The sequence below is a fragment of the Pteropus vampyrus genome, unplaced genomic scaffold (genome assembly GCF_000151845.1).
Source record: "Pteropus vampyrus isolate Shadow unplaced genomic scaffold, Pvam_2.0 Scaffold156, whole genome shotgun sequence".
Lineage (NCBI taxonomy): Eukaryota > Metazoa > Chordata > Mammalia > Chiroptera > Pteropodidae > Pteropus > Pteropus vampyrus.
Window position 1 is genome coordinate 451,828 of NW_011888937.1, and position 71,545 is coordinate 523,372.

At 37.7% G+C, this 71,545-nt stretch overlaps 4 protein-coding genes and 1 non-coding gene across 15 annotated transcripts in view; 2 read left to right on the forward strand and 3 right to left on the reverse strand.

The window, feature by feature from the left end:
- REEP1 (receptor accessory protein 1) overlaps positions 1-5,550 on the forward strand; it is a 63,388-nt gene extending 57,838 nt beyond the window's left edge. The window contains exon 7 of the mRNA XM_023536418.1: positions 4,085-5,550. Coding sequence (XP_023392186.1) covers positions 4,085-4,095 — 11 coding nt within the window. The 3' untranslated portion in view covers positions 4,096-5,550. The remainder of the gene's footprint in view (positions 1-4,084) is intronic.
- Positions 5,551-10,346: 4,796 nt separating this feature from the next.
- Positions 10,347-19,543, reverse strand: MRPL35 (mitochondrial ribosomal protein L35). Its single transcript, XM_011369798.2, has 4 exons — positions 19,454-19,543; positions 14,226-14,415; positions 13,417-13,561; positions 10,347-10,692 (listed from the first exon to the last, which is right to left on the reverse strand). The coding sequence occupies exons 1-4, from the start codon at positions 19,494-19,496 to the stop codon at positions 10,504-10,506; spliced, it is 567 nt and encodes a 188-aa protein (XP_011368100.1). The 5' UTR covers positions 19,497-19,543; the 3' UTR covers positions 10,347-10,503.
- Positions 19,544-22,751: 3,208 nt separating this feature from the next.
- IMMT (inner membrane mitochondrial protein) lies at positions 22,752-59,945 on the forward strand. Of its 8 annotated transcripts, none has more exons than XM_011369799.2 (15): positions 22,752-22,953; positions 31,879-31,952; positions 32,741-32,930; positions 36,816-36,927; positions 38,948-39,052; positions 39,401-39,496; positions 42,346-42,482; positions 46,123-46,226; positions 47,427-47,562; positions 48,098-48,227; positions 52,225-52,239; positions 53,602-53,825; positions 56,200-56,331; positions 57,494-57,623; positions 59,008-59,945. In XM_011369799.2, exons 1-15 carry the CDS (start codon positions 22,909-22,911, stop codon positions 59,619-59,621), a joined length of 2,244 nt encoding a protein of 747 aa, XP_011368101.1. In that variant the 5' UTR covers positions 22,752-22,908; the 3' UTR covers positions 59,622-59,945. The 8 variants fall into 8 exon arrangements, with proteins under 8 accessions (XP_011368101.1, XP_011368102.1, XP_011368103.1 ...); XM_011369800.2 differs by having other exon boundaries at positions 38,951-39,052; positions 59,008-59,941; XM_011369801.2 differs by lacking the exon at positions 52,225-52,239 and having other exon boundaries at positions 59,008-59,941.
- Positions 59,946-64,685: 4,740 nt separating this feature from the next.
- The window catches only part of PTCD3 (pentatricopeptide repeat domain 3), a 33,839-nt gene continuing 26,979 nt past the window's right edge, over positions 64,686-71,545 (reverse strand). For all 4 annotated transcript variants that reach the window (XM_023536406.1, XM_011369807.2, XM_023536404.1 and 1 more), the window contains exons 16-24: positions 71,315-71,343; positions 70,344-70,450; positions 69,590-69,668; positions 69,402-69,492; positions 68,434-68,519; positions 67,773-67,921; positions 66,246-66,287; positions 65,655-65,813; positions 64,686-65,370 (exon numbers count right to left, since the gene is read on the reverse strand). In XM_023536406.1, coding sequence (XP_023392174.1) covers positions 65,280-65,370; positions 65,655-65,813; positions 66,246-66,287; positions 67,773-67,921; positions 68,434-68,519; positions 69,402-69,492; positions 69,590-69,668; positions 70,344-70,450; positions 71,315-71,343 — 833 coding nt within the window. In that variant the 3' untranslated portion in view covers positions 64,686-65,279. The remainder of the gene's footprint in view (positions 65,371-65,654; positions 65,814-66,245; positions 66,288-67,772; positions 67,922-68,433; positions 68,520-69,401; positions 69,493-69,589; positions 69,669-70,343; positions 70,451-71,314; positions 71,344-71,545) is intronic.
- Positions 66,690-66,826, reverse strand: LOC111745523. Its single transcript, XR_002782680.1, has one exon. It is a non-coding gene; the product is annotated as a small nucleolar RNA SNORD94 (small nucleolar RNA).

The following is a 71,545-nucleotide window of genomic DNA, read 5'->3' on the forward strand; positions in this document are numbered from 1 at the left end:
CAAGAGCTGAGCTCTCTAAAATGAGTTCAGTGGCCGAGTGGCCAACTGCATGCTAAGCCCTGGGTCAAGTGCTCAGAGTGACCAAGGAAGAATCTGCCACATTCGGGACGCTTCCTGTTGGGCTGAGGCAATGAGACTGACATGAGAACCAGGGCAGACGGTACAAGCCCTGTGGTACTGAGTCTGAGCGGTGTCAGAGTGAGGGAGTGGAGAGGCCTGGGAGGGCGAGAGTATTTGGGGAGACTCTCTGGGGTTGCCAATCTTTTGTGTTCATTAGTCCACAGGGTGCACCTGATTTGGGTAGGGATGAGACCAGAGGATAAGCTAAACCCAGAGTAAACAGGCTGGGGATACACAGAAAAAATAATCAAAGGAAGGTTAATGATCTCGGCTTGGCCCTTACTAGGATGCTTTCTGAGAAGGTCACTCGCAGCCTACAATTTAGCGTTGAAATTCGTGATTAAGACAACTGTGCTCTCATGCTGCCTCCCTCTGGCTGTTGGGGAGCACAGCAGCGATAACTGGGAAGGTTGCTCAAGATGAAGGTTTGGTTGTTAGTTTTACTTAACCCACACCTGGTGCTTTTATAGTCTAGCAAGTCCCCTTTTGATGGAGAGAACACATTTGATGGTTGAACACATTTTTAGGAGCAGTATAAGGCTGTCCCAGAAAGAACTCGGTTTCTATCTGTAGGCCTCAGAGCGGTTGGACCAGATGCTCTGAGTCCCCCCTGGCTCTTCACCATGTGATTCTAGGTAAAAATAATTTATATAGAAAGATATGTCTATGGGTGTCAGATAGGCTGGGTATGGGTAGGAAATATATGACTAAGATAAGACTATCTGGCTAGATGACATGAAATATGCTCAGCATTGACCATTTTTAAAAAAATTACTGTGCATTCAGTGATTCGTGTCATTAATTCTGGAGCTTTTCCTGTGTATTAGTCAAGGAAGACTAAAACAGGAATCTTGCCGTCATTTTTGAGGGGAGGGACTAGATTCTCCTTCTACTAGGCTAGTTGCTTCTCTAGGACTCAGACTTCGAAATGAAAAATCTACATAATTTTGCTTAAGGTTCTCTTTGAGGCTTCCTGACATTTTATATCCTGTCTCTTAAACAGTGCTTTGAGCTGAATATGCAAGTGTAATGCACTGTCAACAGTGCTTGTATACAAAATAGAGAAAACTGTTCTATTCTTCTCTTGAAATCACTGTCACTCTCCTTTCTAGAGAAGATTCCCCGCCCTCCCCTTCTCCCAGCATTTTTCTGGTGTGGTCACAGGTCTAAGCTGCAGGGTTTGACACATCTCAGTTAAACAGCATCTATCTTCTTCCACGAAAGCATGTATGCCCCCTTCCCTGTGGCCAGTCTCACAGTTGTACCCTCATAATCCCAGATCCATGTGCAGGATCCCCAGAAGATACTGGCTGCTTTTTCAGACAGAGGGACTTCAGCTGTCCTAACAGGCCTGGCTTTTCGTGCTGTGTGCCTAACCTTGCCGTTGCCTGCCCTTCCTTGCTCCGTTCTACACTGACCCCTCCTTGATATACTTTGTCTCCTCTGTGTAGATTGTAAATGGACATTAAGTGGTTGAGGGAGATGTGAATGAGGGTGGTGTGAAGGCATGGGAGCCCCACCAGGTCCAAAACCCACTGGCGTTTTCTGACGAGGAGGAGGAAGACCTGCTGGATTTCATGTACAAGTATAAGACACTGCGAAAGACGGAGTTCCCCCTGGAGGTACACGGCGGCGTCTGGGCCCGTGGCTTGGAGCATGCGTTTGCACAAGGGCTTCACCCTGGAGATCTGCGGGTTCTGGGAGCAACATCTCTCGGGCACCCAGGATCCCCTGAGTGCCTGAGGTGGGGCAATCTCCCTCCATCAAAAGAAAGGGCAAGCCCTGGGTAGCATCCAGCTAACTGCCTAGGGGCAAAAAAGACTCTACTAATTTTATTTAGAAATATGAGATGGGATATAGTGTTTAAATAAAAAAAAAAAAATTAACTACTAACCTAAGATATGTGAGTGAAAAGCAACCCAGATGAGTGTTGGGGGGAATGAAAAACTCAGAATGTGTTATTTGACAAGGTTTTATAAATAAGCTTATTATTGCATCTCCAAGACACATAGTGCCTGGTACAAAATAGATACTCAGAAAATGTTATTAAAGGGGCACGACTCTTTAAAAACACCCAAAACAATACACTGGATATATGTACTATTGCCAGTTATAAATGTAGATAAAGTTTTGCAGCAGGAGGGTCAAGCCTAGAGCCTTACGGGCCTTGCTCTGTGATGTGAGTAGGACGTCACCAGCCTTGGGCTTAGGTGCGGGGCCAGGAGATTCAGGGGACCCCAGAGTCTTCCTTTCTACCCCCGTATGTCACCTCTCCTATTCCCTATCTGCTGAATACTGTGACCCCAGGAGGCCCAGATGAGGAAATGCATTGAAAGAGTCCCCTACACAAACACAATGACCTGTAGTCACTGTTCACCCTAGGACTGTAGTTATTAGCACCTCAATGTACCTGAGGCCATAAGATTCCTTCCTGAGGTGGGGCACTTGGGGGGCACTTTTGAAGTTACAGGTTTTGGTAAAAGTTGTTCTGGGCATGGAAATTGCTCGAGGAGCCCATTACTGCCTGGGCAGCTCCAAGATGGGGAGAGGGCTGGGGAGGAAAGTGCCAAAATCATTCTAGGGCCTGATGGGTTGTGCCATATGGTTTGTTTCTTAAAGCTCCACAAGCTGCTTTACTGTTAAATAGCTTGAGGCAGGTTACTGATTGGCGCAGGCTCACTGATTCTTCTATTATTCTCTGTCCAGAGATGGCTGATAAACATTTCCTAGTTGTAAAGGTATAGTGTGAAGACTCAGGATGTGGAATGCCTGGGCCTTCTGTCCCTTCTCCCCACCCCAATCCCACCACCTACCCTGTGTGCCTGCTGGTCACTGAGCAGCACTGGTAAATGATGGTGCACTTGGACCTGTCCTCAGGAAGTGGATGAGGGAAACAAGCACACCTGCCATGGGTGCAGAGTCCTCCTATGTCCTCTAATGTGCAAACCATGAGAACAAAGGAGATGACAATCCTAGTTGTGTGTGACTGGGCCTTGGGAGTACAAGGCACTCAGAAGCGACCTGAGCTGGGTCACACAGAGGACTAGAAATAGCAAGACAGAAAAGGGAAGAAGGGCTTCTAGTCAGAAGGAAGAGGTATGAAAGGACAGTGTTATATAGATCAGTGGTCTCCAACCTTTTTTGGCACCAAGGACCGGTGCTCCTATGAGAATCTAATGCCTGATGTCCTGAGGTGGAGCTGAGCTGGTGATGCTAGTGTTGGGGAGCAGCTGCAAATACAAATGAACTTCACTCACCTGCACTCACCTCCTGCTATGTGGCCCGATTCCTAACAGACTACTGACTGGTACTGGTCCCTGGCCCTAGGGTTTGGAACCCCTGATGTAGATAAAGAAGTTGAGTACAGAGGAGCAGACAGAAACATGGGTTGAGGATAGGTTGGGCCCCTCGTGTGAATCCCTTTGAGTGCTATGCTAGGAGAAAACCCTTTCTATTTCAAGACAATGTTTCTCTTTGTTGTATGGTTTGCTGTGCATTAAAGGATTTCACATCTAGAAAGAGGAGTGGAAATTAGGTTATGGAAATTTTTAAGCATGTACCAAGAAACACGAGACCAGTTCCCAAAGGAAATAACAAAGACAAGGGAAGAGATGAGGAGGCATTTCTCTCAGCTGAGTCACTTGTCAAGATCATTTTGCTCTGAGGCAGAAACAAGAAAGACTAGCCATCCTGCGCAGCCATTCACTCAGAGACCCAGGGACTTAGGAGAGCACGAAGAGGAAGGCACGGACCTCTGTTGGCTCAGCTTCTTGGAGATGCTTGGGAAGTGACTGATTCTATTGTGGAAACTCAGTGAGCCCCCAGCCCCAGCCAGCTGTGTCACACACATGTTCATTTAGCCAAAGGAACTAGATTATCTCAACACAAACCCATTCAGGTGCTGTCCTCAAGACTCTATGTTTATGCCAAATTGAAGGATGCCTTTTTCTGTTTTCTCTGGCAGGCACCGCCTAGAATCCTTCGATCTCGCTTCAGGAAGAAAAGTACCTCATCCTCCGCCACTGAAACCACGTGAGTGAGATGAGCCAACAGCACCGGATACACAGAATGTTTCTTCTCTGCCTTAAAAGAGCTATTCAAAAAAACAGAAATCTGCAAGCTGGTGTGCTTTGAGTGTGCAGCCTCACAGACTTGGCCTTTTTTCTCTCTCCCCTCTTCCACTTTTAAGATACTTGTTTTTCCCTTTATTTTGCTGGGGAGAGGCTAAAGGGAAGGTAGTGAGTGGGGGGAGGTGTGATTTCCACAATTGGATTGTCATTACAGATAGCAGTGTGTTTTTAGAAACATAAAAGAATGACCCCCACACTATTGAGATGTACATTTGTAATTTATTTGTTGCATATTTCCTTTTTAGTCCTGTAAATGCAAACAAATCAATTTTTTAAAACTTTTTTTGTTCTTGGTACTAATACTTTGGACTACAGTGTACATATTTATGGCTTTTGGCTTAATATAATGAACTTGCAAGGGCTGCCAGAGATTCTGATAATATAAGAAAACTGCCGAAACAGAAGGGTAAAAATTTTTCGATTCTAGAGAATGTCTTAGATGTGCTTGTAAAGCTTCCAAATACAACTCCAGTAAACTATCCCTTTTCCTACAGGACGACGGTCCATAAACTTCAGTGTATCAGAGGTTTAGAATGAAGAGAGACAATATTTTAGTGACAGGTGACTGTAATGAGGTTAGGGGCACAGCCTAGAATAAGAGAAGAATCACAGGAAGCTTGTTTTCCCCTTGGATTCAGGTTGAGCTCCTGAGTTCTTTCCGGGGTTACCATTTGCCACAGGCAGGTGGCTCCCCCTTGGTAAAGCTGCTCAGGGATGCGGACTCGCAGAGCTGTTGTGAGGAATCATTTTGAGTGCTTCTAAAGTTCTTGACAAATGACTGTTGTTTCTCCTTCGTAGTAATCTGTGCTGTGACTAATCTCTCCAGGTGGAGGAGCCTACAATCTGAGCACTTTCTTTCAGAGAACACTAAGCAAAAACCAATGACTGAACCAAATTAAAACAAAACCTAGAACTACGCTGTTTCAGATATGCTGTAAAAATACATTTGAGACACCTGTGTAACAATCAAAATGCTGGGTTCTAGAAAGGTTTTAGAGGTTGAGATCTTTATGGATATGACTTGCTGTTCAGCTCCATGGGCAGCTGTGGCTCATGTCTTTTGCCTTTCTGTTCTCTTCCTGGCTTATGCAGAATGTGAGAGGAAAGTCGCATGCTCACAGGCACTCCAAGTCCTAATGGGCGTTTTACACACACCCGTATTGCTTGGAGAATAAAGTACTACCCAAGGGGACTCCCTACTTGGATTGAGAATTTGTCAGAAAAGACAAATCTGGTTTAAATAGGTTCAAGGTAGCTGCTTTACCCTTGGAGAGCAGAGCTTAAATGTAGGACTGTGTATTTGTGCTTAAGAGTTGGTATTTTCTTTCAGTGTACTGCATGCAGTGGTTACAACCCAGTTATTTATAATACTTGGATTGTGTTTGTTCTTAGATATGCCCTGAAGACTAGAGAATTAGTGTTACGTACCACAAAGAACTTACTGTCAACCAGTTGTAAACAGGCCCAATTAGACTGTTCCATTACTGAGCTACGCGAGTACATCAGTGGTCTTTGCTGATGACACATTGGCTGGATCTTAGCCACCTCACAAAGGGTTCTACTTGAAGTTGATTGTTACCAGATGTACATATTTAAATCCCTTCTTCCCCCAGTTACTCTGAAGGTGACTTTGTAATTTATAAAAAGATTTAGGAAAATAAACCTAAAAGCAAATTTGTGATTCAGAGGACAAATAGCTGTCTGTTCATTGTCTGTGCCCCACACCCACCAATACCTAACCTGTTTAGGGAAGACAGAAAAATCGTTTTCTTCAAGTTCATGGAATAGTTTCAGACAGAGGGAAAATATATGCTTTAAATGTATATACCTGCTAGTTGGGAGTGCCCAGAATTATCAGAAACAAGTGCATAAAAAGCTTAACTTATGCAGCTTTTTAGCAACTTTTCTTTTGCCAAAATAACACATGCCTATAGCAGCAGAGATTAAAATTCTATTGTGAACAAGCTAGATTTTCACCATTTTACAATGGAAAGTTTTAACAAGTACAGACTATCAAGTTTGCACTCAACTATGCCAAAAACAAGTTTGAAGCACTCTACTTTCAAATGCTGTATTACTTCTCATTCAAGATTTAAAAGATATAAAGTTATCCAAACTGCTGTCTTAATGTAAATGTAACTATTTTTCCTTCGTGTTGATTAGGGAGTTGGTTTCTCTCTTAAAAACACTCACTGTACAACTGAGAGCAGCTGTCATATTTCTGGCAAAACGTGTTTACTTATCCAACAAGCTGTTATATTTGTGTAAGGACTGAGATAAAATGTGAATGCCTCAAAGTGTACATGTAGTGGTGTGGTGTTCTGTCCAGAAGATATAACTAAATGTTTTTAATTTGCTGATATACAGACTTAGGCTGTTTACAAAATGCTAGCTTGAAAGTCTGTAATTTTCATGTAATAACTTTTATTTGCCATTGAGCACCTGATCTGTTTGAGGTGGTGAGATGTGGTGTTGTACTTATAAACTGGAAAGTTTAGTCATAAACCCTCCTGGCTTTGTGTGAATAGCTTGTTCATTTTGCTGGTCTCTGAAACGTGTGTTCTCTGTAGCAAACTGTCCGTGTGTTTGTGATAACAGTGCTTGTTCACCATGACCACCATTGAGCACCTTCCTAGTTCTTCATCTTGCACAGTATTTAAAATGGTAAAGGATATGTTTCATTCTCAAACAGCTGACATGCCGGACTGCGACCGTGCATATTCTCCCTAGTTTCTGTAGTCTCTATAGAACGATCTGTAATAAAATAGCATACTGGACTGTGCATCAAAGGGGTGTAAAATCACAGTATTCCAAAGGTTGAAGTTCTGCTGTTTTGTTATAATGCCTGATATATATCTTGAATAAAGTCTTAGCATTTTTCTTTTAAAAGACATCTTTGTATTGTTAGGCTTATGAGGAAAGAGAAAATACTTTTTAAAACACGTGGAAGGTAGCAAAGATTAGAAGCTGAATGCTCAGCCACTAACAGACTTAGTGCCTGGAGACCTGGCCTCATGCCTACTACATTGAATTGCTGCAAGGAAAAAAATTAAATATTGGTGTTTTGAAAACCAGTTGTTCCCATAAATATAAACTTGGTAGTATTGTTGTTTTATATTTTTAAAGGGCACCAGTGGAAACTGGGTAGCTGTGAAAATAAAATAGTAGTCCATCTGGAAGGCAGCTTCAATTCTGCAAACAGACCTTTGGTCTGTTTTGCTTCTTTGAACCTGTTTCCTCCTCTGCAAATGCGGGGAGAACGTATGTAGGTTAAAGGATGGGGTGCCTGTGGAGGTGCACTGGGTGGTATGGACGCCCCAAACACCACTGCAGCCTTGCCTTTAAAATATGAACAGGCACACATAAGCTTCATTGGGTGGTCACAGAGACTTGGAAACTCAAAATTTGAAACATCAAAATGAAACACTCATTTTCTTTGCCTTTATAGTCCTATATTCTATGTTAGACACAAGGACTGCAAATTAAAGCAGCAGCAGGTAAAGCATATTCAGAAGACTGAAAAGATGGAAAGAAAAACCAGGATGAGAGGTAACAGTTATAAAATTTAAAAGCTGACTTGGTACAGTATCATGAACATACTTAGTATTTATAATGCTAGTCACTTGTTGATTTAGATATGAATTTTCATGTTATTAGAAGATTCAGAGAAATACACGGGATTCCAAGGAGTTAGACTTAGGTTCTGAGTGACGTATTAGCTATATTTTGGGTTATTTATCTAACTTTCTGTAAGCTTCAGTTTCCTAAAATCTACACTAGGGATAACTCTTATCTCCTTGCAAGACTGGTATGAGGATCAGTAGTTTTGTAGATACATGCTCATTCCTATGCTGGGGACAGAGGAGGTTTTCAATAAATTATATTTTTACGTATACCTGAATGCCATTTAGGTAGACCCTTTAATGAAAGATGTTTTGTTGTCACACTATAAAATCAGTTTGATGAAAAACCCTGCTGCTACCTACAAAAATTATAAATGAAAACTCGCTTTCCCTTAAACTGTGTACCTGTCAGCCCTTCTCCTTCAGTCCACCTGTGGATGCTGAGGCCTGCCTGCCAGTCCTTGTCTCTGCCTCCCCTGACCAATGCCTAGAGGAAAAACCAAGGTGTTCTGATGCCCCAGTGACAAAGACCCTTGTCCATATTTGTACTTAGGGAAGTCAAGGAGGCAGGGAGAACATGTCTTCCTTCTCAAATTCTTCAGGCACTAGTTCCATCCCACGACCTGAGGTAAGGTGGTAAAACAGGGCAGGAGCCAGGCAGGTGGGAAATGACATAGAAGCCTTGTCAGTGGTTGGTTTCTGCCATCTCAGAAATGTGAGATAATGAAAACCCATCAAAACAATGCCATTCTATGCTGCAGCCTCTTACCTCATCTCTAATGAAATGTCTGTTCTTTACTAATTGGTCCCATATATACACCTTTGCCTTCTAGTTTTAGAACACTCTATAGGTGCTCCTTTTTCTTTTTAATGCACACACACACTGGTTTCAAGGAATTCCTCTAATAATCCTAAATTGACATGCCACAGAATTTCAATTTGGTTATCTTTTACCTTATTCTATTAACAATAGAGGTCCTTCATCTTAATTATCATCAACTATTATATTAAAGGATTTGAAACAATAAATGAGGGACACTGCTATTTAATTTTTTTTCAACCAAAGTGCTCTGTTGTTTGAAAACGCTCCCAGATGACTGCTGATGAGAAAGCTGGGAACCACTGCACAGACTACATCTACTCAGTCAACTGAATTTTCCTCAGTGCTCTTACCTGACCCTCTTTTAAATGAACAACACTTAACTCTTACATCATTCCTAAAATGACTGAGGTGACTTTTGACCCTTTAGTTTCTATGGTGCATATTTGGAAAATTTCGGAAAAAGTTTATCCTTACAATTAAAAATATGAAAAGTCTCAAGTACATAAACTAACTTTTAAAAAATACAATATCTTTTGACTCTTGGGTAAAAAGTTTTTGTCTTCATTTGTATAACCACTTGTTTCATGAACAAGCATACTGACAGGCTATTTCATTCACATTTACTCTTCTCTCTGTAAAAAAAAAAATTCTGTTCCATTAAACTAAATTGAGAAATGCTATGAACACAAGGAACCCAGTATACTAGACATATGTTGCCACCCATGCTCACGTCTAAGTGAAACTGCCCACAAAACTATTTTCTGCTCCACACAAACCCGCTACCACAACCAAATGGGCCAGGGTGGGCTTCTGCCCTAAGAACAGCCAATCCCTACACTGTTTGGTAACCTGAAATGAGACCTGGTGTTAAAAGATAAGCTGGCCAGTTAGTCTCTTGGCAATTGGAGAGAGGGGCTGAGGGTCATGATGTAGAAAATAACTTTAAAGGGTCAAGCGAGAGTTATTATGAAAAGCAGAAACCAAGTCAGCAAAAGCTATGAATTAGACAATTTGGTGAGTAGAGAGAGAATGGAGTCAGCAACTTAAAAAGAACTGAGTCACATGAATGGCAGACCCCAAAACTCCTGCTGAGGCTCCTGAAGGTAAGGTGGGATCCAGGATCATCATACAATTTGTACTCTTCCTGAGGCCTAGGAGTTATTTCTGGGTGGGAGATGGAGGTGGTGTGGTAGTTCCCGAGTTCCCAGGCATGTATCCTTAAAAAAGAAGTCAGAACGTGGTTCCATAGTGTAGCGGTTAGCATGTCTGCTTTACACGCAGAAGGTCCTGGGTCTGCGCCCCAGTGGAGCCAAGGTCCATGGTCTACGGACGGCCATGCCACCCTCAACAAGCCTGATGTCTAATATCAGAAGCTAAGCAGGGTCGGGCCTGGTTAGTACTTGGATGGGAGACCACCTAGGAAGACCAGGTGCTGGAAGCATAAATAATAATAATAAATAAAAAAGAAGTCACACTACTTGAGCTAACTCGTTAGCTTTAGAGTCTTTTTATGTGTCTGTCCTAACTTGGGATTCCTTTGAACTAAATAAGCCTAATTGGAAGAACTAGTTAAGCCACTACCATTTGTTTAAAGTAATCAATAATTTTAAACTTCTGTTTCCCTGAACAAATGTGCAAAGATTTAATTCATTAAATTTTTAAACTCTAATAAGTTTAATGTTGGTACTGTATGTTTCCATCAGGTTGGTACTACTTACATCACATTTTATACTTATTCATTTTTGCAAAGACAACATATACACAAAGATACATATTCAATAACTGGGAAATCGTTAACACTTCTGATCTATACTTTCAGGTTTGTTCGATCGTGATACTTTTGATAAGGATCATCAGCATACCAGTTTCGCCTCTTCCAGAAAGATGTTGTCATTTTATCTAAGAGTTTACTCTGGGTTTTATTGCAGAACACAAATTCCCTCAAGCGTCTTTTTCTTGCAGTTGTCTTTTTCCATAATTTTTTCTTATAACCAGCCTGTTAGATATTAAAAAGACATTTAAAACATTATAGAAACAACAGATAGCTTTACTACTCATGGTTTATAGGCCCAATGGGAACACAGACAAGACTTTCACAGGAGCTGGTATGTTCCTCAGAAAGATGTGATGATTCTCAGTGGGAGTTAGATGGGAAGGTATGTGTGGTTTGAACAAGAAATATTAAAAATTAAAATTTTGGAAAAGATTTAAATGAAAACCACAGAAAATAAAGCTAAATAAATCTTTGTGGCTGATTAAGTACAGGGTAATGGTATGTAATTATCATAATAGTTAACTTTATATGCATTACCTTACCATCTCCTTAACAATCTTCAATATACCATTTCACTTTACAGATTTATGAGAAACAACCATTGCTTCGAAAAGTTATGTAGCAGACTGAGGTCAGAGAACTAATAAGAGTTCTTAGCCATTACACTGCTTTTTTTCCTAATGTGAAGAATGATAAAGGGAGTACCAGCTAGGTTGATGACACTTATGTTCATTTAAGGGGGCTAAATATTTTAAGGGCCAAGAAACACAGTTCTCAAATATAGTACTTCATTTATTCTTTCCATATACTAGGGACTAATTTCTGTAGTAAATACTTTTCTAAAGAATAATGAATATAGTAAAACTATTACTAGGAGTGATTAAGAAATGAATGGTTAACCCGTGTGTTTAACCTAGAACTGCCATATATATACCATCCATGCATTATTAATTTTGGAGAAATAATTTTTGAAGAAACAAAAAACTAGATTTAATAAAAAACCTGTAATCACAGCCTGTTTAAACAAGAAGAGATCTTAGATACCACCCAGGTTAATGCCTGACTAAAACCACATAGTAAGTTATGAGGTGGGACTAGAATCCATGCTGCTGGTAAGAGCCCTTGGGCCCTTCCAAGCCAAGAGCTCTTTAGGGCACCATACTAACTGAAGAAAACCATAGCTCTTCTCTGAGAAGGTGCCTTGGGTTTTTGACATGTCTTAGTATCTTCACTGTGACCAGCAAGTTCTATAGTAATCTCAGAAATAAAGAAAGATTACTTAGGAGTTTTGGTTTTAAAATACCAGAGGTTAGATTTTTACTACTCACTGGTTAAAATTTTAAATAGAGTCAAATCAAAATCCCCATATCTGTATAATAATTTTCTAGTTTGCAAGCCAAACTGGGTCCCTATGGCTCTCTGATTTACAGAAAGCTAATTTGCTGTCCTGCCCATCACCACCAGTATCCTTTGAAGATTATTTTGTGGAATACAACAATGGGAAATACTTGAAACATTTTAGACAATCTCTAGGTTCAGAAATGAATGGACGGGATAAACAATAAAAATCAGGGACACCTGGATTAAACTGTCCCACAGAAAATAATTTGTTTTTATACATTAGTGTCAGTTAACCCACAGATTTTTTGTTTTCCTCTTAAAGATTTTGATGAAGTAGGCCATTCTGCATATGGAATACTTTTGGGGGCCCTAGGTGGGGACTAGGTATTATATTTCGAGAATCTGATCAGGTCTTTTAACAACATGAGGATTTCAGGGCCCAATTAAAGGGACGTGGAAAGGAAGGCAAAGATAACCACCTATTTCATTTTATCTAGGGTCAGATGAAGACCTGGAAATAATTAGTATGATAACAAAGGAATGGAAATGTTTCCAATGGTCCAAAATTCCCCATATTCAGAACTAACAGCTCAACTACTTAGTCTAGCTACTTATGGATTACATGAGCTTCTACTGACTAGTGTAGGAAACCACCACAGTATTATCCTGATGGAGAAATGAACTGAGAGTTCTAATCAACCTATTCATTTACAAATTTAGGATCATTTATGAGATAGGGGATAATCCTTTCAACCTATCAAATAGTGAGACAGTCCTACCAATTATTTTATTTTTACAGGGAAACAAATATTTAAAGAATCATTTGTTAATTTTCAAGTACTAAAAGGGAATTAGGATTTGAATAGTTATCAAAACTCAAAGGTGGTTTTGCAAAACTCTGGTCTTCTGCTGCTTTCTAATGATCAGTTACTCTATTTCTATGAATGAGAATGAAAAAGCCCATAGTCATGCATCAGAAGAGCTGTGGGAAAGGACAGAGCAGTAATAATCTGTCAGAGTCCGCCTTAGTGGCTGTGGATCCTGGCTAGAGTAAGTATTAAAGTTCTGTCTGATATGGTCCCCAATCATATCAACAGAGATAGAAAAAATTAAAAAAAAAAAAAAAGTGTATGTGAGGTTAATGTTCTTACTGTAAATACTAAAACACCTGGAGAATCCAATTCAAGGCAGGCTGAAAAGCTCTTCAGGCCCCAAATCTGAGCCATGTGACTAAGTTCTTGCTGAAGTCTCCACTACTGTAATACTATAGGCCTAAACAGAGCCTCCCCACAGGTGAAGGGCTTTCACATTGGAAGTTTCACAGGGCTTCTGGTAATCATTAGATAAGCCAGGCATGTAAGAGACCTGAGAGGAACCTGTCCTACACTGAAGACTTTCACCACTGTAATATTTTATGAATGCCTAAACATGTTTTCTTCACATGGATTCACTTACATGAAGAGATGCCTGCCAAGCCGTACTTAAGCACAGCACAGCACTGTAAGAGCTACTGCTAAAATGGGAAGAAGACATGTCAATGAATAAGCAGAATTCTGCTTCATTTTTATACTTCTTTTTAAATCAAGTAACAGTGTGAAGACTCACCTTCCTCCTTAGCCAAAGGCCAGAATGAAGTCGAAGAAACCTATAGATGACGGCTTTTACAGTCTTTCTCTTGCCTTTTCGTGAACTGAAGTACGTTACAGTTCTGACTGGCAGCTTCAGGACATTTGGAAGCAAGGGGGCCACTCTAAAATATATTTTAAAAATTTTAACTCAGCAATAAGTGATTAAAGGAGAAAATATTTTTCTATACTTAGAAATAAGTAAAGCAGCTCCACTGGAATACAGCTGACTGTTTAATATACATTAGCACTTCAAATGATCCATGACACTAAGCATAAATAGCAGCAGCTATCACCAACTTGCAAGCATGTCCTAATCTATGCCCCCAATCCCTATGACAGAATTTATCCTATTATATTTTAATTATCTGATTTTTTAATCCACTTGCCCACTATATTATAACTTAAAGACTTCAATTTGTTTATCTTTTTATCCTTTCTGCCAAGTATAGTACTGGGCACCCAGGTATGCTTAAATATTTGCTGACTAAATGAACATCACTTGCAGCCCAGCCTTGTAAGCTGAGTATCTTGTTTGCCCTCCACTTTGGCTGACAGCTTCTATTCAGAAAACCACATCTAGATCGGACATATGCTATTTGGTAGTCCCTGCTGCTAGAATGTAGGCACATGAATGCCAATCTTATTCTCCCTTCTCCCATTCCATCAGGCAGTCTATGTAATAAATCGCAGGCAGAAAAAGAGCATCATCTACGCCAATATGTCTCTGCAGGCATGAATATTTTAGTATTTTTGTCCAAGCATCATGTTTACTGAAATATACTCTACCTATTGAGGATTGTTGCAGTATGACCACATGTCAGGTTTCTGACAGATGTGGTAAGTCTGGGAGCAGAGGAAACAACTGAAGTCTGAATATGACTAAAATGTTGGGCGGACAGTGAAGAACTAAGACGGGCATTCTTGACACAGTTTCGATAGGCTGAAGACACCAAAATATTCAGGGGCCGTAAAATTCCTGTAAAGATAGAGAAGCATATGTGCTTAATATGATACTCCAAAATATGCACCTAGATATTTAAAATTAATGTATCAAAGTAACCAAGTGTTATACATTAGTAATGTATCCTGAGCATCAGACCCATGGAGCTTTTTATCAACTTTACTGAGGTATAACTTACATACCACAAAATTACCCATTTGTGTATGTACAAGTCAATGCTTTCTAGTAAATTTATAGTTATGCAACCATCACCACAATCCAGTCTGATGTATTCTAGTTCTATGTTCAACAGTACAGGACAAACTATATGTAACATTAATTTCCATCTGCCAGATCTTAGGCTCTGATGCAATATAACCCCCACCCATAGTGCAATGGCAAAGCAGAGACACCAAAGCTTGACAACTCCCTGGAGAGACCAAAGAGTGGCAAGAGGAGGATATATAAAGAAAACAGAAGAGGTACTTGAACTCTCCTCCAAAAAATGAATAGGCCATGAGAGGAGGTACACAGTCCAGAATAAAAAACATATGCAAAAACAAGAAGGCTGAAACAAATACATGTCTGGAATGGGACTGGACTTGCCACAGAAGCTGAGCACTGCTTGCCTGACTGGATCAAGAGATGCCTGGGGAGTAGGAGTAGGAAACAAGGGCCTAGATGTGTGGACTGAACGCAGTCCTCTTTATGTATCCCACACATTACTGCCAGACTAGAGTCCAGGTCTGCAAAGCAGAATCACTCAGAGCTCGGACTCCACTCGTAGATTCTGAGTCTAGTGTAAGATTCAAGAAGGTACACATTTAAAAAATTCTACAAGATGATGGAAATGTCCTAAAAATGGATTGTGGTGATGGCTGCACAACTCACTAAACTTACTAAAAATCATCAATTTGTACACATAAAACAGGTAATTTTATGGCATGTAAATTATACCTTAATAGATGATTTTTTAAAAAGCTCCATTAAGTCATCAGCTCAGCCAGGGCTTAGAACCACTGCCTTATTATCTACTGCACTGATTTCACATAACAAATGAGGGAGAGTGTGATGTAGAAATGAAGTGCTAGAGTTTGAGTCCAACTGCATTCATATTCTAGCTGTGTGATCATGGCAAGTTATTTAACCTCTCTGTGCCCCAGTCTCCTCAAATTTAAATGAAATTTATCATGGGGAGGTAATAAGAATTAAATGAGATAATATATGTAAAGTGTTAGGAAGAGTGCTTGGCACAGAGAAAACATTTAATGCATGCTAACAGCAGATAATAAAGAAAAGCCAAGGAATGCTTAGCAAAGTTCGTATGTTAACAGGAAAAAGGAAGACGGAACACTTAAAACCCTTATTTTGCTTTTGTGTTCTCTACCAAACATAACAATCTTCAAACTAAAAAGCTAGCATAAACATTGAGTTAGCTGAAATCAAGATTCAGGAAACTGATCAGAGCCCTTACATCAGGCCCTGTAAGTCAAATTCTCTACTCGGTGCAGGCATTCAAACTCCAGGTACAAATAAATTATATCTCAAAGAACTAAAAACATTTGCAGATATGATTACAAGCCAGGAGGTAATCTTTGGAAGATTAAGTGAACTGAAAAGGAAGATTATAGACAAGAAAATATCCCAATTTTCACAGGCCATCAGAGCTTGATATATCTCAGTTAAAAACAAACTCTTATAAATTCTTGGAAACCAAGCCCGAAGGAAGTGAGCAGACAGAGTCTAGAACATATAAATGTTCTAGGGGCTCATCTGTAGGAAAAAAATGTTACAATGGATAAACAGGAAGTACACAGAACAAAATATATTATCACTTGGGAATGTACACAGTCACTAGCCTGGGAATATCTAGACACAGTGTACCCTGACTTTAAGATGTCATGTGAAAAAGTTTCTTTATATCCTAAAGAAATTCCTAAATGTGGGCAGGATAATAGCACAGTTAGGTAAATTCCAAGCTGACCAGAAACTATCCCCAAATTAGTCTACTGTTGTTCTGGTCAAAGTCTCTTCTTGGGTCACTGATTCCATTTTCTCCCAATTTTTATGAAGGTCCTGAAACTGCATAAAGTATGTTTATTAAATCTGCATAAAAAGTAAGCTGGGAACTATGCCTTAGACACATAGTTGTAAAAAGATAAACTATCTGGACTCAAAATGACCTCAGTAAAAGAGAAAATGGATCAAAATTAACAAGGTGAACTCTGGGATAAACACACTGAGGTTAGAAAAAAATGGCTACCTGTAACGACATGAAGGGTGAACTTGGCTTGAGAGTTCCTGGAAAAATGACTTGAGGGGCCTTATCCACCATACCCTCTGGTGGACCAACCATGTGATTTAGTTTGTAAAAAATGAAGAGTCAAACTCAGAGTGTGTTTAACAAAAGGGCAGCACATAAATCAAAGATAGTAATTAACGGCTCCTTCGGTCTTCTGCCCTGTTTCGGCATTCTAATACAGACCAGCTTTCTCTAAACACATTCTTATATGGAGAACACAGACGTTGTTACAAAGGAGGTGACACAAAACTAGGGTTTTAAAAGAATAAGAGGAGGCAGAGGAAACAGAAGCAGCACAGTACCCCTGCCCCCACCCCGCCCCCTAAAAAAAGCATAGATGAAGGGGCAAAAACAGTGGAGTATGTTTGGGGAATTATAAATAGCCCTGTGCAGCAGGAAGCGAAGGAATGGGGTAATGGGCAGAGAGGTGGTCTTCTGGCTTTTTTGATCCTGTATCCTCTAGAAGAATTCTGAAAAATTATGTACTCTTTCACAAAATTTTACATATCTAAAAGTTTTAATAGTTTAAATTGTTAAAAAGGATATAATCTCCAGTATATTTAAAATACTGACATTTAAAATAAAGCTGTCGCATCACTCTTTTAAATGTTTTCAGTGGACTCATAGTTGATACCCACCTACATCTTCTAAAAAACACAAGGATAATAAATTCAAGTTGATGACAATAAGAACTTCTTATCATCAAACGATACTTTAACTAAAAAGGCAAGCCAAAGTGGGAGAGAATATTGGAAACATGCTTAAATGAGAAAGTTCGCATATCCAGACTATATAAAGAACTCTAAGACAAGTCAGTAGGAAAATGGGCAAAATGTTTAAGTGGGTATTTCATAAAAGAAATTTAAATGGCCAGTACACGGGTAAAGGTATTCAGGCTCATTACTAATCAAGAGAAATGCTATTTAAACTACAATGAGACACCACTAAATACACACCAGGTTGACAAAAATTTGTAAGTGTAACAACTGTTGGTGAGGACGTGAAGCATATGGTGCTGGGGTGACTTTAAATAAGCACATCACTTTGGCAGTGTCAGGCAATGCTGAATACATACATGCTCTCTCATTCTGCAATTCCACAGCTAGTTTCATATGTGTACACACACACACACGCACACACACCCCTTAGAGAAATTCTAGCACTCAATGTCCCAGGACACAAGGTCAATCAGCTTTGTACCTAATCACCCCAAACTGGAAACACCTAAATGCCCAACAATAGTAAAATGAAGAATTGTGGGGTAGTCAGTCACATGAGACTATAACACAGCAGCAACGAGAATGCACTACAGGTACATGCAAAATGAATGAATTTCACAAAGTAAAAGGATACAAGAGTAAGTACTGTGTGATTCCATTCATGTAAAAGACAAAACCAGATGAAACTAAACAATATATTAAGGATGCTAAAACTATTACAGAAAAAAAAAGACAAGGTAATAATACAAATGAGGATATTATTTACATTTGACCAAAAATAGGGACCTTTGATTGAGGAGGCTCATAGGGGTGAAGAAGGCGCTCATTAGTGTTCTATGTCCTGACCTGGATGTATTAGTGTTCTATGTCCTGACCTGGATGTTAGTTATACAGATCTCTGCTTTACAGTTACAGGCATACCTTGGAGATATTGAGGGTTGGGTCCCAGATCACTGCAATAAAGCAAATTACATGAATTTTTTGGTTTACACTATACTGCAGTCTATTAAATGTGCAATAGCATTATGTCTAAAAAATACATATCTTAATTAAAAAATATTGTTAAAAAATACTAGCCATCATCTGAGCCTGTTTGAAAAATGGCACCAATAGGCTTGCTCCACACGATTACCACAAACCTTCAATTTGTAAAAAAGGCAGTATCTAAAAGCGCAATAGATGAGGTATGCCTGTATTTGTTAAGCCATTCATGTGTGTTACATTTTACATTGTTATATTTTACAATTTTTCTGTTATATTTTACAATTTAAAAATACCCCATGTAAACAAGCTCTTCTGTAACAGGTGGGAAATTTACATAGTATCTTTTTTCTTTATTTCTATTCTTCCACAGTTTTTTTCTAATTTACCTTTTGTGAAAGTAATCTACTGATAATTTTAAATGTGAATGACCTTTAACTTTTTGCAAAGTCCTTAAGCAACTAAATTAAGTTGCCTTCATTCATCTAAGCCAAGAAATACTTGACTGCCCTTCTGTAGCGGTCTGAGTGAACGAAACAAGCACATTCCCTGTATGTTGTGTGAATCTCGCACATGCAAAACTATCATGTGCCGCACACTACTCAAACGGCTTTAGGCACTGAACCTCATTTAGTTATTATTCGCATTTTAGAAGTGTAGAATCTGAAGTTCAGAGAAATAACGTTTTCAAGGTCAAAGGTCCTGAGTAGCTAGTCCTAGCCTCTGACTCTGAATTAGAAAGTGAGGGAGGCCTTTTCTGTCTCCCCTGCTCCCCTCCGCCCCTGTCCTTCTGGATTGCTTTCTAGGGAAGGCAGAATGGCTAGGAGCCAGTAAGGAAGCGGAAACTTCGAGCCACACTGGTCTGCGAGGGTCCGAGGGTTCAAGAGTCTCAGAGATAACCTGGGCGGCCAAATACAGGCAACCCCGGAGAAAATTCGGAATTCTGTGACCTGAAATAACGACATCCCCCGACCCCCTTTTTCTGTTAACCTCCACGCTAACTGCCCATTCCGTCCTACGCCAGTCTCTCCTTCCGCAAAAGCAAAAATCAAGCGCGTTGCTCTCCACTGACCTGATGCTGCCCTCACGGTACCAGCAAACGCCGCGGCCGCCATTTTGACATCTCGCTCTACGGCAGCCGCATTGGCTCTAAAAGGTTCAAGACAAAGGGGAATTAAGGAAAATAACTTGGGTAGAGTCAAGGAAGGGACAAAAATTAATAAAGGGGCGGTCAAATCAAACCTTATTGAATGTCTTGTATGTGCCAGGCTGTCCTTCACCTCTGTGAAACAAGTGCCTGGCATATCGTAGGCCTTCAATACATTTTTATTTCGAATTTGATTGAAAAATCTATTTAAAATATATGACATATTTTAAACACAATTTCTTTTTGTTCATTTTATTAAATTTATTTGAGAATAACTTATTACCCTTCCATAACTGGTACATGAATGGGAAGTAGCAATATTATTAAAAAATTTTTAAATTTAATGCCAACTATAATCAAATAAATGTAAACATCTTAAGGATATCTCACACACTTTTTCTAATCAGTAACATTGATTGTCATTTGGTAGAAGAGCATCTAAACCCTTCTTGAACAATTCTACGTTCCTTATTTTATTCCTGAGAATTAGTGATTGCATTTTTTTCTGTTGATTCAAACAGAAAAAATAAACCAATGAACATCTCTCCCATCCTTGTTGCCTAAGATATTCTATGCATATACAGTATATGAGACTATCTACTGGTTGAAATGGGTAAGGGTTAAATACTGGGAGTTCACATTTAATAAGGAGACAAATAACGAACATAAATACGAGGCAAGTAAATGATTAACAGGGGCAGTTCAAAGTTAAGGAGAGGAGACTTCTGATTGGGATGATGAGGGATGAGGAAACAGAATACAACATGGTACGTAAAGAATGGGGAGGATTTTAAAAAGGGCAAGGTCATTCTTGGCAGTAAGAACACCAGAGGATAGGGTGAGAAGGGAGGGAGCCAAGACATACACAGAATTTATTAAGAGCAGAACTTCTTTACCTGCTTAAAAATTGAGGACCCCAAAGAGCTTTTAATTATATGTATTATATTTATTAGTATTTACTATATTGGAAATTAAAATGGAAAAAATTAAAAATATTTATTGTATTAGTTTCCTATTGCTACTCTAACAAATTACTCAAACTTAGTGGCTTGAAACAATACAAACTTATCGTATAATTCTGTATGTAAGAGCCCCAAATAGGTTTAACAGATTAAAATCAAAACATCCAGGGCTGTGTTCCTTCTGGAGACTCTAAGAAGAATCTGTTTCTTTGCCTTTTTCAGTTTCTAGAGGCTGTCTGTCTTCTTTGACTTGTGGCCTCCTTCCATCTTCGAAACCAGTAATTGAATCACTCTGACATCTGCTTCCATTGTCATATCTCCTGACTGACCTTCTTGCCCCTCTCTTTCATTCATCAGGACCTTTGTGATTACATTGCACCCACACAGAAAATCCAGACTAGTATTCCTATCTCAAGATTCTTAACTTAATCACATCTGCAAATCATCTATTTGTCATTTAAGGTAATATATTCTCAGGTTTCAGAGATTAGGAGCATGTGGACATATCTGGGAATAATTATTGTCTATCACACTTATTTTAAAACAATTATAAACCCATTACACATTAACATAAATATTTTTATGAAAAACTATACAATATAAAAAAATTAGTGAGAAGTGTAGCATTGTTCAACCTTTTTGCAAATCTTTCAGGTCTGGTTTCATAGAAAACTGGATTCTGAAATTTGTTTATGCATACACTCTATTGCAGTGTCTGGAAAACTACAATTATGAGAAAATTAATGAAAACAGCAAATAATATCTTAATATTATGAAAGTAGTTTTGATTTTTTGGACCCCCTAAAAGGGTCTGAGTCTCCCCAGGGATTCCAGATCCCACTTTGAGAATCACTGAGATGGTTATCCTTCAGTTTCTTTGGGTTATAGGGCATATAAGTGAGTGATAAGCTTGGACAGCTATTGTTGTTATCTCCCACCTAGAGTGGCCACTTTGAACATAGAAACATCCACACATGCTGGAAAAGTACTCTTGAGACATTTCATATAGGCTCTTTGAATTGGCAGTAGGAATCACTGCAATTTTTGAACAGGGGAGTGATTTAAATTTCTGAGCTACTTTAAGAGAGTCCATTTTAAAGCTAACAAAAATTCATAAATTGCATGTGGAGGATGAGGATTAAGGACTTGGTTATATGAGATGTTAAGAAACGACAGAAAATTATTTTTGAGTTTGAGATCTTGAAGCTGGTGAAGTTGCTAATGACATTCAGGCCCAAGCTGTGGTTGTGTCATAATGACTGGAGCAGACTGAAATTGCTCATTGACATTGAGAGGTTTATGGCGACGGTGTTAGCTAAGTCACCACACTGGCATCACCCAGCATGACAACAGTGGGCAGGAATGGGAGACTGCACATCTATTAATAAAATTTTACTTAAAAACATGGAAGACTGCTCTGGAGGCTGTTAAGTGATGGTGATAAGAATGAATTGTAAATAATGTAAGTGAAGAGTGTAATGTGATTACTAAAATACGCTTAAAAGCATTTAACATATACTAACATTAAGTAATTACTTGATTTTAGATTGTTTTCAAATGGTATTAGTGTTATCTGTCTCTAGGGAGAACACCATACTGTAATATATTACCTAGTTAAGACTTGAAAGTACTTTGCAAATACAAGATATATAAAAGTTATTTAGTTTCTATGATATTATACTGTGTTCAATATTTAATGTTATACCTTGATTAAAGACTCACTGGAATACTTTGAACAGCGCTTCTGCACTGACCTCCGTATCTTCCGATCCATCCCACAGACTGCGGCCAAATTACCTTTCTAAAATAAAACCTTGAAGAAAACGGTGTGGTTTAATCTGAAAGGAGCAGAAGCTGTGATCTGCCATTTATTAGATACGTGAACGACACAGTATGCACGAATGACTCTCTAGTGTTCGCTCGCCTAGTCTTCGCCAATCAGGAAGACTCCTGAAGGACTGTCAAACGAAACAAACGCGCAAACCAAAACCAATTTGGCCAAATCAACTGCTTTCTACGAAATATCCGACAGCGGACATGCGGACATGCTTTCTTGCTTGAATTCTCCGAAGAGTTACGCCCATGCGTTTTCCGCGCGGATCGAACCCTAAGTTTTAGACGTCCTCCCACTCCTCCTGCTCACCTAGCAACCCCGGATTGGGGCTACCGACTAGAAGCCCAGCGCGACCCGGAAAAAGAAATAGCCCTTTCCGCCAGGGGAAGGGATTACCCTCTGCAAACTTCCAGGGCGGGGACGAGAAAGACGGCTGCGCGTGCGCAGTGGCGTTACTGCCTTTCTGTACGCCCGGCGCAGAGGCGGCACGGACGGACGCACGCACCAACGCACGCACGCCCTCCTCGATTCGCGCCGCTGCGGCAGCTCCACTGTATACCAGCAGCGCTGTCCACCGGGTCGAGATGCTGCGAGCCTATCAGTTGTCGGGCATGACCTCAGCAGCCCAGGTGAGCGCGGGGTCGCCAGGAGAGAGCGCGTGGTGAAGCTGACTCCGAGACCAATGGAAAATGGGGGAGGCTTTCGCTCTGCCTAGGCCCCGGGACTGAGGTGTGTCTCAGGGCCGCCCTCATCGCGAGAGTCCCGGGCGGGCCCGTCAGGCTGTGAACTCAGGTGTTCGTCCCGCAGGGATACCATGAGGGTTATTGCTGTAGCGGGATGGGGTGTGGAAAGGAGAAGGTGGCAGGGAGGCGGGCGTAGGACGGGAGGCACGGCTTCGGGGACGTATCATCCAATCAGCCTGGCGCTACCCTATTCAAGGACCAATCGTGGCACCTGGAGCCCGGGTTGCCGGTTGGGCGCGTGATTGGTTTCGCGCAGCCAGTGGTTGAAGGTCGAGGGGGAGAACTACAGTTCCCAGCAGGAAATGCAGAGCCTAGGCTTATATTTTTAATAAGCAGGTGCTTGGACTGTTAGAGTCCGCGATTTAGGGGTCAAGGTTATAATTATTCGGAAGGGACTTTACATAGCTGAGAACACCTCTGAGCTATTCTTAAACGAAAGATTGTAGTTTATGGAGTTCAAACTCTTAGTACTTGAGCAAGGACAGGAGTCATGACCTTGTGCTCATTTCTGAGATTAGCCTGGCCATCTGTGTCTCCAAGGTATTGGGACAACTTTGGCAGTTGTCCAAGGAGCCTAGACACCCAGTAACTTTTCTTCATTATTATCGAAGTAACTTTCTAAAATTAAAATGTTTTGGCAAAACATTGTATTGCAAAACTGGTACTGTGACTCAAGCAGTAATTGAACAAAATGAATTAGAAATCATAAAAGCCAATTTTTTTTTCAAGTTTGTATATCTTCTCTTTTGTTGTTAGGAGAAATAGCCTCTTCCATAAGAAAATGGAATCTGAATCAGTTTTCTATTGCTACATAATAAATCCCATACAGTTAATAACTTAAAACAACATCTATTTATTATCTTAGAGTTTCTGGACACGAATGATCTGGTCTGTCTGCTCAGTGTCACACAAAGCAGCAATCAAGATGTTGGCTGTGCTGTGGTTCTCATTTGGAGCTCAGGGTTTTCTTCTGAGCTCATGCAGTTTGTTGGCAGAATTTAGTCCCTTGTAACGGTAGTACCTTGCCACAAGATCCTCAGAGGCAGTTCATAACATGATTCTTCGGTTGCTTGCAGGCTACCAGGAGCTTGTTTCTGACTTTAGAATCTCTCACCTCTGTTTCTGATCTCTAGACCCAGATTTAAAGGGTTCCCACTGTTAGGCCAGGCCTACCTGGATAACCTCTCTTTTGATTAATTCTGAGTCAACAGGTTACATCTGCAAAATCTCCTTTGCCACACAACCCTAATCATTGGCTTAACAACAGGGGGTGAAGATCATGGGGGCCTTCTTAGAATCTGACTTACTGTAGTACCCAAGTGGGGCTAGAAAGGTAAAGAAAGTAGAACTAACTGCCATTCAGGATAGAACTGTTAAAGTTTGTCTTTGGAGTCCTTTCAATGTCACACTTTTCCTTATTCTGTCCTCAAGTTACATCAGGTTATCACTGATCTGTCCCCTTTGTCTACCCTAAAGTCCAAAACTACTTTTTTCTTTCTTACCTTTATCAAAATATTTTCCACTTGCTGGGTTCCCCATTAGGAAATTAGAAGAAAACAGATTAAGATTTCATATTAAAATATGAACCCTTTTCTAGCTTGTGACCAAGCTAGATTTCTTACCTTCCAAAAATTTCTATCTTACAAGATTTTTTTAAAATAAATTTTACACAATTCATTGGTTTATTCTTACTATCTTCCCAGTCATTCTGTAGCATTTTATACTGTTGCTCTGTGAAACTTTTTGCTCTTCTGGCTTTTCTCATGTAGTATCTTGGGGCCCATCTTACCCTTAATCGCTCCCCTGTTTTCCTTTGCTGAGTCTGCTTCCATGTACCTCTAAATATACCCCCAAGGTGTGTTCATTCCTTCTCTCTCTCTCTTTAAAGTAAGACTTTATTTTTTTAGAGGAGTTTTAAGTTCACAGCAAAATTGAGGGGAAAGTACAGAGATTTTCCATGTACCCCATGCCCCCACACATGCATAGCCTCCCCCATTATCAACATCCCCCACCAGAGTGGTACATTTGTTACAATTGATGAACCTACATTGGCATATCATAATCACCCAAACTCTATAGTTTACATTAGGGTTCACTTTTGGTGTTGTACATTCTGTGGGTTTGGACAAATGTGTGATGACGTTATTCATCATTATGGCATAATACAGAATAGTTTCACTGTCCTCTGTTTTCTACCTATTCATCACTACCCCACCCCTAGCTCTAACCTCTGGCAACCACTGATCTTTTTACTGATTCCATAGTTTTGCCTTTTCTAGAATGTTGTTTAGATGGATTATACAATATGCAGACTTTTCAGATTGGCTTATTTCACTTAGTGATGTGCATTTAAGGTTTTTCCATATGTTTTCATGGCTTGACAGATCATTTCTTTTTAGCGCTAAATAACATTTCATTGTCTGGATTTGCCACAGTTTATGTTCATCCATTCACCTACCAAAGGACGTGGTTGCTTCCATGTTTTGACAATTATAAATAAAGCTGCTCTAACCACTCTGTCCTTTTTTGCATCACTCTGAAATTACCTTTACCCTACTTTGTTTTACCTTGCAGCTCTTTCCCCTATCTGGAGATCTTGGGGGCTTTCTTAGAATCCAGCCTATGGTAGTACCCAAGTGGGGCTAGAAGGATGAAGAAAGTAGAGCTGTTCATAGCACTACTTGAATGTTCATAGCACTATCACAACAGGCAGAAGATAGAGACAACTGATGTCTGGATAAACAAAATATGGTACAGCCATATGATAAAATAGTACATTCAGCCTAAAAAGAAATTAAGTACATACTACATACATGATACATCTTACAATATGGGTAAACATTGAAAACTATGCCAAGTGAAAGAAGCCAGGCACAAAAGGCCACATATTGTATGATTCCATTTGTATAAAATATTCAAAATAGTCAAATCTATAGAGCCAGAAAGCAGATAGTGGTTGCCAGGGGCTAGAGAGAGGGGAAATTAGAGACATTTTAGTTGGTACAGGAATTTCTTTTTGGAGCAATGAAAATGTTCTAGGATTAGATAATGGTGGTGGTTTTTATACAGCAATGTGAATGTACTGAATGCTACTGAATTGTATACTTTAAAACAGTGAATTTTGTAAGTGAATTTTACCACATGCAGAAAAAGAAAAACTTGCTACTAGGTATGTGCAGATGGCCTGAGGTATAGAGACAGATCTATATATGTATGTGTGTGCATATAAATTAAAATAATATAAAATGATATATAGTATGTATTATAAATTTCAAGTGGCATCTGTTGGCCAAAGATAGGATGATTTTAAATTTTCAAAAAAGATAATTATAACTGGTTAAAATTCATTATAGGCTTAAATTCATGAGTTCATAAAGATAGTGTTCTGGTTAGCTGTAGCTACATAAACCACCTCGAGTGTTGTGTAAAATAATATTTATTATCTCAGTTCTGGGGGTTGCCTGGGCTCAGCTGGGCTCAGTGTCTCTCATGAAGTTTTAATCAGACAATGACTAGGGATAGTCATCTCAAAGGCTTCCTCACTCTCATGTCTAGCAGTTGATACTGGCTGTAACTGACACCTCAGCTGAAATGTTGGCTAGAACATCTATATGTGACATCTTTATGTGTTTTGGCTTTCTCACAGTTTGGCGGCTTTGTTCCAAGAGCAAGTGTGATGAGAGACAGCCGGGCAAAAGCTGTTATCCCCCTTTATGTTCTAGTCTCAGAAGTCACAGAGCATTACTTTCATTACCCTATATTAGTAAATTAGTAACCAAGTCTTGCCCTTGTTCAAGGAAAGGGTAGATTCACTTGGGAGGAGTGGCACAATTCTGGAAGAGCATGTGGAAATAGTGTTGCAGTCAGTTTTAGACAATACAGCGTGCCTTCTAGCCATAACTCACAACCCTCCTCAAAACCCTCCAAAATCTCACCCCATCACAGAATCAGGCTTAGACTAAAGGACCACGATCTTATCTAAATCAGATTCCTCTGCAAATAAGACATTTTGGATGTGGTCCTTAGGGGACAGCTCTCTGAGTATTTTTCCTTTCAATCTAAAGAACTGTGCTCCCCATATATCCAGCATACAATGTAGTGTGACAGGCACTCTAGACATTCCCATTCAGAAAGGCAGAAAACAATAGGCACACAGCAGTCACTGTTCCATAACATGTAAAATCTAGCCGGGCACATGTTGCTATTCCTTAACTAGGACTTAGTCTTACTGCTTCTTCGTAGCTCTTGGTTCTATTCTCTGGGCTTCTAGTTTCTCCCCATTGAATTATCCTTACCCAGAATATGTAACCTGTTAGTAGCTGAGTCATTTTCTCATCCATCTGTAGAATTGCAAGAGTCTAAAAGCCACCTTTTGTTTGTACCTTTCCCTTTTAAATCCAAGCTGGCATATTTTTCATCAGTACAGTTCTTAACAACTTTGTGTTTTTTGTGGGTCTAATTGGGCTTTTCTCCATTGGACAAAAGCCACAGCCACAAATCTTACCAAGATCAACCCTCTTTCATTTTGGGTTCCCTGTGAGGCTGCTGTGAAGTGAAACCTTTAAGATTCTCAGTAGTCCTGTTTAACAGAAAGATATAGGAATCATACCCTATGATCCTTAGTGAGCCTTTTCTCTCTGTAACAGGTTCTGTGAGGAGCACCTCCTTAGATCTTTTGAGGTCTTAAAGAATCTTTGCCTACTGGAGTTAGCTGAGAACGAGAAACACTTTTATTTTTGAACCTACCAAGTCCAGGCTCCTATATATTTTCCTTTAAATTTTGCCTGAAAGCTAAACAGTTTTATTGGTTTATTTGTTTTAAAGCTCACTTCTATCCTTATCATATTCTGCTAAAAGAAAGCAGTTAGCACTTTTGAACATTCTGCCTGGAACTTTCTTTTACTTAAATCCATCAGTTCATTAAGTATATCTATAGCTATATCTAATTTTCTGTGTTTTACCATAGGTGACAGTTTTGATAAACTTCTGCCACTACATAACAAGAGTCCCTTTTCTCACAGGTTCCAGAAACATTTTTCTCACTTAAGCCCTCACCAACAGCCTTCATGAAGGCCATTAGGCTTCTGCTAACACTTTCTTCAAGGCCCTTACAACTTTCACCCTACACCATCCGGTCCCAAAGTCATTACCACATACATGCTTTATGTTTTGTTGCAGCAACCCACTTCCAGGTACAAGCAACTGCTTGATTATAGCTGTATAACAAACAGATCACCCCAAATTTAGTGGTATTAAATAACAGCATTATTATGTATTGTTTTACAATAAGTAACATTATTATATAGATAAAAATTATACTTACATATAAGTAATATAAATAAAACATTTATTATATAAATAACAAATACTATATTTTATCTCTAAGAGTTTCTGGGCTGTGTTAGGTCTCATGAGATTGTGAGGTTCGAGAAAAGTATGTGGGATGGGAAATATAACAATTTTTGGAAAATACAATCTGTCACAGTTAATAAATGAAAACCCAAAAAATCCAAAATTGGTATTATCAGAAGATTACTGCATAAAAGGATAAAAAGAATCAAGCATTTGTCTTGCCTTTCCATATGAACTGAACTATTGGATAACCAAATTATAGATGAGGAGAAACATCTCTTTATAAAGTATGTCAAATAATAATAAATTAATGGATCTAATAAATTAATTCTAATAATTAATGCATCTAGACATCATACATCAGTACAGTTGAAAACATCCCAAAAAGAGAGATAACCAGACATTGTGTGCCTCCTGATGAAAGAACACAACACCACCTAAAGTTCTGACAAAGAGAGTAAACCTGAGTCAGAGCAAGTGTCTGGATCCAACTCTAGTTTACAGGAAATATAGAGAACAGGAACATGTTAAATTGCACCTTGAACAAAATCTAGTCTGGAAAATTCTACAGGTTAAACAACCCAGTTTCTTCAAATTAATTATTGGAGGGAAAACCTATAGATTAAAAGAGACTTAGAGGACATCAATTTTTTTTAAATAGGCAAAACTAAACTATAATGTCCAAGGACTCATACTTGGGTGATAAAACTTAAATTTTCTGACTTTTAAAGCTCTATTTAGGATATTAAATGCTAAATAGAATATGAGGGTAGACTAATGAATACAATACTTAATTTTTTTAAAAACTCAAGAGCTACCGAATCAGGTAAAAATCCTATTTGAGTCAATCATTTCTGCTTTTTTCTTAAGTATGAAACTATTGCTATAATTTTTGGTTATAAAAGATAAATTTTTTCACATTTTATCCTCTCAACTCAGGGTACATATTATAATATGTTATTTAATCAAAAGCATTTTGATGGCTCAGTTTTCAAAAAAAAATATTCATAAAATTCTGAAAAAGAATAATACTAAAAGAGTACTAATTTAGCCCTACCATATTAAAAACTATTTCTAATATTCAGTAGTAATAACATTGTGGTATTAGTGTATGAATAGGTACATAGGTGGAACAAAATAGAATCTTGAATACATCAAAGAATTAGTGTATTTTAAAGGTGGCATTGCAAATCAGGAAAAAAATGGATTATTCAGTCTATGATTTAGGGACAACTGAACAGGCATCTGGAAAAATATATAATTGAATCCATACCTTATAATTTACACTAGGTTCAAAGATTTAAATATATATACACACGTGTGTGTGTATGTGTGTATGTGTATAATGAAACTGTGAGAGTAGAAGAAACCATGGAAGAATTATTTTATAATCTGAGGTTGGCTTTCTAAAAAGATGAGAAAACCCAGAAGGCATAAAAGAAAAGACTTGACAGTTTTGACTATGTAATATTTTGCATGGCATAAGCTACCATAAACAAAGATAAAAAGCAGATCATAAACTGGATAAACACATTTGCAATTAGTAGATACATGGCTAATTTCTCTTTGTTTATAAAGAGCACTTAGAGAAAAGAACATGAAAAAGATAGATCTTATTTAACCCTTATCCTGATTGGAAAAAAAAATGCAGTTCGCTTGTTAATTTAACATCACGTGTAGACATGCTGCATTTTCCAGGATTTGACATTTTCAGCGATCAAGAATTACTCTATTTTGTAAATGGAAATACCATCATAAAAAAAGAATGCTATAAATAGAATGATGTCATCTGTTTCCAAAGACTATCGATATACAAGAGCGATGCAAAAATAATAAAAACGAGATTTGTGGCAAACTTTGGGGGTAAGGTTAGGACTGTAATCCGCAGCATCTTGGTAAACACGGTGGCTGGGCAGATAACACCAAAAGTGTTGGAAAGGCTGTGGGAAAACATATTCTCATATTACAAGAGGACAGTTTGGCTAATTTGTCAACATTTATCAACACTGCAAATTGTACTTTAATAATTGATCTAAAATGATACATTTGCAAATTGTATTTTAATAATTGATCTAAAATGATACGAACTTATTGTAACAAAATTTAAGACAGAACCCCAATATCCATCAAAAGGGAACTGGCTAAATATATTAAGAAACATACAAAAGAATACGGAATCTCTGTAATATCCACTAGGAAGATTTTTATGTACTGATATAGAATGACCTCAAATATATAATATTGAACGAACTTTAGTACAGAACTGAGTGTATATTAAGGTATCATTTGTGTAAAGAGGGTGTGTCAGGAATTCTCTGTCACAAAATACCTCTGGATATACAAGAAACTGATGGCACTGGTGCCTGTGGAGAGGAGATCTGAGTGGCTGGAGGTCAGAGTATGAGAGAGTTCACCCTACACAACCAAACTTTTTTAATTTTGATTTAAAATGTTACAGTTTAATTTCACTTATAACTGGAAAATATAAAGTTATATCAAATATATTTCAAAGGGAGGAAAGAGGGTAAAGATAAAGTAGAAGATAGATAAAGAAACAGGTTAAAAGTAAATTTTGATGTGAATAAGGTCAGAGTATGAGAGAGTTCACCCTACACAACCAGTTTAATTTCACTTAAAACTTCGTGTGACCTGCTTTACAGAATAGTATGAAAACACCCTTTTCTGTTAAATGTAGTTCAAAAATGTTGAGAATTCTACACTTTAGGTAATAATTGAAATACTTTAAAAATGTCAGTTATAGATGCTTTACATATTATAAAACATCTAGTTAATTATTTTGTGGGTTTTTTTCCCAAATAATATGTTAATTTGATGTTTACCTTTAGGCTTTGGCAAATATAGCAAAAATTACAACTAATTCTAGAGTAATTTCTTGTGCCCTCTGATCATGTGCTATATTTTCTTCAAACTTAAGATACTTCTAAAAGGAAGTTTGTTTTTCTGATATTCCTAGGGTGTAATTTCATCAAGGAACCTAGAAAAAGCATTTTTCCCCCTTGACTTGTTGCAGTTTGATTTTCTACTTAGTATAAAGAAAGATTTTACTTCTGGATGCAATAAATTTGAAATTTCAGAGTTTACAAAGTACTAAGAGGTTTTTATACTATTTTATTTTTTTCTTGCTAATCAACAAAACATGGCAAATCCAGTTTAGCCAAGAAATAATTAGCATACCTAACAGTTAAACATGCTTATTGATCATAGTCTGATAATCTTTTTTTTAATCTTAAAAGCAATTTTATATGAGCCTTGGGGATCCAGGAGGCATCACTGTTTTTAAGGATCTACAAATATATTTCATGGTTAGTTGATTTCTGAAAGTAAATAATTTTTTATTTAATGAAGACATTTGTAATAAAAGTATTGCTTCTGAGTTTCCAACATAAAAACATTCACAGATTTAACTATTGGTTTTGATGTTTTCTCTTTCCTTTCTAGAGTTGTCTCTGTGGGAAATTTGTCCTCCGTCCATTACGACCATGCCGTAGATACTCTACTTCAGGCAGTTCTGGGTATGTAGTACGTCTCCCTGTAAACAAGCTTTTAACTGTGCTAAGGGGAAGAGGGGGCGTGGGGTGGGGAAGGGAGGGAGAGAAGGGGAGAGAGAGGGAAAGGGAGGGAGAAAAAGAGAGAGAGAGAGAGAGAGAGTTTTCCTTGACTATGGGAATAGCTGCTTAAAACCTTTTTTGTTAAGGGATACGAACCCTGGAGCTTTACTATAATATCTTTGCAGCATTATTTATTTGTAGGTGAAAATTTCTTAACAATGCTCTTCTTGTTTCTTTGGTAATTGGATGGTGTTCAAGGTAGACCCCACTTCCTCATGTGCTATCTTCCATTCTATGGCAAATAGATTTATATTCAGAACTCAACACATTGTAACTTAAAAAGTATTTGTTATTTTTGTTTGATATTTGTATTATGTTATTTTTCTAAAGAGTTTATTATATTTACAGAAATGTTTAAGGGAAGGGGAGCTTTGAAAGTTAGTGGTATTTCTTCTTTCGGTTCGGGGAAATCTCATAATTGTGAACATCTTGAATTTTAAGTATTAAAGGGTAGATTGCTTAATTCTTCCTATCCTTGCTATTACTGTATTTAAATTTTTTTTAGTTATCCATAAATAAATGTGATTTTCTATTGTGGACATGTTTAAAACAAATTAGGGAAAGGTGATGTGCAGCTGTGGTGATAAACTTGGCTGCTGTGATCTGAATCAGAAGAAGTAGAGGCTCGAGGCTTTTGAGTAGGTTTCGGAGAGCCGGGAAATATAAATGGGTTTCCTGTTTCTTTCATTTAGATTGTCTCCTGGCAAAATTGCTGGAGCTGGTCTTCTGTTTGTTGGTGGAGGTGTTGGTGGCACGATCCTGTATGCCAAATGGGATTCCCATTTCCGGGAAAGTGTAGAGAAAACCATACCTTACTCAGACAAACTCTTTGAAATGGTTCTTGGTTCACCACCTTACAATGTTCCATTGACAAAGAAGCCGGTAAGAGTTTTAAACATTATTTCAGTTTATCCTATGGAATACTTTTAAAAAGCAGGTTTTCATCTTGAAACTATCTTTTTTGGGGGGGGTGTGAATATCAAAACATTTTATTGAGGGCCTTTGGGGGTGGGTTGAAGAGTCGGGAGGACAGTGAGATCCAATGTCTTCGGCCTGGCTGGGACCTTTCCAGTTTCACAGCCACTGAAAAGTCATCTTGAAAATACCTTGCATGTATAATTCAGTAGAGCTTGCTAGATATGGTTGTCAGTTTTCTTTAATATTAGTCTATAGAGTTGGATTTTTATCCTTTAGGAGTCCCATAAGTGCTCTCACTTAGTACATACCACATAGAAAATAATTGTGTGGCACATGAGGGTAAATGGAAGAGGCAGCTCAGGCAGAGGTAACTCTAGCTGCCATGTAGACTGAGAGGGTCTCTGTCAGCATACACCGTCGCAGTTATTAAGCTCTGACTTATAACACTAAAATGTAGAATGGTCATGACACAGAACCCAAATATTTTTATCCTAGACTGCAAAACAGAGTCTCAGAATTTTCAGCTACATACTGACTGGTTCTTCAGTACTAATTGGTATTCCTTGGACTTTGTGCATATTCTTCAATTTCACCCCTCCTTTTCCCCATCAGGCTTAAAAATTAAAAAAAAAATCTTAAATATATCTTTATTTAACAACTTAAAAAAAATTTACAGAAGAGAGCATGGATTTTTGCTGATTTGGTTAGCATAGGGTATTTTTTATGTGTTGTGAAGCTGGACATGGCTTATCAGTTCATCCTTAGAAACTGGGTGGATTTCTGTTCTCTAGATCTAGAGACCAATCCTGTAATAAAGTTAATATTTAGAAAAGCAAGTGTCCTCTGACAACTCTCATCCCCAAACATGCTTTTAAAAATATTCTTAGTCTTCTATATTATTTATTCTTCCACATGAACTTTAAAATGTCTGCTGGCTGAGGGAGACAGTTTGCAGCTTCAGCAGTCAAGGAGCAGAATCCTTAGGATTCATTCTAAAATCCTAGGTCTATTTTAAGCTGCAAGACCCAGAGGAATAGCTGGAAGCAATTCTAGGAGCATGAAATCAACCTTAACACTTCTGCACAGTGTTCTTTTTGCTTGAGATGGTTTCAGGTGTTTTTTGTAGATGACTCGTTTATCTCAATAGCCTCAGCCTCATCTTATTCCATTTTATCTACTCTGCTGAACGCTTCCTCTTGGATAACTTGGCAGATCCATACTGTATTCTCTCAAAGCTTACACTCTTCTTAATTTGCTTTTTCTTGTATTAGAAATAGTACCATGCTGTCAGTAACTAGGTTAGAATTCTTGGATTCATCTTCACCCTCAGAACTCTCCTCCTATTATAACCTAGCTATCCTCATATCAATACCAGAAAACTTATAAAATAAATATTATGTTTTCATGATACTTTCATGATATTACTTATCAGGAACTTTTATACATTTCCTGTTGTTTAAAAGACAAGGCCACAAAATGTAAAAACTAGAGAGACTTTAGAGATTATCTCATGTTCTGAATAAGGAGAGTAAAGCCAGGAGTGGTTAACTGCCGAGGAGCTGGCCATTGGTTCCTTATTTCTGTAGTTTGTGGTCTTTACTGGTTCTCAGATTGACATGTGATACCCTTGGCAGTCTGTCTTTAATAGTCCTGCACACAAATCCTTAGCTTTATGCCAGTTTACCTTAAACATGTGCCTTGTGCTTTCCATTCATCTATTTATTCAACAAATGTCCATCAAATAATTATTACACCAGGCACTGTTCCAAGGGCCTCATTTAAAGCAGAGAACTAAATAAAAATCCCTTCTACTTGCACAACTTTTCCCATGATGGTCTACCCAGAATTACTTAACTTTCTTTTGCCTGCAAATGTTCTCTTCAAATTCTGCATCCTTCACTATAGACCAAAGTGAATTTTCTCACCTCTGAATTATAAAAGCAGTTAGTGTTTTTATTTTAAAATTTTTACCATTTATTCAGCATTCTGTACTATTATGTATTGTTATTAAACTCATTGCTTTTAGAAACTATGCATTTTATTTCATGGTAACCCTTTTGGTGCCAACATGGTTATTTATGCATAGATAGTAAATATTGAGAGAAGATAAACTTAAAATCTTTTTAATAGATATGGAATGAGACCAGCCTAAATGGAAACGAAACAACTGTAATGTTCCTGGATGGGACTTAATATGTTAAAAAATGTTATTTCTTTCAGATATATTTATTTCTCTCAATTTCTCCAAAATTTGTATGTATTTGGGAGAAACAATAGATACATATACATTCATACACACATATACATCTAATAAGATTTTTCTAGAGGTCGAAGAATTAGACAAAGTTTATACGGAAAAATAAATAATATAGCCAAAACAGTTTGAAAAAGAGTTAGAGTAGGGAGGGGGTCAGATGATACTTGCTTTTCAAGATAATGACTGTGTTATAATCCTACTTTAATAAAACAGTAAAGTTTTATTGTATTTCAATAAAGATGAAAGATATATATATATATAAATATATATATGTTTATATTTATATATATATCTTTCATCTTTAAATATATATATATATAAATAAAAGGGAAAAATAAAGTTTTGACACAGGATTAAAAATTAGAGAATAGAACTGGAAATAGATGATACACAAACCGTTTATTGTGAGAATGTGAGTTGCTAGAACCTTATGTGAAAGTGATCTGTTACTATCTGTTAAAAATATACAAGCCCTTTGACCCAGCAATTTCTCTTCTGGTAAACTCTTACAGATACCATACTACAATGCTTTTTCAGTTATATAGATAAGGATGTTTAACAAAACAAAACAGGAAACAACTTGAATGACCAAAAATAGAGGAGTAATTGACCATATCCTAACGTCTACATTAGCATATGCAATTAATTTAGGCTATTATGCAACTAAAAAGAATTTCTTGACCTGGAAGAGAATGTCTATAATATATTGTTAAATGGAAAAAAAAAAAAGTTACATTGTAATTTGTATAATATAACCCTATTTTAGTTCGTTTAAAGAACTGCAAAATTGTATTTGTGTGTATTACGGAGCTTATGCTTGGGAGGGAACGGTTGAGTTCAGGCTCTTAGCATTGGTTCCTGAGAGTGCTGGAAGGGAAAAGAGCAATGAAGAGGCAAATTAAAACCACTGATATATCTTGATGTTATTTTACTTGTTAATAATGAGCATGTATTTCATTATTTTAAAAAATTAATTAAAAAATGCATATATGTTTAATTTCTGGTAGTGACAAAGTTCTATTTTGAAACAGACTATTTCTGTTTCATCTGGCAGTCGTGTTAATGAACAGTGCCGTAAACTTAGGCTGGTGGTGATTGAGAAAGAGAAAAAGCAGGTTTGATAATTGGATTATATATTTTAGTGCTTAAGTTGCATAAATCTTGGAAATTAAATATACACAAAACTGATTTTCATTTTTGCTCAGCCTCTCAAAATCATTTGTTTCTAACTGATGTATACAGAAGACAACATAATTTGATTTAGGAAGCAAATAGAAATAGCCTTCTCAATGTTATATATGTGAAAACAGTGGTTTAAAGGGAAAGCCATACATCGTGTACTTTATTAGTTGCCCCAAGAGAAGCCTTTCTTACTACTAAAATATGAGCTAGTTGTTTGGAATGAAATCTGTGAGTGCATTCTTCAAGTATGATGGCTTCTCAACTATGGTTAATAAAATACATATGTAGTAAAGTGTTAACTTTATGTTTGAAATCTGAAAGACTTGGCTTTTGAAATAGTACATATTACTATGCTGCCTTTTAAAATAAACCATATTATATCTGAAATGTTAATTGTTTTCATTTCCAAGATTCAGTCTGGTCCACTAAAAATCTCAAGTGTATCAGAGGTAATGAAAGAATCTAAACAGCCTGCCTCACAGCTCCAAAAACAAAAGGGAGACACTCCAGCTTCAACAGCAGGTACCTATATTTAGAATCATTCTTTTAAAATTATTTGACTTTGGGTAGTGAACACATAATGCAGCATACACTTGATGTATTATAGAATTGTATACTTGGAACCTAATAATTTTATTAACCAAAGTCACCCCAATAAACTTAATAAAATTTAAAACAACACAAAAAAATTGTACGTAAATAAATTGTTTTAATGTATTTGTACCCATGGTTAAGAGGGCGGCCCTTCCTCATGAATGACTCTTCTAGTCCCTAGCTCTAATCTTGGGGAAGAATTATTTTCACTTACCATTTTGGCTCATTTTAGGGATGGAGAGGGATACGGAATTGGGCTGGATGGAGAGGGATACGGAATTGGGCTTTATTATTAACAGCTGCTGAGTGAGGTAACAGCAAGAATTGTCTTGCCTACAGACTTTTTCTTTTACATTTTTTCCTGACTCCTAGCGTTTTCCTCTCTTTAGATTTTAAGATTTATTCTCTTTTCCCGCCTATTTTTCCTCTTTCTCTTTCTTAGTGATGAAAGTGTCTGATCTAGTCTAGATCTGTTTGTAGATATTTTTTGCCTAGATTACAGCACTTACCTAACTAACCTGTTCAGTAACACATTTGAATTTCTTATGTTTCTCCTTAGTCATTTCTGTCCTTGATTAAATCACTTGATTTTCTTCCATTGGGCAAATATTTACTATCTGCTGTGTGCCCAGCATTATTCTACGCACTGGGGATATAGCAATGAACAAAATAGTAAAAACAAACAAACTCGGGGAATATTCCTTAGTGGTATAGGATGTCAGACAGTGATAAGTGTGGGAGGGAATATTATGATTTTAAATAGAGTAAAGAAAGTCTCACCTGGAAGGTTTCATTTGAGCAAAGACTACAAAATGATGAAAGAACGAGTCATTTAAAACGCTAGTGGGGAAATGCATCCCAGGCAGAGGGATCAGCTAGTGCAAAGAAAGGCTTGCTATTTTCTAGCAAGAAGCAAATGAAGCTGGAGTGGAACAAGAGGAGGACAGTAGCAAATGAGGTCAGAGAGGGAGCAGAGAGCCTGTTGGGGTAGTCCTTGGAGGCCATCATAAGAATTTTGCTTTAAAAAAAAAAAAAGAATTTTGCTCAATATTCTGAGTGGGATGGGAAGACCTTGGGAGGGTCTGAGCCAGAGGTTGCTATCTGACTTTTATTTCAATAAGATCACTGACTATTGTGGAGAATAGATAAGGGACCAATGGCAGAGGAGGGAGACCAGTTAATAATGGGTTTTGTGATAAATGGGACCTTAAGTTTATTTAAAATTTTTTTTCTCCATTTTGTTGCCTTCCCCCCTCTATTCCACTACTAGAATTATTCATTTTCTCTTCCATCAACACTCTTATTTATAATTTACAAGCTCTTGATTTTCTTTCTTTCATGTCTATGAAATGATTTTCTTTCTTTCATGCCTATGAAATGATTTTTTTAACTGAGTTTTGTTCTTCACTAACTCACTGTCTCTTCACTGTGAACTTCTCTTTGTGTTTAAAATTGTCATCCTGTTCTTGCTCACACCTCTTTCATCTCTACTACTCTTCAGTTAAAAAAGATTTTTTTGGTTACTTTCTTTTTCTGCCTTCTTCATTACAGGCTCTTTTTTTTCCTTTTTAAATATTTTTCTACATTATGTAAATCTTATGTGCACTTCTCATATATTAATATTTAATACCACTTAGTGCTGTTACTAGAAGCCTTGCCTGAGAATAGTGATTGTTAAAATGCAGGTGGATGCTGACAAGACTCCTTTCCCTTTTGCCTTCCCAGCTGTTGTCCATCTTGTGTGGGTTTGTGTATGTGGTGGATGGTGCTCCTGTCTATTTGTGTGTTTGAATAGTGGCAGCACATGCATTTGTGTCTATGAGGAGTCAGATACGAAGTGAGTGGTGGTAGTAGATTCCTGTGTGTTTCTGTTAACCCAGGAAACTATAACTACCACGAGTAACATATCTTTATAGCACCCCAGAGGCACCTCACATTATTTCTGCAGCAGGTGATACACTGTTGATTCCAGCCCCTGTGGTTCAGCATGAAGAATCTATAAAAATTGATCACCCTCAAATTGATGAAGGAAAATCCAAGCCTGCAACTTCAGGTAGTTTACTTATATTTGTGATTTTATAAATGGTATGTTCATCAGAACTATTGAATGCCTAGACAACCCCTACACACTATGTAAATACACCTTTACAGTTTGAAGACTTGCTTTGGGAATTTTAAAAATTTCAAAGTCTGAATAAATCTTTGAAAGCAAGGATTTAAGAACTGATCCCTATTTCTTTATGTTGGAATTATTGAGTGATAATGTGGTTTGAGAATCCTTATCACAAAAATGCCCAGTTGATATAGCTGGCAAATACAAATGATGGTATTTTTATATCCCTGTGAGCTGTTGAAATTCTGTGCTGAAACTTGATTTCCTCTTATTTACTTTTGCTGCAAGAGAAAGCATCCTCAACTTCTGTAAGGGAGCGACCACCTGAAGAAGTTGCCGCTCGCCTTGCACAGCAGGAAAAGCAAGAACAAGTTAAACTTGAGTGTATGTAAACCAGACAGCTTCTTAAATCATTGGGGTCATTTCTGTCAGTTGCTCTCTTCTTGAGCCATTGGCACAAGTTTCTCATCTATCAACTAACTATCTGTTGGTTCTTTTGTTTCTTTAGTGGCATCACTCTATTCACTACCTTTATTTCATCATTTGTGTTCTTTCCATCTAGACTTCATTTACATCTAGGTTGTTCTTAGTGTATAGTTGGTGAAAATTCCAAATAATATATGTCCTTTCTCCATTTGTTTTTATTATGGTTAGTGCTGAAGACGTTTTATTGTCTGGTGAACAGAAATTGTTTGTTTGCAAATTGCCTAAGAGTCTTTCAATTTATTTGTGCAAGTCAGAGTGGCTCACACACTTGTTTATTACGCAGTCACTGTAGTAGCTCCCTTACCTGACATTGGTGAGGGATGGAATGCTTTACACATTGCTGGTTTCCAGCTAACTGAAGCATATTTCTTCTTAAGTTTCTATTTTAATGTTTTGAGGGCCTAAACAAAGAGATTTGTAAAAAAATATTTTATGTCTTTAACAAGGTACATGGAACATAATTTATTGTACTATATTGCATGTTGCAATATAATGATGTCTCTGGAGGTAGTGGGCATGTAAATTTTTGCTAGACTGACAGGCGTTTGTTTGAAATTCTTATGGAAGGTGTTTATGGTTTTGTTTTTTGTGTCTCCTCACAACTTATATCTGTTTGTCTTGCTGCCTTAAACAGGGTAAAGGCCAGATCTTTTCTTTGGGCAAAGGCGAATTCTTTACTACACAATCTTGTTGGGAAGAGTTTGCATAGTGTAGAAAGATGTAGAAAATGAAGACAGCTGGTAAATGCATATACATACACAGTATGTCAATGTGGCTCGTTGGAATCAAAATTTGAACCTTGATTTGGTTTTGTTATATTCTCCTCTGGCTAGAAGATTAAATGAAGAGTCACCTGTTTCCTTGCTCATGTTGGTTCTGCCCTCTTCAGAGGAGGCAAATTTTTTAGAATTGTGTAAAGGGTAGAAGGGACAGAAGGAACATAGATGTAGAGCATTTGTTTGGCTGCTTGGATTTTGTTTTTTTGTTTGTTTGTTTTTTTACATTCTCCTGAGTTTGTGGCCATGTTACAAATAGTTGAGAATGTTGAATAAATAACTTCTAAATAAGTGAAGTATTTCTGTTTTTTCCCACATCTTAATTTTTCCTGAATTCTCTCCTACAAATCAAGATCACTTTTTTCTTTTCTTTTCATATTTTCTTTATTTTTCACTTTTTTCCTTTTATCATATGGACTCCTTGAAGTAAGTGGTAAATTTAAGGTGACGATATCTCCTGTTTTATCATGCTCCTTTATCTTTCGTTTTGGGAAAAGTGAAAAATTTCAGAATTTTGTATGTCTTAGTTTTCTCCTAAACTTTACTTTAAAAGTGTGTGTGTGTACATGTGTGCGTGCATATGTGTGTATATGTAAAAATTTTATCAAGAATCAAAGCACAAAAATCAGCAAGTTTGACTACATCAAACTAAAAAAGGTCTGTATAGCAAAAGAAACAGCAAAATGAAAAGGAAACCTATGGAATGGGAGAAAATATTTGCAAACCATGTATCTGATACAGAGTTAATATCTAAATTATACATGCAACTCATGCAACTCAATGGCAAATAAAACCCCCACAAAGCCAGTGAGTAGAGCCCTGAAGAGGGCTTCCAGCTGGCAACCCAATCTTCAGGGGTCTTTGGGCCTCTGTAAAGTGGCTTAACTATTATTTGTGCTTGAATGTCCCACCATTATTTATGCATGTTCCTCTGTAGCCTCTTTCTCTCTTTATATCCTTTTGTCTTCATTTGAACTTCAATCTTATATATATGTTTTGATATTTTCTTAGTATTAGTTTTCTCCTTTTATCTGTGTTGCAGAGGTGCCGTGTTTGGTTCGTCAGATTCCATTTGTCCATCTCTAGCTTATGCTTCTTTTTGCTCAAAATCCCTTTTTGTTTTTATCTCACCTGCCAAATATATTCCACCCAACCATCCACCCCACCCCACCCCCCGCTTTTTTTTTTGTCATCTGGTATCTGATATCTCATTGGCCTTCTTTCTTCAAATGACTCTTTTTCCATTTTGATATTATATCTAAAATTATCCCTTGCTTTACTTTAAAAAAAAATTAGGTTTCTTTTTGATTCCTGAAGCAGTATATTGAAATGTGATCAGCCTCTTGAATACTGTTCTCTGCTATTTTTTGAATCCTTTGTGGAAAAATACTGTCCATTTCTAAGCAAACCTCTCTCTCTCTTTTTTTTTTTGTTTGCATGTTATCTTGCTTGTCTTTTTCTTTCTCTTGTCTGTCTCTTATCTTCTTATAGCTTGATAATATAGATAACTTACTATGAGTATCCCTTCCTGCTGAGGAGATGAAAATTAGTACCTCTTTTTCTCTGTGGGATCCATACAATTATTTAAAATGAAAAAATGCTGATGGTAATGCTGAATTTATAGCATCTAATAGGTAAAAGGGGCTATAGTGCTCTAAACCTTGTTCCTCTCATTTGAAGTAAATGCTAGCCTTTTTTAAGCAGTTTTTTTCTTTTCAAAATAAAAAGTGGGGTTTTTTTTTTAGGTGTCAAAATAGTATAATGAACCTCCACAGATCCATCATTCAGATTCAGTAATTATTAATATTTTATCGTACTTTTAAATGAAACTAACTGTAAATCTGTATGTTTTTTGTTGTTTTAACACTTTTGGGGAAATGCAGTAGAAAACTCAGTTGGAGAAGAGTGAAATTTTAAAATAAAGACATTTAGAGGGAGGGATCTGTTATTTAATGATTCTTTTTATTTCAGCTCTAGCCAAGAGCTTAGAAGATGCTCTGAGCCAAACTGTCTCCATCACTCAGCAGGCCATCATAGCTCAGAATGCGGCAGTCCAGGCTGTCAGTGCACACGCCAGCATGCTAAAAGCGGCCATGGACAATTCTGAGGTGAGCCAAAGAGTGATTAGACATGTAGTATTTCAGAAACTGATTTCTTCCTCCTAGCATGAGCTTTTTCTCACTAAGCAAGGATAATCTAAAGTAATTGTCTTAAAAAAAAAATAAGAAAAACTTTTAAATGTTCTTTTTAATGAATGTTATATGGTGTTTTATCTCAGCACTGATATGGTGCAAGAATTAGTTCAGATTTGCTTTCATATCTTAATAGTGCTTGAATGTATTTGTTGTTTGCTTTCTACTTTTGCTTTAAAATCACCAACCATTTTTAAAAATAAACTCTTTATTTTGAGATACTTTTAGATTGACATGCAGTTGTAAGAAGTAATACAGAGATCCCATGTCCTAAAACACCATCTATATTACGTGCTTATGCTGATTATTTAATTTACATTGAACACTTCAGAGAATAAATTAATTACATTGAATTAAAAAAGTACTGCCGGGACTCAGTAATTTTCCTTTATAATTACATTCAGTTATTCAGTATATAAAAATATATCTTGACACCAAGTTGTTATAAGAACAAAATACATAAACTATAAATTTCATGGATCAGGATCATGCCTGATCAGTAAAGTTAGTCACCATAACTGTGTGGTTTTTAAAAAATTTAAACACTTCACATTGTTTTAATCATATAATCATACATCACATAAGAGTTAAATTAGACCTTTGATGTAAACAGCCAGAAACTACAAACTTTGAAAACTTAAAATTCTTTTTGATTCAAAGTCCAAGAAAATTTTTAATTTCAGATCAGAATTCAATCAGAAAAGTGGAAAACACACAGAAAATATTTAATAATATTTAATTATATAGATGTGGCAAGGCTGGAAGTTGCATAATATTAGGAAGGTGGATTTGAACCCAAGTAGACCAATATCTTTCAGGACACTGATTAAAAGCTTTAAATATCCATGATACTACTTTGATGGAAGGCTGTATGAGAGAGTAGCTCCTCTTCCCCAGTGAACACATAACCTGTAGTGCATGTGGGTTAAACAGTATGAAATCTACTGCAATCAAGATTTTACAACTAAAGAACACCTTGTGGTAGCAGTTAACTGCATTAGAGAGAATTAGCTAGTATTATAAAATAATCAGAAAAATGTATGAATAAAAGTTTTGAAATGTACAAATGGATTCCAACTTTTGTGTTTTCTATAAAGAAGCTGCATATGCACATAGGCTCTATAGTACACACTAAAGTACTTTGTCAAAGCAGTGTTTGGAAACAATTGGACTTGGCTGGATTGTAGGGGAATCTGGTGTCTGTTTTATGTGGAAGCTTATCCTTGGACCTGTATAAGGAAGACTACCTTTAACAAAGGGAGACACATTTTGGCACCCAGATATGCCATTAACAAGTGATTTATAAGTCTTTTTGAGTGAGTTATAAAGAGTTTTCTTAATGCAATACCAAGTTCTTCTAACAGCATACTCTAGAATCTTGGAAAATTTGTTATACTTGACAAAATATTGACATGGCCCAAACTAACATCCTTTCTAAATGTATTTTATTTTGCAAGATGACTAAGGTGGCAATTCACTGAAACATCAACTTCATTATTCACACTATAAAATTAATTTGCTTTGTCACTTCCCAACAATTTATAGAACATAAAAAAGTGAGATACAAAGATAGAAGGAAAATACCAAGTATTTCCTCTAAAAGCTGAGATTTTTAAACCTAGAGTTGGGTCTGTGGATAGACTTTAGGGGCTTATTGGACTTCGATGGAAAACATCATTTTCCCTACCCTCAAGACCTTTTCCTTCAATTATGAATATTGGCAACAAACCGCAGTAACGTTAGTACCCATAACTTTGTCACCAATAATAGAAAGCACAGGTATTTTCATATCACTTTATGGTACTTGAAAATCTTGAGATATCATTTATGTTCATCACTACTTCTAAATTAGGATATTTATTAGTCCTACCAGTAGGTCTTAATTTCTGTTGCACAAAATTTAAAAAATATAATTTTTTATGACCATCTTTCAGTGTAAATGAGTTCCTTTGTAATCCTCTAAGCATTTAAAATGGTATTCTGAGAAGCTTCCTCAGGCTGCCACTGTGGTACAGTGGCAAGGTTAGCACTGCCTTGAGGGACTTTGATTCTTTAAACTACTGATTGACAGTAGAGATACCTTTAAAATAAGACCATTCTGGATGACTTTGGGAACATAATGGAGAATTGATTTTGAATGACCAAAAAATCATAGGCGTGGCTTTTGCTGAGCTCTCCTCCCAAAGCAGCAGGCCTGGGACTGCAGAGGCAGAACTACTTGTATTTCTCACAAGGAAAGATACAAGTTAGACATCCATGGCCCAGGACACCTTACTAAGATGACAGGCATGTTCTGGCTGTGCAGCAGCCCCTGCAGTGGCCCTCCTTGGTAATTTGAAATATAATTATTGAACCAATTTAGTCACTTTTTCCCCTAGATAAAATTATTTTATTCTTTGATAATTTACTATGTTCCTGTTCACCTCCCGGGTACGAGCACAGCATACTTTCAAGATAAGCCTTACGGTGCTTTTGCTTCATATCTAAGCAGAACATATTCACTTTATATGCACTTGGCAAAAGGAAAGAGAGAAAAAATTCATTTAAAAAAGTTAGCAGTTAATTTAAAAATAATTTAAAATAGTTTAGACAGTTCCAGACAAGATCCCACTCATTGTATATATGATGAGGAATGTGGGGAGGATGGAAGCTGGACTCTATGCCTTCGGTGATCTGGGTTCTTGCATCTCGTAGTGTGAGTGTCTTGCTGCACTGAGTGTGATTATAGTGTTAATTATAGTGTTGCAGGTGGGGTTTTTTGTTTTGTTCTTGTTGTTTTGTTTTTTGGTATGAAGTGGCAATCATTTCCAACGCTGGAGCAAATCCACATTAGACCTGCTTCAGGAGTTATAAAGAGAAAGTTTTATATATATTTTACATTCTATAAAATTCACCTTTGGGGATTGACATTATTTGATTTTTACCTTACAAATTACAGAGGTTCATTCTTTAGGGTAATGTTTTAGAGGAGTAAGGACCATACAAATGTGTAAGCATTCTACTTTAAACTATGATTTTGGTAGATAGACCTGCAGTTAAGAAATTTTTAAGTGCTAGTGCCTCATTGACAAATGATTTAATTAACAAAATTCATGAAAAGTTAATTTTTTCTGTTTCATATCTCCTTTTGAGAGTCTAATAAAAATATCTCTTATAAAATGCTCACATGCACAGAAACAATCTTTTACAGTTTTGATGGCAGGGATAGTTGATGAGAAATGGTTCATGGAAACCTTTGAGCCTAACCATGAACCTTAGATTAAGAGTTCCTACTCTGAATAATGACATTTACCTTTGAATTTAATGTCACTTGTTTCTGCATTTGGTCATGTTGGTCTATCCTATGACAGTAATAACAGTTATTCCTGTTTACACAATTAAAATTTTTTTTGGCGGTGATGGGATTTGGCTCTGTTTATTTTTAAAGAATTATTTTACAAAACAGTTGACCTGCAATATTATATTTGTTTCAGGTGTATAACATAATGATTAGACATTTACATACTTTGCGAAGTAATCACCCCAATAAATCTAGTAACTAAAAATTTTTGTTCAGATTGCAGGTGAAAAAAAGTCAGCACAGTGGCGCACTGTGGAGGGTGCATTGAAGGAACGCAGAAAGGCAGTGGATGAGGCTGCCGATGCTCTTCTCAAAGCCAAGTAATTACATGGACTTTAACAAGTAATTAGGGCCTCCTGGTGGCTTTCTTTGGGCTGGTTGTTCTTTGTACTGTCTGTATAAAAAGAGGAAGCAGAGAAACCCTTTCCTCCCTTCATCTGTTCTTGATCTATTTTGGTATCAAGAACACAGGTTTAAAAGTGAGAGAGGGAATAAAATATAATTAGACAAAAATAAATTTGACAGAAACTTATATAGGAATCTTACATAACAAGCAGTTTTTCTTTGGATTATTGCTTACATGATACATCTTTACAGATTTCCTGAGATTCTGCCTTAATTTCAAGATTTTTCTTGAATGGTTCAAGCAGTTTTATCAGAATTTAGAATATCTTGCAATCTCTTTGCCTTAACTACCAAAGTAGTCATATATAATAGGTTAGTTTTATACCACTTTGACCTTGATTCCTGGAAGTTGGCTAAAACTAAGCTCAAGCAAACCAAGTACTAAGTCATCCTCTGAGAATGGAAACCTACCTTGGAATATACGCTCTCATCAACATAGTGGAATTGTTACTTGTCATTTAAGATTGCTGTCTTAAGATATTTATTATTGATAAAAGAAAGCCTTCTAATAAAACGAACATATTCTTTAGGAGATTTAAGACATTATGCTCACATCTAGACCATGGGTCATGCCTCTGAGCCTATGTTTTGTGGTGGGCAGACTACAATCTATCCAACTTGTGAAACATTCTGAATAGCAAGGGCTCCCCGACACCTAGCTACTTGCTCAGTGAGCTTTTTGGTCTCCTCTCTTGCTTTTGCCTTCTTTATGTGCTATCTCATTGGCAGGGGAGTTAGCCTAATCCTTGCAAAAGCTGCTGTTTATTCATGTGGCAGGCCCTGTGCCAGGTACTTCTTATGAATTGCCTCTAGTCCCTATTATACAAGCATGTGCAGCAAAGGAAAAGCTGATCTGGGAGGTAAATCCAAGTCTACCTGGTCCCGAAGCCTGTCTTTTCCTGTACACCACTTCTCCGGTTCACTGTAGTAAATCTAGCTTTTGACTGAGGTGTTTTCAGTTGTTAGGAAAACCTCTCTGCCTATTGAGTAATGTTTTTCAAATTATATTTTTTTAAAAGATTATAAATAATTATATGTTATATTGACTTCAACCTCTTTAATACAGTTGACAAGGAATACTATTAAATCTTTGTTTTTGTTTTATTGGTTTCCAGAGAAGAGTTAGAGAAGATGAAAAGTGTAATTGAAAATGCAAAGAAAGAAGAGGTTGCTGGGGCCAAATCTCATATAAGTGCTGCAGAGGGAAAACTTCATGACATGATAGTTGATCTGGATAATGTGGTACAAAAGGTGTGTTTTTTAGGTCTTTTACAAGTATTTTTTACTTTTAAATATAACCCTTTAGTCAAGTGATTTTAAGAATTCAGGAAAATAAAATTCCTACTCTCTCTCTCCCTTTTCCCTTGCAAAGAATATTGTTACTAATTTTAAAAACTCGACTTGGACACAAAGTAGATTGTTCAGTATTGTTGATACTTTTTATAATAGATAACATTTTTTGTTATTATTACTTATGAAAATTTTCATTTTCTGGCAGATATTCTGTCTGCACTTGTGATCTGTATGACTGGTTGGCTGTGACCCAGAGAAAGATGGATGGGGCACAGTAAGCTGGGAGAGGCCTTGCCTCATGGTATTTGAATAGAATTAGAAGGAAACAAAGACAAGGCTTATGTTCCTTTTTCTGAGCAATAGATTTCTCTCTTTATGTTGTTTATATATTCCCAACAAAATGTCAATAAATAAATGAATGGAACTTCTGTTTTTTGGAGTGTGTATGGTACTTTTTGCTCACTTTAACCACATATCCCTTGTATTTGTTCAGGTTGAAGCAGCTCAGTCTGAGGCTAAGATCGTGTCTCAGTATCATGAGCTGGTGGTCCAAGCCCGGGATGATTTTAAGCGTGAACTGGACAGCATTACTCCAGAAGTCTTGCCAGGGTGGAAAGGGATGAGTAAGTACAACTGAAGTGTTGGCACTTTTCTCTTTTTGTTTTTAACAACTTACTTCAACTCTCTTCATCTAGCCCAAACCCCTCCGGCATGCATATCTCACTTGGTGTACAGTAAATATTTTCAACATTTTATTTCAGTCACAGCCATGACAAGTGACACACCTGTGACAGTACTCTCATGGTTTTAACTGTAGTGGACGTAAGTTCCAGCTAGTGTTTAATTCCATCATCCGTGATTCCATTCTATTACTCAAAAAAATTTTTTTTTTGGAATCTAAGTGAGAGTGACATAACCTTGATTGTATTAGAATATTATATATATGTAAAGTTGTTCAAAACCGTTGGTACTTTAAAAATATTCATAATGAATTACTTAGGCACACCTTATGACTGCTGTGTGACAACACTGTGGTTGTAAACTCGCCCAGGGTCACTGCACTGAAAAGGAAATTGGCTGTGTGGCTGTCTCCTCGCAGATAGCTCAGACTGAGGGAACTTTGATGATTAAGCAATATACAGTGTAACAGCATATTATAGTCTCATTTTCCTGAAGTGCTGTGAGGGTGGTAAGAATTAAGAGGTTACCAGTCTTAACACATCAAAATACTATTTAAATGCCATTGTCTGTTAGAAACTGAACATTAGGTAGGATCTGAAGAACTGGTGTTACAGGCCTTTCTGGGTTGAAGATAAGGTTGCATCATGGCACCACAGCTGGTCTAAGGAGCTAAGGTAATAAAGACCAGTATAGGAATTTTATATGTATAATGGTCAGCCAGGGAGATTTAACAAGAAGTGAAGTCAAGGCTGTCAAAAATAACTGAGACATTTAGTTAGTTTTTTTGACTGCAGTTAATTCACTTAAGAGGGAGATATCAGACTCATGCCAAAAGAAAAAATAAAAGCAGTATTTATAAGAGGGGATAAAGTGCAGAAAGACAGTTCAGTCTGGGAACAGTGACTCTTGTTTGCACATCATTTAAACTGACTAGCAGCTAGTAAAGAGGGCAGTGTGAACAGACTGTCCTTGAGCAGGCTTAAACGGCATCTGCACCATTTCCCTCATCAGAATTTCTCACGGGCTGTGCTTCATTGAGGTCACCCCAGAGACTTTTCCTCTTGCCCCCCTCCACAAGTCACTGTACCACATTATCTTATTTTATCCTTTTGAAATTCTTATTCACTTGATTTTGTAATTGTTATGTGTCTCTATCCATTAGGTATAAGCTCTTTGGCATAAATGTGACATTAGTAGATAATGGAGTGTCTAGGTCAGCTGAATTAAATGAAATAAGGTTGAAAAGGCAGGACAGCCTTTGTCTGTGGAGAGTTAGTTATGGGTGCTATCCCTAGGAATTTGCATTTTCTCACTTAAAATATTTGTCTTTGGTCTTCCCACTAGGCTAAATCCTACTAATTGTCTCATGCTAGCCTTAGAAGTTTTTAACTTTTTAAAAATTCTTTTGCTGATTTTGAAAATGCCTACTGATAAAACATGAAAACATTGAAGTATTAGTTCTCAACCCAGGCATTTTTGACCTCCGCAGAGGGACATTTGGCAATGTCTGGAGATGTTTTTATTTGAGGTTTACACCTGACATCTAGTGGGTAGAGGCCAGGGATGCTGCTAAACATCCTACAGTACACAGGCCCCTCACAAAAATAATCATCTGGCCCAAATCGTCAGTAGTGCCAAGTTTGGAAAACGAGCATTAAAGAAATGTATCACGTACAAAGTGAAAGTCCTGTGCAATGCAATCTCTGAATTACTTTTTCTCCCACAATCTCCATTTAATATTTTATTAATTTTAAAATAGATTATTTACACAATAAAAAAATTGAAAAGGAAAAAATGGCATCTGGTGTAGTTTGCCTTTTACCCCTGCCTGCAGCCACAGTTTTTCCTCCAGTGTTACTGACTTCTTGTGTGATAATAAAGTACTCCATGATTACCCCAATCCTTAACATATATCCTCACTGCTAAAATCTGAACTCATTTAAGACCTATTCCAAACTCATTAGTACTGGTTGGTATTATCAGTTACTTTGCTCTTATTAGTCTTATTTCCCTAAGTTATAAATTTCCTGGTGATATTCATTTGTATAATACTTTTTCTTTGTTTTCATAGCTGAGCACAGTGTCAAACATACAGTAATAGCTAACATAATAGCAAATACAATAACATAATAATAGCAAACATAATAATAGCTAACAGAACATAATAAATATTCCAAGTGCTTCATTCGTATTAACTTATTTAAATTTCATTACAGTCCTGTGAGGTAAGTGTTGTTGTTATGTCCATTTTATAGATGAGAAAACCGAGACTCAAGTTAATTCACCCAGGTTTGGGGATAGAGCCAGGATTTTATTCTTATCCACTAACCCCTCACTGTTCTCTGCCCGATTGCTTTGTATTGGTGGTATAAGATCCCCTTTAAGGTGTTTGAGGAGTTTTTGATGTGATTGTAAAGATGAGGAAAATACATTTTTATGAGAGTTGAAGGTATAGGGAGGGATGCCTAGGGACAAGGAAGCTAGTTAAAAGCTGCTTGAGTAATCTGAGGGTGAAGTGATATGGGCCACCCTAGTATGTGTGCCAGGAGCAGTGAACATGAAGAATAGGAATGAATCTTATATGTAATCATTTAGCAATTGATTTGTTGAACCATGAGGTATAGTATCTAGTGAAGTTGACGATATATACACTCCCTGATCCAACGGTTCAACTGCCAGGTACGTGGTCAGGAAGACTCGCATGGGTACTTAAAAGATACTCGTAAAAATGTTCGTAGCAGCACCATAAGAGCAGAAAAATCAGAAACAGCTCAGTGTACTTCACATATAGCAGTGCAAATGAATGAACCAGAACTATATCTCTCAAACATAGATGTTAAGAAAAACAAAAAAAGTTGCAGAAGAATACATAGAGTAAAATACCACTCGTGAAGTTTAAGAACATAGAAAACAAAACCATATATTGTTTAAGGATGCATACATATGTAAAATATAACAAAATGAATGATAAACACCATATTCAGCAGATAGCCCTGTGGAGAAGGGGGAGGAGCCATTAGGAAACGTGCATGTGGCTGTTGCCAGGGTGAGAGAATGGTGTGCAAGTTATAAATTGTCAGTATTCCCAGGCCACCTTTTCTTTATTGCTTATAGGCTAGTATTTATAGCCATATTTATATGCCGTGGTGAGACTGACATATTATTTCTCATCTTGTCCGTCTTTGCTAGTTTTTCCTTCAACATTAGGACATTCCTGTTTCTCTGGTTAATACTAGATTAAGTGGTTGAAATTCAGAGCCATTTTGGATGAAAAATACCTGTCTGAACTTACTGGATCCAGGGGTCATACCCAGGATGTTAAGAAGCTCATCCTGACTGGCAGCTCCCCTCTCCCATCAGGTGTTCAAATAGTAGCCGTGTCGGAAAGCATCATCCAAACTATTCAAAATATTATTTTTCTCTATCGTTGAATCAGGCGGTCATGGTTCTTAGTTTAATTTGTACAGGTTAAATGCAAATTTAGTGTGAGTTCACTGTTTTCACATTTCCAGAGAAAAAAAGATATAATTTCTTAGTTATTTGAAATGTTAGTAGGAGTGTGGTACTGAGAACTGTGTCTTAGTGAAATACTCTATGAACTAATGCAAATGGAGAGGATAAATGAGAATTAGTTTCTATGTAAAAACGAAGTTGATTGTTTTAGCAAAAATAGTTAGAGATGAGTCCCTGAAAATGAAAACTACTTTTAATATCAATGACTTATTTTTTAAATCTTAGAATTTACCTTGATTTATATTGTTTTACAATCTTTTTGAATTTTAGGGGAAAACTCTCTTGGTTTGCTTTCTAATATTAAAATAAGCTTTTTCTACTGGTTTCTCATTCCTTCTTGTTTCCTTTTGGATAGTCCTATTATTAATGATTGATAACTGAAATATGTATATTCTTTTTTTTCAAACTTTTTCTTTTCCTTTGTAGCTGTTTCTGACCTAGGTGAGTAATTATCTGTCTTTTATGTTTAAAGGCTTTTGTTTTGAATCTTAAAAGACTGAAATCTTTCTGTTTTGCCTATGATTCTTATATGTTAAACCATCTAAACAAGATAAAATGGAATTATGTTGTATGTGATAAATCTGATTTGGATATTTTTCACATCGTCACTCATCTACAAAAATGTTTTACGAAGTGATTGGAAACTTGTAGACGTAGCTATATTATATATACATATGCACACATATTATATATATGATATGTAGATGTATATACATACATATAATATATATTTAAGTGTTTGTTTTGTAAAATTTCAAACATATGTATATACATACATATAATATATATTTAAGTGTTTGTTTTGTAAAATTTCAAACATTAAAAAGTCGGAAAAGAACTGTAATGTACTCCTATGGACCGACCTATCACCCATCTTCTGCAATTTTCAATACATGACTAGTTTTGTCTCATATATTCCCACAGCTTATTTTGAAGCAGATTCCAGATATCATACTCTATTACTTGTAAATACTTTCAGTATGTTTTTTTTAAAACATCAGTATACCATTATCATACCTAAAACTAATAATTCCTTAATGTCATCAGATGTCTATTCTGTGTTCAGATATCCCAATTATTTTATAGAATGAGGTTTGTTTTTTTTTTTAGTTGTTTTATTCAAATCAGTATCCAAAGGAGTTACACATGTTGAATTTGGTCAATAAATTCCTTAACCCCTACTTTGTTTTTTGCTTTTCAATCTATTATAGAATAGAGTCATTTATCATAGTATTTCTCACATGCTGTATTTTGCTGTTAGAGCCATAATTTTTAAACTGCGCTAATAGAACACTCCTGGAGTGTGAAATTGGGAGGAAAAGAATGTTGAATCAGAATCTTTCAAATCAGAATCTTTGGGCATGAGTATTTTTAAAAGCTTTACAGGTGATTCTGATGGACAACTCTGGTTGCAGATCACTGTCTTAGATAATATCATCTGTTTAAGAAAAAGTATACAAACTCTTATTAGGGAAAAGTCTGAGAATTTGATTTGAGTTTTAGCAGAAAAGAGTCTTTAATTGGATGCCTGTTATGACTAATCATAGTTATGCATAGATGTGATTGTATATGTAAGCTCTGTCTTTTAGAGGCAAAATTATAGTGAGTTATTAAGCCAATTTATAATTAGTTCAGATTAGAAGTACTAATTTGGGTACTTGGAAAAGAACTGATTAATATACTTGAAGGCCTGCCAAAATTACTTTGCTTGGGATTGAAAACACCATAACAATTGAAACAAGTTACATTGTAGATGTATAATTTTGGCAAAATGATTAACAATTTAATGTGGTTTCTCTTTAGCTGACAAGCTGTCTCCTGATGATCTGAACTCCCTGGTTGCTCATGCACATCGTCGCATTGACCAGCTAAACAGAGAGCTAGCAGAACAGAAAGCCACGGAGAAGCAGCACATTGCATTAGCCTTGGAAAAACAAAAGCTGGAAGAAAAGCGGGCATTTGACTCTGCAGTGGCAAAAGCATTAGAACATCACAGGAGTGAGATACAGGCTGAACAAGACAGAAAGGTAGAAGAAATGAGAACAGTAGCCTAACATAAAGTGAATCTGACTGGACTATCTACTTTTAGAGATAATACTAGCAGTCACCGACTGTAAAAGACTAGATGGAAGTCATGTCAACCTACCTCTTGAATGGTGTTTTTGCCCTTGTGCCAGTCAGAACATCTAGGGAAGGATTAATCTGCTGGAATTCTTTTATGTAGAGCAGATGCAGAAGTGTAAGAAAGTAACACGCTTCTGTTATCCAGGATTAGCTAGCTTATCTTTTCCCAGGGGAGCTTCTGCCCCTTGAAGCAGTGCTGAAAGAATCTCTGTTGGATGCTGAGTATATTTTTCTCTGCCAATGTTTTTAAATAGTTGGTGGTTAAGAATGGATGGAATAGCTCTTTAGTCTTCTCTCTGTGCACATCATACATTATAGGTGTCTGTAAGCTGATCTGGAACCTGAGTACTCTAATACTACCTTCATGTCCTCTTGGCTGCACAAGCCGACCACTCCCTCCTCCTTGAAACTCTTCCTTCCCTTGTCTGTGAGAAGACTACATTGTTCTAGCTTTTCTCCCACCTGCTGTGGCCACTCCTTGGCTTCCCTCTTTGCTCAGCCTCTCAAATACTGGCACTCACTGACATGGACTCCTAAACCTCTTATCCATCTAAACTGTCTCCAAGTGCTCTTAACTAGTCCTATGGCTTTGAAGTGTAAGTATTATCTGTCGCTTGAGACATTTATATTGCTATCTCCGACATCTGCGTTAGCTTCAGTTTCCCGTCCAGCAGCCGACTTGATATCTCCACTTGGATTTTCAGTAGTCGTCTCAAACTCAGCATATTTAAAACAATTTTCTTGATTTTCTCCAGTTGGTCTCCCAATCCCTCCCTCAACTTGTTTCTCTCTAAATAAACCTCCATCTACCCAGTTGCTGAAGCAAAAAAGCATGCTTAGTTTTTCTTCCATCAACTTTCACATCCGGTCCATTGACAGATCCTATCAGTTTTGCATCTGGAGTAAGTCCCATGTCTGTTCACTTTTCTTTTTCCATTACTACCATCTTAGTCCAGAGTATTATCTTTACAGGTTCCATGTTTTCATACCCATCTTTCTTTATCTATTTACACAAACAAATGGTTCTTATGAAAAACGTTCTGATCAGACACAAGGCTGCTGAAGATCCTCCACTGAGTGCCCACTGCATTTAATATAAATCTTTTAAATTCTTAACCTATACCAGTAAGGCCTCTTGAGCTTATTCCTGTTTGCTGTGAGCTAGGCCTCCCTTACTTCACTTATTTACATGATATCTTGTTTTGGTTTTGTTTTGTTTTTTTGTGGTGATTTGGTGCCTTGACTATATCTTTTGCCCTGGGGTCTTTGCTCTGCCTGGTACATTTGTTTTGATTCCTGTCTTTAAACCTTAGTTCTAAGCTTGGATGTCACCTCAGCACCTCCTTTCTTATCCCTTCAATCTAAAGTAGAGCCTCTGTATTACTTTCTCTCACATTGCCCTATTTATTTTCTTAAAAACAAGTATTATAGTCTGAGGTGTCCATTTTGTTTACTTGTTTACTGTCTGTCTGTCTTGAGCACCACTGCATCCAAGCATATAATAGGCACTGCCTGGCACAGAGCTGGCACTTCATAAATGTTTATGCCCTGACTGAGTGGATTCATTCATTCATTATGTTGTTTCTGAGAATAAGTACCTTAATGAATTCCAGGTAATCAGTGTTAAATAATTTGCAGTATGACCCATGGCTAATTGTTAGGCAAGACATTATATATGCTTTTCATAGTTTTGGTTTCATTTAGTCTGTGTTGAATCTATATATTAAAATAAGCAGTTTCAGAGCAGTTTTCTTTATTTAGAAGAAATTGTGTTCAGCACCTGCCAGATATTTATTAATTTTCTTAACAGCTTATAGATGAGAAAATGGAAATGGTAATTTCCCCAAGGTCACACAGATGGTTACGGTAAAGCAGTGTTTTATCTCAAGTCTTTTTATTTATTTTTTTCTGCGTTTTTTTCCCTCTTGTTTTTTTCCCAAGTCTTTGTAGTGATTTTTTTCCCCCGTGATCTGGGATTTGGGAAATGACCCTATTTGCTTTATATAGGAGGCAGCCTAGTGATAAGGAAAAAACAGTTTTGGAGCCAGAGAGACCTTGTTTGAAATCTGATTTTTGCTACAGCTGTGTGACCTCGTTTGACTCACCTTCCAGCGTTCAGCTTTTTGATTCACATAAGAAGAATGTGTATGTGTGCATGACGCATCATCGGGGATCAGGACATGGAAGCTGCTATAATCATTGTTACTAGTTTTTTTCTCTTTTTCTAAAAGTGTATGTGTAGAATTGGGAACTAATCATTACTGTTTGGTTTTGCAGGTAGAGGAAGTCAGAGATGCCATGGAGAGTGAAATGAGAACCCAGCTTCGCCGACAGGCTGCTGCCCACACTGATCACTTACAAGATGTTCTCAGGGTACAAGAACAGGAACTGAAACATGAATTTGAACAGGTGAGGACCCATTAGAAGGCATCAACCTCCTTTTCCCCTTTCCTTTAGTAACAGTCTCTCTTTTCCTTTTAATGTGCTCTGTGTGTCATTCCTCTGAGGAGATGGAAGAATAGGGAAAAGTTTCTAATGGTACCTACTCTTGGTGGAGTGAGGCTTTTATATATTTGCAGAATTGCTCCTTTTTACATAAAGGGGTGCCCCTGTGTTACTGATAAGATGTGTTTTGTATCTTTGTCCTGGTCATTTAGAGCTTTCAAAGCTTTAAGAAGGGCTGGTACACGGGGTTTCAAAAATGCAGATAATAATACTTGACACATGTAGTTAATGAATGAATCCATTCAGTCAGTGCATAGATATTTATGAAATGCCAGGCAGTGCCTACTATATGCTTGGATGTAGTTGTACTCAAGACAAACAGACAGTAAACATGTAAACAAAATGGACACCTGAGACTGTGGTACTTATTTTTTAAGAAAATAAATAGAGCAATGTGAGAATTGACACTGCTTTATCCCTACAAGCTCCTGTGGATTACATGGTAGTTTTTAGATATTTATATCTGAGGAAATTTCCCAGAAACATTAAGTTTGGAAATCATCAAGATACCTTTAATCATAATTAGTTTTTACTCAGCAAGTCATTTATAATATATTAATTTATTATTTCATCTCACAAAAGGGAAATGAGGTTTTCTACATAAGGAAATCTTCCAGGAAATTGAAACTTATGCCAATATGAAAAGGCATTTTATTTTAAATTCTATTTGATGGGTGTTTTTCTAAGAAAAGTGGATGCATATATAAGCTCTTAAATAGAGGATATTGATACAATTTAGTCTAGTTATTATGTTTGTATGGTAGTACAGTTACTTTACTTTCTAAAGTTGGCATTTTCTCATTTTAATAGCCTTCTCTATTCTCCTGTTAGTCTGCTTCCTCCAATATTAGGTTCCATTAGTAAAATTTGTAGAAAGTTACACATTAAATATGAGTTTTAGGAAATTTCCAAACCTTACACATAATGTAGGTATTTCATGAGAACTCTTTCTGAACTTCTAACGGCCCTCTTTTTTTTTGGCGGTAGCAGTTGCTGGAAGACTTAAGTGTCCTTACATGTCCATTGAGGTAGCATCTTGTTTTCTGTACACTATGTTTTATTTCAGGACCTGTCTGAGAAACTCGCTGAACAAGAACTACAGTTTCGTCGGCTCAGTCAAGAGCAAGTTGACAACTTTACTTTGGATATAAACACTGCCTATGCTAGACTGAGAGGAATCGAACAGGCTGTTCAGAGTGAGCACGTGGGCCTCTTAGATAATTTTATTTAATCCAGCTTCCAATGAGGATAATGGGATACATGCATTGACATTAAGGCATAAATATGCTGAAGTCACTCTAATAAATTTTATTCATTTCTTAGAAAATTAGCCCTAGGTTAGGTAATTTTGGAATACAGAGAGTCATGGGAGGAAATTTAAAAGAATTTAAAAATTAAATCTTAAGGGTTGCTTTATAGTGTAGTCTTTAGCACGTCTGCTTTACACGCAGAAGGTCCTGGGTTCACGCCCCAGGTGGAGCCCCGGACCGTACCCCAGGTGTGACAGGTCCCAGAGGGTGCCAAGCCCTGGCGGGGGGGGGGGGGGGGCAGGGGGAGGATGGGACAGGGAGCCAGGCCCCGGGGGCGCCTGGCCCCAGGTGCACGCAGCGAGGAGGCCCCAGGTGCACACAGGGAGGAGATGCCCCGCCTTCAGAGATCCAATTCTTAAGGGGAAACGGCAACATCCATAGGTCAAGGGTAGAAGTTGGAGGAGGAAATTAAAGAGGAGAGAAAAAAATTTTAAAAATTAAAATTAAAATTAAATCTAAATAAGTCGAAGCTTTACTTCTTATATGACAAGAGATCACCATTTATGAGGCAGTTTACTCAGCACACTTTGGTTATGTCTCATGTGCCTTGAGTGGAGCAGAAGATCAGTGTGGTCCTACGCTGTGCTCCATGCTGTGCTGACCTGCCTCTAGGTCTGTAGTCAGAGGGGTTATCTGCAGGTGACTTGCTGATTCCACTCAGTCAAATGGACAGTAGATATGCTGAGGCCTCTATGTGCCACATTGAAAGGGAAATGTCTTAACAATGAGGATGTAGATAAAATGGGTTTGTTTGGGATATTATGAAATCTTTTTTGTCAGATAAAGATAAAAATAAGATAAGTTTCAAGATCCAATAGTCCATTATTTATTCGAAGTCTCCCATCCCTTTTTAGGAAGTTTCTGATGGCCTTAGCATAAGTCTCAGCCTAATTTAAATATCATGTTTCCTTCTCAGACATTTCCGCAGATAAATATCTGAATTAGATGCCATGCATTGTCCTAGATGTCACAGGAAGACAGAAGGGAGACTCAATTGTGCTTGTGCACATTAAGTCCTGCTTGTTTTCTCCACTGGCTTTAGGATAAAAGGTCCTCATCCAGTTATGTTGTGGCTTGTTGCCTCCTATGAAGAAGCCAGCTAGAAAAGAACACCTCAGGGCAGGGGGGTTGGAAAAGGTACTTTCTGGCCCCATATTTCACATGTGTGGATTTAGCTTGTTGAAGATATATCAGTTCTCCGGATGTACAAGTAAGACGTGTAGTCATGTGAAAAGAAAAATGTTTTTCTTTGCTTTTGTTTTCTTTATAGGTCATGCAGTTGCTGAAGAGGAGGCCAGAAAAGCCCACCAACTCTGGCTCTCGGTAGAGGCATTAAAGTACAGCATGAAGACGGCATCTGCAGATCTGCCCACTGTTCCACTGGGTGGTGCAGTTGAGGCCATCAAAGCCACCTGTTCCGATAGTGAATTTGCCCAAGCTTTAACCTCCGCTATCCCTCCAGAGTCCCTGACCCGTGGGGTGTACAGTGAGGAGACACTTAGAGTCCGTTTCTATGCTGTCCAAAAACTGGCCCGAAGGGTAGCAATGATTGACGAAACCAGAAATAGCTTATACCAGTATTTCCTCTCCTACTTGCAGTCCCTGCTCCTCTTCCCGCCTCAGCAACTGAAGCCACCAGTGGAACTCCGCCCTGAGGATATAAACACATTTAAGTTATTGTCATATGCCTCCTATTGCATTGAGCATGGTGATCTGGAGCTAGCCGCAAAATTTGTCAACCAGCTGAAAGGGGAGTCCAGACGAGTGGCACAGGACTGGCTGAAGGAAGCCCGCATGACCCTAGAAACTAAACAGATAGTGGAAATCCTGACAGCATACGCCAGTGCCGTAGGAATAGGAACCACTCAAGTGCAGCAGGAGTAAGGCCTAGGAGGAATGTTGTAAAGTCCTATTTCTTGTCAAAGGAAATCCGCAGTAATACATGAAAGGTTTGCACCAGGGTCCCTGAATTATCTAGAAAGGAACAGGTACAAATACTGTTCTAAATGTTAACACTTGTTGCATTTGTGTTTCCACTTGCTATCATGTCACTGAACTCCCGGAGTGCTTTTTTGCAACTTGTGTAACATTTTTCATTTTTCAGGTTTTACTGATCAGGCTTATGAGCCAGTCAAAATAATGTTTGTGATCCCTATTATTGATTTTGCCCTTGGAGCAAACTGAATAAAACAAAAATACGAAAACTGAGTAGCTTATTCCTTTTCAAAAGGTGCCCTTTCTGGCTCAATGTGTTATAAAATTTCCTTAAGGAGCAGCAACAGCAAAACTTGAAGTCCTGTGCACTTGGTTTCCAGGCTGTGAAATGGGTCCCAAAAGTCCAAGGCTTGTCTTGACGCTGACAGTTCTGGTGAACTGATTCCTGCTGGTCAAACTCAAGAGAGATTTATAAGCCAAAATGCCAGACATATTTACAACTGGAGATATGTCATCCCTAGTGGTTGAAAGGCACTAGAAATAATATCGCAAACTTTGCTTGCTACTAAAGAAAAAATACTTTATATTGGGTCCTAACAAACACATGCACACATATATACCTGAGTTTCTTGAACCACTGCTTCCCTTTCTACTTGGGATGTACTGTTTTCTGGCCTATGGCATTGAAAAAATGGTGTCTTTCCTACCCACAAATTAATTCAATGGCCCTCAAAATAGATTGCAGCTCAGTTCTGAGACACTAGGGATTGACCTTGCTCCCTTCTGGCACCTGGGCTGAATCTCTTCATTGAAGTGGAGCTGCTGAGCCTGGAATCTTAAAGGGATTGAATAACTATGTGGTATATTTGAACTTTCTTACTAAATTCACTTCTCTGAAGATTAGGAGAATTGCCATATTGTGTAAACATTAACAAATTCCTATTTTTTAACTCCATAAAAACTCCCCCACACACATTGTAATTTTTGGGGGAGGATTTATGTGTTCACAAGGAGATAATGAGGAAGCACTTTTGAGAAGCATCTGCAAATCATGAAAAAAGGGGAAGGAGACTCATTTCTGCAAGTGTACGCCAGCCCCTGGATTTGGATTGTTATATTCAGGACTGCATGACACTTAACCTTGTTCTTTGACTTATGAATCCATTGGTCTATTTTGGCCTGGAATGATGTTAATATTCCTTATGTTCCTCCTTAAGTGGATTCTTAATTCAACAAAATACATCTAGTTTCTCTGGAACCCGTGCTTTTTGTAATGTCCTTAATTTATGCAGGTAGAGGCACTCTTGGCACTGTGGGCTACTAAGTTTTTACTAGAAGATAATGCTGTTCTGAATTCATCCTTTCTTCCCCTTTGGCATGAAATTGCAAAGCACATTAACTTGCAAAGCTGACTACTTAACCTACTTATATTAGAAGTGTTTGTAATTTGTCTTACTCATGAAATATGTAAAATATTAGAGATAAGGAAATCTAAATTTTTCTAGGAGCTTGGGAATAACTTCCTTCAGATGTGATTATCTGAGCTGAGAAGCAATACAGAGTGCTACTTTAACTGTAAATCAAAATAATGAAGCTTTGAAAACTTTAATAGTTCCTTTAGCAAACCTCCCACACCCCCCACTGCAAATTGGAAAATTAGGATGACGTTGAAAAGGGGACTCTGCTTGGCCAGGCCTTGATTTTCCTTCCTCATTCTTAAGAGGTCACTTGCAACCTTTCTAGTGAAAGGGGCCTTTACCTGGGTTTTCAGTTCTATTTGGAGGTGGAATCCAAAGGGGCAAGGTGGGGGGAAGGTAGACAAAGATAGCCTTGGGCAGTTAGAGCAGGGCGCTTCATTCCATATTTTTGTTTAAACTCCAAGTGGTTAAGTTACGCCTCTGCCATTCCCGACTGGATCATAAGAAGCCTAGTCATCACTCCTGTGTTGCATCTTATATTCTCAATGTTTTAGCCTTAAATTGGGTCCTCACTCCCTCCTGAGTGCTGTTGAACAGTTCCTCAACATTTTAAACTCATGCCTCCAGATTTAACATTAAAACTGATATTTGCTTTACTGTTCTTTAAAATCAGTGTAACAAACTAAAAGATAATTTTACAGTTGAAGGTATACTATATCCCTTAGTATTAAATCCTCTGCTCATTTTACAGGTTCTGGATAAAAGCAGTCTCCAAGTCCCAAAAGTCCCACCAGTTTTAAGGTAACTTGCTTGAACTCAGTGCAGAACTGATGATTTAACATTAAAAGGGAAATAAAAAGGTTACGTATTGGGCAAATCAGTCTTCATCAGGTCCAGTGGTCATCATCTCCCAGAATCAAGCTGAAGCTTCCCTGATTTCCTTCCCGTTGGTACATTTAGAAGCCCTAAGGTGGGTGGGGGAGCGTGAAAAAACAAAGGAGGGGAAGGAGGGTTTCCAGGCCACTCCGCCTTTGTCCATGTGGGAAGGCGATGTGGTTTCGGTGGCTTGTTAGTTTGAGCTAGCTATATGGACACTACTCTGGGGTCTTCCTGAAGAGGAAGGGGTTCTGGAAGGATTGTGAGGCAAGAGCCAGTGAAGGGTGCCATTGTGATAATAGTCCACTGGTATTGGTGGCAAACCTTAGGTTTTCCTGGGAATAAATTATATGATCTTTACTCTTCTTAGACATTCTTAGTTTTCAAAAGTAAAATTTTGCTGAGTTGCACTCTGAACTTTTCTTGGGCTTGATCTCCAGCAGTCTTTCGGATTCTTCTACAGAGCCCACAGCTATGCAAGATGCTGGACAGCATTCTTTTATAGACTAGGCTCTTTCACTGCCCAGACTCTGTGTACCTAATATGTGACCAAAGTAGCAACCAAACAAAATATACCCATTTCTCTGGTAAATCACCACTCTGTCTCAAAGACCTAAATGATTATATAAAATGTGCGCTGCCCACCCATGCTCCTAGTGACTGCTGTCTCACAGCATAACCTATTTCAATGTTTCTCTAACTCTGACTGTGACCAGCAGTAGAATAATAATATCATCACCAGGTACACTTAAACACCTACATGCATATATCTACTACACGGGGAACATGTCACAAACTTTACTGAATGCCAACATAGATTTTCTAATACATCTCACTAAAATATCCATCACACACAAAAATTGATTTCAAACCCTGTAGTTTGAAAGACCTAAGATAGTCCATTTTATTTTGAGTCCTCAAGTGTTCTGTTGGACCAAAAACATTCTAGTCTCTAAATTCCACACTGGTAATTTCTAAGGTGACACTGAAGTCACTGCACACACATGCAAGACTTCACTTTACCCTTCTGTTTCTCATCGGACTCCCTTCTATTCTTCTGATGCTCCAGTTTCTCCTGTTCTTTTCTGATAAATTTCTCAGTTTCACTACCCTTAGTTCCCAATTTACAAAAGGCCATTGTCTAATTTTTTTTTTTTTTTTTTTTTTTTTTACATATGGCTGCTTTATACACTATTGATGCTGACACCTCAGCTGGGGCACCATTAAAACAGTACATCCCCTTTCACTGCTCCAAAGCTTTTCAAAACTTGATTCTGATCCTAACTGGATCTGAATTGTAACTAAAACCTTTCTCCTGTTGTTTAAATTAAACTGAGTTTCAGGTTGCAAATACGTTTCCTATATAAATATCATCCAAATCTATAGGTCTCACTGACTTCTATGACAAAAGAATTGTTAAGACTTCTATGTGAGTAAACTTAAAAACGAGGGGTCCTACTACATCACCAAGAAGCCACTCATTTTGATAAATGCCTTTTAGGGGTATGGTACTTATATATTTGTATTAAAAGTGTAGACAGTAGTGAGGTAGAACAGACAGCAAATTGAGAATGCCAACTGAAAGCAAAAACTGGCAGTTTACTAACTTTGACATGGAAACATAGAACATCTTTTACTATTAGTGGCTATTTCACTAGTCAGTGTAATAAACATTTAAAAATCAGAATGGAGACCAATCCTATAGACCTTAATTTTTTTCTGAAGAGACCAGAGGTTATTTGCCCAGAGCAGGGTTTGAAATACGGGCAGCACAGTGAACGCTACTGAGCTGCATGTCACCCACTTGGAAAGTCCCTTACGAACTCACGTGACATCAGTCTGGATGGACTTTCCTCCATCACTTTGTAGCTGCAAAGCACTATGCTGAGGATTTGGTTGGGGCCTGGAAAGGGAAGAAGTGCACCACTTTTCGGTGAATTCTTGGCCAAGAACAGACATTTGCAGGTGCCGAAGAACCAGGGGGAAAGAGGCTGAGTTAACAAGCTTCCAGGTAGCCAGGTTCTCCTTGGAAGTTGTAACCAAGACCAAAGTCTAATACACCTGATCTGTCCTTTTGCTCTTTTGCTTTAATATGTCAAGGAGCTAATGGAGCAATGCACGTGAACGCTTGAGTAGCTAACTACTATAACCCCACCGCACCCTGCCTCCCCACCTCAGATGTCTTAAAACTGACATTCTTAAAAAAACACGAACCAATACTTAGGCTTCCGAAGACATATGACTGGCTTAGTGACGATGGTATATAGAGACAGCAACAGACACGTGCAACAGACATCAATATTGCCGCCCATAAATGTCAATCTTGGTAAGGATGAAGGTTCTCACCTACAGAAGAACCTGGGGTGCCTCAGTAATCTGGCAATCAGGTGAGCAGCCTATGGTAGAAGCCCTTGTGAACGTAAGAATGCTGCAAACCTCTTAAGTTCCGTTCAGCTTCCAAAACTATTTGGAAGTCAGAGTGGTAAGAGCAAAGCTAGAAGTAGAAGCCCCTGACCAACTTGATTACTAGCGACACACAATCATGTCAAGACGACATTTCAATCCTTTTGTCATCACGAGCCCTCATTCAGACCACTTTAAGTATAGCATGACAAGGTGCCAGCACAGACAAAATGAAAACGGAGGGAGAAATGTGCGAAGACCAAGTCTACTGGGAACTGTGCCAAAGGCTATGTAATAATAAAACTGCATACACATGTACATTAATTAATCACAGTATTTATTTAGTCATCATTTTCCTATTTGTGCAGCTTAAACTGTCACTGTCAGAAATGAAAATCAACTCTAAGACTTACAATTTTTTTACATCTAAATATCCCTGAAATTGGGATACTATCGACCCAGTATCAATTGTTATGTAACTATGACAACCTCCTTTAGACACTTTCTCTAAGATCAAGGAAGAACCAGCATCATAGCATCAGCCAACAAAGGCTAAACCACAACAGAAAAATGAACCACACTGATGACGGCAGTGTGAAGGCAGCAGGTAAACAAAGGTGTGCAGAGCTTATGCCGAAATCAGGAGCTATGTATCTCACACTGTGTGTCCAAAGAAATGAAATGGTAGTGCTGCTTCTGTTTAAATGGTAGACCTTGAATGGATGGTTTAGTAGGTTATCAAATTAGGAATTTAACCTAAATAACTCAGTGTTGGATCAACTGTATTTTTAAAGTTCACCAAATCTATATTCTCGTTTTATTTATATCACAGTTTAATATTAACATCTCAGTTCTCAAGTGTAAGTAGAGAAGTTATGCTAGGCCACAGATGCTCTTGACTGGACCACTTTTATTTGCTTTCACTGATGTCACTGTCGCTGTCACTGCTGCTGTCACTATCGCTGTCATGGGTCAATGCAGTTAGGTTTCCCAGGGCTTCCCTGTAAGGAAAATATAAACTGGAGAGTTACAGTGCAATTCATTCTTGGGGCAGAAGAACTCTGGAGCCTCACAAAGGAAAAGGCTCCAACAGCCAAAACGACAGCACCCCCTGCCCCATCCGACAAATGAATCATTAAATCAATACATTCTGCTTTTTTGTGAAGAAGGAAATTCAGGGCTTAGAAAGCCATACATATCTGGGCAGATTAAAATTTGACCATTTGAATGGTCTGCTTCCATTTTTATAACTTTCCTTCATGGTGACAATACAGGAGCCACTTACTTTTGTTCCTGGCTGATTGTAAAGTCAGCCATTACTCTCTGGGTGAGGCCCTCACAAATAGGTAAGCTGAAGGCACTCGCCAGCTGCACTATCTCGATGGCCTGGGCAGGGCTACTGGATGCTTTTGCACTGTCCATAAACTCATTCAGCAACTCATTACTGTAAAAGAAAGATGAAATGTCAACATTCCTCAACTAAACCCATAAGTCCCCCCTCAGTCAAGGATTTACATGCAAAATCTAGCTAGCATTTTAGAAAGTTCAGCCATAAAATCCTCAACTAGCTTTGGAGGCAAAGTCACATAAAGTCTAACTTCGGGCCAAATATACTGAACATCGCTTCACTATGCCTTCACTGAGGGGCGATTCAGTGTAGCCCCAATGTTGCGATCACTGAATGCAGAGGATAAATCGGTGCTCGCCTCAGATGCCCTAGATGGTGGCTGTGTTGTTCATTTGCCTGCCTGTGAGAAGAGTGCCCAACTGCCGTGGCTGAGGTGTGTGAAGATATTCCAATCACCTCACAGTAAGAGTTAAGCTCATGCAGTTAATTCTAGGATGTACCCATACAGGCTCATTAACTTCAACTTACCTAGGGATCTTATTATGCTTCCTGAAAAGCCCCAACATTTTCCTGTTCAAGATAAAATAGGAGACAGAGTATGAATACTAATAAAACAGAAGACAATCAGATTACCATAGCTGTTCTCTTGGACTCACAGATTAAGGGTCCTTCCTGACCACGCAAATCTGTGAGCGCCCCCAATCCCAGCCCTGTCTACATCATAGTCACCTCACCTGCTCCAACTCCCTCCTCTCCAACTTCACAGATGGACATGACAAGTTTCACAGACAAATCTGATTTGTCGCCAGTGCTAAGGATTGCTGATCCCCTTTAAGAAGACCGCTTTAGTCTTCCAGGGAGGGAGTATAGCCCCTGGGCAGTCTGATGACAAGGATGCAACAGAGTACCATCTCTTTCCTCTCTTATAATCCAGTATGAGTTCAGTGTGGCCTCAAATTATATTATGAAGAGCAGGCTCAGATTGAGGCATCAGTCTCATATATGTGCTCGCCATCACCCTGCCACATGCAGGACAAAGGAGAAACACATACATTCAGCTCCCATGACTCAGCTGAGGTCCGTACCCCTGCGCCAATCATCACAGCCTGATTCATAACAAATGTGTCTCAACCTGGCTGAGTCAACAAACCCAAGCATCAAATGTTTCTGTCACTAGCAGTGTAGCAGGTCATGTTTGTGATTCACACTCTTGAGACCAGCTGAAGCAGCAAAGCCTTCGCCAGCAAAGCCTTCGCCAGCTTTTCCTGGAGAAAGTGAACAGCCACTTTTGAATCCTATGTTCAAATTAAGTTACTTTCTGTGCTGAAGGAGCCATGCACAAGTATACCCCACTTACTGACTCTAAGAACTAACATTTATATCCAAAACAAAGCACAGCAGAACCATCCAACTGGGACGACCTCTACGAAGTATTCTTTTGCTGACTCCTTTGCTTTTGGAAAAATGAATATGCATAAGGTCTCCATTCACAAATAAACACTAAAAATTAGTATGTGGATGAAGTGCTGATAAAAACATATAGAACTAGAATACAGTGACACAAAGCAAAGCAAAGTTCTAGACAATACCATGTTTAGTACATAGGTGAATGCCAGTTTCCTGAAGTTCAAATATACAGTCTACATTTTAAGCTAGATGATGGGGATGCACCCACAAATGAAATACCTGAGTAAACCAAATGCCCAAAATATTTTCAAAAATAAGATTCTTTGATCACTTTATTCTATTTAAGTGGACAGACAAGTGACTTACTTGTCTGTGGATACCCAAAACAGAAAGGTCATTAATGGAAAGAAAATTAGCCCAATGAATCCCATCCTCTCTTAAATATATCATGTATACTGGCCTTCTTAAAATTTGCTCCAGTTTATTTGGAAGTTTCCAGAGAAAACTCATTATGTAGAAAACTAATTTGTGTTCTGATAAACTACACATCACACAGCCAAATTTGAGCAACTCTGCCGACCGGGGGAAATGCTCCCTGAGATCCAAGTTCAAATGCTTCTGACTCCCACTTGTGGGTAGTGTACTCACCAGGCTTCCTGGGTTCTCCCAGCCCTCAAGAACAAGACAGCTATATAGTTCAGAGGGTTGGCTGGCCAATCAGGAACAGTCTGTCTGGCATCTTGGCTTTCATAAGTAGATTTGATATCTGCAGCGCAGTCAGCAAACGCCACCTGAAGCTGAGAGGCTCTAGGAATCAGCAGAATTGCCTAACTGGTTTTATGAGAACTGAAGTTTGGAAGACTCCACAGGACTATTAAAAACTCCTAAGCAATGCATTGCACCATGGGAACACATCACATACATAAGCACACAAATAACATAGTAAAAAAATAAAGCATTTTGCCCTGGGGTAAATTAGCCATATCTTTCAAATCCAATCATGGGTTTTCTTTTTAGATATCTTTTTTTAAAATACAAGCTGCTATTAACAGGACAGAAAGAAGCTATTTTCATGTTGCTTGCTTTGAACTAGAGGAATGAGAGTGACTTTAAAAATGGTATTCTGCTAGTGGCTAAGTATGTTTAGACATATAATTTAAATCTGGGTTTAGATGGCAGAATTCTCCACAATGACACTCAATGAGCACATAGATGAAACCAGGGAAATTGCCCCTACAGGGCCCTCAGCATTAGAGGACATACTGCATCTAACAATGATAACGAACCTTGAGTGTCAATACAACCCTACCTCTGGTGGGTGCCGATCCCTTGCCATGAGCATCAGAATCTCTTCCTTCAGATCACTGCGGAAAGTGTGACCATATTCTTTACTATCTTGAAACAAAAAAGGAATATAGTGAGAAGTGATCATGTACAACCAACACTCTTTAGCTAATGTTTATCTATTGTCAGCCGTCATCCACATTTTTTTAGTAGGTGAAAATAAGCTGCTGACATTACCTATTCCAGGTTTACTTCAGGATTCCAGAAAACCATCCAGAGGAATCGTGTTAAGAATGGACAAGAGCAGTGAAAGCCTGTGCGTGCTCCCAGTCAAGTGTTAAACACAGCACACACTACATCTGACCAGCCAGCCACCTGCTCTACATAAGACACTGTTTTACAGGATTTGAGAACTGTCAGTGTTTTTTCAGTCTTCTGAAATAGTAGAGCAGGGTTACAGTCTCAGTGTCTCAGACATGGAAACTTGAGGCAGACAGAAACTGACTTTATAATCAGTCACCTAATGGAAGAGACACAGCATCTTCTGCAGCTGATTTAACATACATAAGCCTACAGTCAGAATTATTTCTTTGAAACATAAATATCACTTGTTAGCAACTGAACCACAGTGATGCAATATAGTAGTAGAGAGAAATGGGAGAGGCTTTGGGGTTAGAGATTTGCATTTAGATTTAGTGTGTACCGCATAATCAGCACTGATTCTAATCTTCCTTCTGTCACATCATACAACAGGTACATAAAACAGCCTTTTCTTGTCACTAAGGAACTAATGTAGGTCATATTCAGCACAGTTTTACTCAAAAATCCAATATGAAACATGAAGAAGTGATCTTGAAATACACCTAAACTAATGTATTCAATTTAGTCAAAAAATGAAAGTTTTCATCCCTAACAATGTCAACATGTTTGTTTGTTCATCAAAATGTAGGCCAATGAAGTGAGATGGGCCTGGACACATAAGCTGAAACTGACCTTTCCAAATTTGAGGAATCATTTCTAGCCTGTTGGCCACATCCAATGCTTGGAGAAGATCTATCAGTGTTTGGGAATGGGGAAAGAAGACCTGAGTAAGAGAAATACAAATATATTTTTAAAGTATTAATCAGCAAATATACCCACGAACACTTGTACAATTATATATAAGTAATAAATCATCTTACTGAAGGTATCAGGTCCTTATACCACTTCAAGGTGACATCAATTTGCTCCATTAGACAAAGCAAATTGAAGAACTTAGAACTGTAATGGAAAAAAAACTATATTTAGTCTAAAATCCCTAACAATAGGGGAATGATTACATTACAGCATATTTATATAATGATATTTGTTATACAGAATTAAAAATAAACTTTAAAAGTTATAATTGCAAATAATTTCAAGGTATATGGGACAATGCTTAACCCAGGAAGTGCTAATGGCTTTCTGAACTCCTGGATTAACACCTTCTTATCTTCAACTGGTCATTAGTGACTGCCTCCTCAGTATACCCTCAGCTCATGGTAAGCAGATAATTAATATTATATTCATTTTAAAGCATTCCATGTGAAGCAAGGATTTGGACAATCACCACATACCTATTAACAGGCTGATTCTTTAAGTTCTTATTTTTATCTGCCTAAAAGCAAAAGCATTTAAGAAGTCTCTTTATTACTATAAATTCAAATAAACAAGAGGGCAAAGAGAAGAAAGTTATGTGGATTTAATGTGTGGCAAAGAAATTCAGCCAGGCAAATCAGTTTTACCACTGCTTAGATTTCCTAGTGCTCTGTTAACATGTGCTGTTAAGTCAGGGGCATGCTGCCTGAAATCAGAGGTGAAACGAGAGTCACCAACAGCCTTTCACTTGTAGCATCAACTAATGGTTGCGTAAAGGTGCTCCATTAATGCAAAAGGATGCATTTCCAACACACTTACTAATAGAAATTACGTCGATGATCGGGTCCAATGAATTTCCAGTTGTCTCCAGTGTTTAAAAGGCCATGTACTTGGTAAGCAAGTTCTAGATCTCTCAGAGAGGAGCACTGAAAATTTTAAGTACAAAGCATCATTCTTAGAGATCCCGATCAGCTAAACAGTGGCTTGTTATGTAAAAAAAAAAAGTATAATCATTTGCAGAAATATTTATCCTGATTCAACATACTATTGGTTGACAGCAAATGAGTTACAAAAAATTGGGGAAAACTAAAACAAACCCCTAAGTTCTATGAAATTTAAAATAAAATGATTTTGATCTAATATTTATATCTAGAAATCAATCCTACAAAAATACTTGGTCACATGCACAGACAGATGGAGTACTCATTCTAGCATGACTGTAAAAGCAAAAAACCCATAAAATAACTCCAAAACACATTCACAGGAGAACAGTTAACTGTAGTGCATTCCTCTTATGAAATACTATATTGCTGTCAATGAACAAAATACCATGGAAATGTGTCTGGGTGTGCATGTTTGAATGTCCAGAGAGAAAAACCTGGAAGGGTACACACTGAACTGTAAAGCAATTATCCTTAGGGAACAGGATATGCCAACTCATTCTAAAACTGCTTGAAATTTTTTCTATGTTAGCATAGTAAGATGAAAAACCATAATGAAAAACTGCCTTCAATTTAAAAAGTTACCAACAGGCAAATATGAAATACTCTAAAACCTAATCTGAACAAAAGCATGAAAAAAGACAATGTATATAATAAACAGAGGGTAGGGATGTTATGTGATTTAGTACAGATTTTAAAGAAAGAAAAAAGAACCAGAGACATCAACGGAAGAGTTAGCAAGTGAAAGAATCAAGGAGAGGACCCCTACCTGCTCCCAGTTACAGATAAATTTAGGAGACGGTTAAAAGAAAAAAGGAAAGCAAAAAATAAGCAATAAATGGTACTTACAACTCTCATGGCTGACTGAAAAAACATGTCTGAAAATCAAAGTTCACAAGAGCCTTGGTTACTTTGGGCAAAATATTTTTGAAAAAACATGTCTGAAAATCAAAGTTCACAAGAGCCTTGGTTACTTCGGACAAAATATTTTTCAAATAAATAACATTAATAAAAATTCTCCAAAAAAACTGGTAACGTGGAAGATAAACTTAAAGAAATAAAAACTCAAGCAGAGAGGAA

What these genes read in the sequence shown, in the direction of transcription:
- MRPL35 (XM_011369798.2), bottom strand. Translation starts at nt 19,496, where the DNA reads ATGGCGGCCGCGGCGTTTGCTGGTACCGTGAGGGCAGCATCAG. An exon ending in TACCGTGAGGGCAGCATCAG is followed by an intron (nt 14,416 to 19,453) that starts GTCAGTGGAGAG and finishes CTATCTTTACAG; the next exon opens with GAATTTTACGGCCCCTGAAT. An exon ending in ACTGCAACAATCCTCAATAG is followed by an intron (nt 13,562 to 14,225) that starts GTAGAGTATATT and finishes AATATATTTTAG; the next exon opens with AGTGGCCCCCTTGCTTCCAA.
- IMMT (XM_011369799.2), top strand. Translation starts at nt 22,909, where the DNA reads ATGCTGCGAGCCTATCAGTTGTCGGGCATGACCTCAGCAGCCCAG. An exon ending in CACTCCAGCTTCAACAGCAG is followed by an intron (nt 36,928 to 38,947) that starts GTACCTATATTT and finishes TTATTTCTGCAG; the next exon opens with CAGGTGATACACTGTTGATT. An exon ending in AGAACAAGTTAAACTTGAGT is followed by an intron (nt 39,497 to 42,345) that starts GTATGTAAACCA and finishes TTTTTATTTCAG; the next exon opens with CTCTAGCCAAGAGCTTAGAA.